We start from the raw sequence: 67,981 nt of genomic DNA on the forward strand, positions 1-67,981 counted from the left end.
TTCTATTTTTACGTGTTGCCTTCATGTTCTTATGTTTGATATAACTTTACAGATCCGAATTGATTGATGTGAGTAGTTATATGGTTACCATTTTATGCATATTATTACTCTTACAAAAGTTCATGTCGACACCAACATTTAGAATAATATAATAAGTATAGTTTTGACCTATGCAATGCGAGAGACGTTGAATGCGAGAGACGTTGCTAGTTCTAGTATAAATGGAGTGGTTTTGTTTCCCGTGTTTTGTTCTAGGTCTTTTCTCTTTTCATTATAGACTAATTGAATGCTTATTTCGCAAAAATTGAATGATTTGAAAAATATTTTTCTAGAAATAATTATTTATATCGCTTGAAATAATTAATTAATGAAAAATATTTTTATTATCATCAACAATTTATGTTTAAATATTTTTTGTTCATTTATTTTTGTTAGAGATACAAGCAATTAATTTTAGAAGAATATTTTTTTAATTATTTATTTTTCGGGAAATTAAAAAAAGCCTAATTAAACTAAAATTTTAATTATATTTTTGTTAGGGCCGGGGTAGGAGGAAGCTAATAAAAGCCTATGATAGAGAAGAGGAGGGCGATTGGCATCAACAAACCGATGGGTAAAGAGGAGTCGGTGAGACATTCCTCTTTCGATGCTAAAAACCTACGATCTTTACCTAGACAGAGATTAACATGACTTTGGGATTTCGAATCGAAACTTCTGACAATAAAATTCTCAAGACAAGAATTCAAAGCGATTAAATTAATAATCCAGCAGCAATAATCTATACTAAGGACCACCACATTTATCAGGACTATTAGACACTCTCATTTATCATGACCTCTATTAGTAAAATACTTGCATTTGTAAAATACGCATTGATATATGATTTCCACATAAAACTTTGATGTCCCGTGTGTTTGTTGAACTTACTGAAAAAGTAGTTGTTCCGTTGTGGTAAGTTGAATTATACACGTATAAAACATGTGCTGTATTCTACTCAAGTTAAAATGCGACAATTTTGAACCCATCGCCTTTTATAAGTCAACTAATGATGTAACATATTACAAATAATTCATATGTCGAAGATATGATTGTCTCATTCGGTATTGACATAACTATGTATAATACTCTTGTGACGTCTCATTAGATAGAACGTAATTATAAGATATGATATTTCCATAATATATTGTAGTTTAAACAATCCTATCATAATATATGTAAGTCTATTTTATAAGTAAAGTATTTAAAAAGTCATAAATCTATTATATTGATACAAATTCAGTTTTAGATCTTAATTGAACTAATTTAGTCTTAAAACCTTGTCAAAAGTTCTTTTAAGTTGTCACGTTGGTTTGTAAGTGGCTCAATTTAGTTTATCCTTTTTATTTATTTTCTTTTTCCTTTCTTTTTCCTCAATTGGTCGCCATCCCGCAAGCGAAATTTAATGAAGGGAAAGGCGGGGACGAATTTTTTTTTAAATTATCCTATGCAAATATTAAATTAGTTTCTCGAGGACGCCAAGAGAATTGGGTGACGTGCATTATTGCTAACACCGGCATCTTTTCTTTCCTTCTGGTCAATATGCACGAGGCATCTCTATGGGCACATACTTGAACTGGCAAGGACGAGATTTCCAATTTAAAACTCAATGGTCAGAAATAGAATATAAGAACGACAGCATGTGCAATTGTTATCGTTATCATCGAGGATGTAAATAATGCACCTCGTTGGTCGCATGTGTATTAAGATATTTAGGGTGATCCTAGAAATTAGGAGACTAAATTTTATCTTGCGTATTCCAAGGTTTTTCTTTTTCTTTTTTCCTTTTGCAAGGTTCGATGCCTGGATTTCCACGTTTGCACCCCGACCTCCTAGCTACTGGGCAAGACGACACATTGGCACTGTAGTTTTTAATTTTCTTTATTTCTTTTCTTTTCTTTTCTTTTTAAATTGTGGGCAATGAGGTTGTCGACTACAAGCAAGGTTACAGGTCACTAATAATTATTGGAGTGGGACTTATGAAAAAGATTAATAAAGGGAAAGGCGGGGACGAATTAAGGGAAGTTTTGTACTAATGACAGGTTTTGAGATTTAATTATATATATTTGTAAATTTTAATACTCAATTATACTTTCATACTAAATTTTAGGACTTTTAGCAAACATATCTTAAATATAAAAAATGATAATCTTACGTAAAATATCAAATAAATTTTCTGAGGTCAACAAGTGAATCGGGCGGCGTGCACTTCAGCTAATGCCTGATGCACGAGGCATCTTTTTTATTTTCTTTTTAGTCAATATGGACGACGCATCTTGATGGGAACATGAAGTGGCGAGAACGAGAATTCCATTTTAAAATTCGATGGTCAGAAATGGAATATAAGAACGCCAGGATGAACAAAGAGCTTTAACAGATGCATTATTTATCATTATCATCAAGGATGTAAATAATGCACCTCGTGGGTCTTTCCTTTTTCTTTTTCTTTTGCAAGGTTCGATGTCTGAATTTCCACGTTCGCCCCCGACCTCCCAGCTACTCTAAGCAAGATGACACGTTGGCACTGCATTTTTAAGGTTATTTTTGGACTTTTATTGAATTTTGTACAACATATTTATAGTTGATTGTGCAATTTTCTTGTTGAACTTTGAGATAGCTCGCTTGACGAGGCAATAGGTTTAAAGCAAAAATTAAGAATCTGTTTGTTAATGTTCTTATTCTTCTTCTTTTTTTTTAGTTCCTTTACTCTGCGAAATAGAAGAATAATAGAAATCAATTTGATAACATCAATTAATTTTTCTATTCTCCATAATAGAAAGTAACCGAAGATTAGATTTGGAATACAAATAAAAAGTAGAAAAAAGTAACTTCTTATTCTCGAGAATGATTTCTAAAAATAAGTTATTTTTTCTTTTCTATTTTTCTTTTCTTTCTCCTTGGCCCTCACTAGAGGTGTTAAATGGGTTGCATAACCCATTTATAGACCCATTTATGGTTAAATGGGTCATTAATGAGTCAAGCTTTCTTTCATAAAGCACCCATAATGGGTTTTAATAGGTCAAGACTAAGATATATGGGTTTTAAATGGGTTAGAGAGTTGACCCATTTATGACCCATTTATGACCCATTTATCAATCCATTAAAAATGAACCTATTTATTTTCACTCAAAATCCCACCATCTCTCCTCTCTTTAACTTTACAATTTTTTTTTTTATAAAAATCAAAATTATAATTATTTTTTATTTTATTTTATTTTATTTTTTTATTTTTTATGTTTTCTTCTTATTTTTTCTTTCTTTCTTCCTCCGGTCCGCCGGACACGGCGATGGCCGGGCGACCGGCCAGCGAGCCTCGCCTTGCCGGCGGCGAGCGGCGTCGGGCGAGCCCGAGCTCGCCGGATCTCGCGAGGGGCGAGCTCGAGCTCGCCGGGATCTGGCGAGGCGGAGGCCTCGCCGATGTCCGGCGAGGCTCGAGCTTCGCCTGATCCGGCGAGGGGGCGAGCTCGAGCTCGCCGGATCTGAGCCTCGCCGATCCGGCGAGACTCAGCTGCCGGCGCCGGGCGAGCTCGAGCTCGCCGGATCTGGCGAGCTCGAGCTCGCCCGACGCGGCGAGCTCGAGCTCGCCAGATCCGGGCGAGCCTTGAGCTCGCCGGCTGCCGGCGAGCCTGGCGAGCTTGAGGCTCACTCAGGCCGGCCGCCATTGTCGTTGTGGCCGGCGGCCGACCGAAGAAGAAGAAGAAAAAGAAAAAAGAAAAAGAAAATTAAATATTATATTCTTAAAAATAAAAATAATTAAAAAATTAATTTTTAAAAAATAAAAAATAATTAAAATTGATTTTTTTAAAATAATTATTTTAAAAATTATAAAAATTATCCATTAAATTTGTGTTGTATAAAACCATTTTAGCAATATTATTTTTAAAATATATATATAAACTTTTTTAGGTTTCGTTAAATGGGTCGGGTATGGGTCGGATACGGGTTGGGCCTGCATGGGTTAAAAATTTTGACCGTAATAAATAGGTCATAAACGGGTTAAATGGTCGATTTGGGTCGGACCATTTATGACCCGACCCAAACCCGACCTCGACCCACCCGTTTAACGGGTCTAGCCCCTCACCGCCTCCCCGCCACCACACCTTGCTATTCGACCGCCGTCGCCGATCATTGTCAGTAGCAATGGCAAGGAAGAATAAGAAAATAAAAAAAATCTTAAAAAATTATTAAAAATTAAAAGACATTATACTTTACAAAAAAAATTGTGAATCGTATCAAATGTATTCCTACTTTTTTTCCATTATGAGAATAGAGATTTTATATGATTAGCAAACATGTTGTTTTACTCAAAAATTATTTCAATGAATAGAAATAAAAAAAAAAAACCTATTTCTCAAAAGAAATTTTTCCCAGGAATAAAAGTGTTATTAAATGGACTCAAAGCGATCGAACAAATCGGATACTAGATTTACGTGTTTCAATCGATAAGACCTAACTTATGGGGAGAGCAAGATGACATTCCGCTATAAATCAAGTAATATGACGAATATTACAATCATACTTGAGTTACTCAAATACTCACAAGATTTTCTACCTCTTAATTATACCTAGCAATGCAACACTTATTCTTACAACTTATCATAAAATGATCTCTTAGTTTCGTAAATGAGTATGTTTGAGTAAATGAAATGTTTGAAAATCATTTTCCTAAAAATGATTGTTCATATCTATTAAAAAATAAATAAAAAGAAATCATACATGAAAATATTTAGACATAAATTGTTTTCGGTAACGAAAAGATTTTTCATGAACCAATTATTTCAAGTGATACCAGTGATAACTTTTAGATTTTTTTTTTAAATCATTCATTTTTCTCCTAATTAATGGAGCCCAAATGAATTGTTAAGTTTAGAAAAAGATCCGTCTCATGTGCTTGTCACGTTGTTCATCCGTCACTATCTATATAAAGTATATTTTCCCTACAAATAGAAGGTTAAAAAATAATTAAAGTTAGTGCTCGTCTGTAAAGATTTTAAAGTGTAAATAAATAGACTTTACGTTCCAATTAACGAGCGCCTTAAAATAAATAAAAAAGAAAAAAGAAAAGTCACTCCCGACGTGTTGACTTCTCAAAATCCTTATGATTTTGTCAGGTAATGCGTCCGCAAAAGTTCTCAAAAGATCATTTATAAAGTAGATAGAAACCAACCATAGACCGAATGTTGATCCTCGGAAGATACTGTACTCCTAATTCCCAAATAATATAACAGCCATCTTCTCAAATATAATATGACAGATGACGCGACTCGCATTTTATACTCAATCATTAATATTCGGGTATTACTTAATATCGCTTTACTATACCGGGCGAAAAGGCGAGTATTGCTCTAATAAGAGATGTAATGTAACCGGGGTTTAGCATTAATTAAAGAATAAAATCTCGTGGATAGGATGGGATCTAGATCGCGTTGCCATTGAACGTGGGGGGACGGGGTTAGGTTGATATTAGGGGAAAATATTATAATTAAAGGTGAGTAGTAGACCACCTCCCCTCCCAAAAAAAAAAAAAAAAAACAGAGAGAGAGAGTATAGGCATGTGTGGACATTATGGACATTTCATGCGATGCGAGTGAGAAATTAGTCTTAAATGTAATAGGACTTGCATCCATGCCACGGTCTTTCCTTGTCGTCGTGCTATACAATATAGTCCATTTGGTGGTTTTCCAAAAATATGTCTTCCATTCATAAAAAGAGAAATGGCGATTGGAGCTAAACCTTTTGCAATCGTCTCAAGCATGCAATCAGAGTATTTAATTTGTGAAAATTAAAGTATGTTCTCAAATGTAACATACCTGTTTAATCAGTAATTCAAGTGTTTCATGAACATGTCTCTCGTGTATTGATATATGGAATCCGTTTCCATAATTATTTTTTGATAATTTGGCGCTTGAAAAGTTAGGAATAAGTTTCCATCAACACCACACAAATGTCGTACTATACAAAAAACATTGAAAGAAAAGTATGACCGGTGGGGGAAACATATCTTTTATGATCCGCCAACTAACAATCTCTTTCGGGAGCGTTATCTACAAAGGTTGCTAGACATGTAGATTAATAAAATCGGTGCAAGTTCTGCAAAAGGGGACCGTCACTCTAAAATCACATGATGAGCTATAGATTCAAGAGAGACGACACAAGCCACCCTAATCTAAGAATACGAATGGTCGAATCATCTCCAGAACATCTCAATTTAAGCACGTGATCAATCGGAATTTGCCCATTTTCCCCCATCAGAGGAAGCAAAGTTCTCACGATGCGATGTGGTTCTTATCTTTGGAAATTTGGGACGTGAATGGTTTAAAATGTTGAAATTTCACTTTTTCAACCGGAATTATTTGACCAAAAAAAGAAGAAGAAGCCGGAATTGCCCTTTTTTTCCCATCAGAGGAAGCAAACTTCTCACACTACGATGCGGTTCTCATTTTGGAAATTTGGGACGTGAATGGTTGAAAATGTTGAATTTCCAAAGGTATCATGACGTGATGTAGTTCTTACTCAGGAAATTTGGAATGTGAATGATTGAAAATATTGATTTTTTAAAGTTCCCACGGCGTGATACGGTTCTTATTTTTGCAAATTTGGATGTGAATGATCGGAAGTGTTGAATTTTTTTCCCCATCAAAGGAAGCAAAGTTCTCATGGTGCCACGCGGCCTCTATCTTGGAAATTTGGGACGCGAATGGTTGAGAATTTTGGAGTTTCCCTTTTCAAAAAGTCTGTGCGCTCTGATCAGATGCGTGACTCACTTTCACGTCGCCCCCTCTTTCTTAGTCTCCCAATCTTGGAGTCACCTGGCCAAGATCTTCCAACATTTGGGAAAGGTCAAGTTTACCAACCCTATCAATGCAACTCATCCACGGAAAACCCCCTCGTGGATCGAGACATCTCGATGTCAGCCCTCCACACGGTCCATTTCCTGTAATCGCCCTTAAAAATGCACATGGTGGATCCAATCGAGAGGAGAGAAGAATTGCACCTGATGGGCATCGGCCGACTGTCAATCGACGCCAGGACATTCTCGATAACATTAACAAATCGTATACGTTGACGGTCGAGCCCGTCCGAGCAACGGACAAATCCGAACGCGGACAAACCCCAAAGAAAAATCGCTTGATCGGGTCATTTCGATCGAACAAGTTGGTCAATAATTTCGTCAGGGCCCCTCTTGGACCGAGTGCTTCGTCTTGTCACGTGCAGCAAGAGGCCAAGTTGGGATTACGATCGTGGGGAAGAAAGGAACCGGTCGTGTCCCAACAGCCTGGAATTATTACCCAAACCGGGATGACGCATATGTTTGACAAATTTTCCTGGTAAATCCAAAATCGGCATCATACGGGTTGCCGAATCATGTGAACGAAGAGAATTCATCCCTATTTGGTAGGAGGAGATACGTTTTGAAATGATAACAAGTCTCGCTCCCTTCACGCTACTTTGATCCTATCCATTGATTTATGTTCAGATTCGATTCTTCAATAATTTTCATTTGCCTATTAATTGAGGAACACATAAGCTCCACATCGATCCGTTGACATCAGAGCATGTAAAGTTCACCGTCACAATACATATGATAACCTATTGATAAAAGAGAGACGTATATCTATCACCAATAAATACCAAAAGTCGGACTATGCAAAGGTTTGCCAAATTTTCCTAATAAATCCAAAATCGGCATCATACATGCTGCCGCGTCATGCCAACGAAGAGGAGTTCATCCCCTATTTCGTAGGAGGAGACGCGTTTTGAAATGATAACTAGCTTGCCCACTCCACGTTACTTCGATCCTATCCATTGATTTCTATTCGGATATGATTGTTGAGTAGTTTTCATTTAGCTATTAATTGAGGAACACATAAGCTCCACGTCGATCCATTAAGAGCATGTAAAGTTCACCATCACAATGTATACAGTAGCCTATCAATGAAAGAGATAAGTACTTGATAGATGGAAATACTAAAAGTCGGACGATGCAAAGGTTTGCCCATTTCTCCTAATAAATCCATATTGGGTATCATACCTGTTGCCCTATCACGTTAAAGAAGAAAACTTCATCCCCTTATTTGGTAGGAGGAGATACGTTTTGAAGTGGTAACTAGTCCCACTCACTTCATACATTTTTGATTTTATCCATTGATTTCTATTTGGATTCAATTCTTAAGTTGTTTTAATTCGACTATTAATCAAGGAACACCTAAACTCTATATCAATCCATTGACGTCGGAACATGTAAAGTTTACTGTCACAATACATACAATAGTTTATTGGTGAAAGATAGGTGTACATCTATCACAAACCGAAATTTTGAAAGTTGAATGATGCAAAAATTTGTCAATTTCTCTTGATAAATCCAAATTTGGTATAATGAAAATTTCATCCCCATATTTGGTAGGAGGAGATACATTTTGAAATGGTAACTAATCCTACCCACTTCATTCTGTTTTGATTCTATCCATTAATTTGTACTCCGATTTGATCCTCAAGGAGTTTTCACTTGGATTATATACATTTTGAAATGGGACGAAATGGGTCGCGTATTCGGAGAACATATGAATTCCTTTGAGAAAAGCAAAAAAAAAAAAAAAAACCACCTATAAAATGTAGAATTTAGTGTGGTTGTTACATTATCACGGGCTGCTTTTCACTACGTTGCTCTACATTATATATTGATTTATTTGTTGGTCCATCACAAAAAAGTATGAGTCACTGTCGCTTTTTTGTGACACCTTTTTCTATGCTCTTCTTTTTCCAATTCAGCAAGTGTCCCCAGAGGTTGGTGAATGGCGAGCAGTGGGGCTGCTCATGCCACCCCCGTCTCTCTCTCCCTTTAGGCAAGAAGAAATTTATGGGAAGAAAAGGCTTAAAAACAGAAGACAGCCTTAACATTCGGGAAATGCGATGAAAGAGTCCGTGCCTATCTCTCTTATCTCTTCACTCGCTCTGATCCTGTTGACGATTCGTAGTTTTTAATCAGGGAAATCGCATTTATCGCAATGGATAACAACCGCGTTGCTGGCACCGATCCAACTCTCCATATATACGCATAGACAGGAGAGAGTCCTGATCCTAGAACAAGACCCCGTCCCTCACTACTACTGCACGCGCGACGCGACGGGAGATATGGCTGCTCGGCTCTTTTCAAGCCTCCTCTCTCGCTCCTCCTCCGCGGCCTCCTCCTCCTCCTCGTCTTCTTCTGCTCGTGCTCTGCTTTCTCGAGGTATTGCCGATCGGTGCACCGCCCTCTTTCTGTCTTTCTTTGTTCTTTCTTGGGGTGGTCGGATTCATTCTTTTCGGGTGTTGGGTTGCTCTGTTCGAGTACTCTCTTCCCCTGTCTCTTTTCCGGCATAAGCTCCTTGAAAAACAGGGGAAGATGAAAACTTTCTTGAACGATCGCTATCGCAGTGCTGATTCTTTTACGTTTTTCTTTTCTTTCTGTTTTTTTTTACGAGTTTTCGTCTGTTTGGCTTCGCGTTTCTGCTTGTACGATGAAATGGGGCTCCTGGACGTAATGGGTTGCTCGTCAAAGAGGCGAATACCTCTGTTTCCCTGGCTGGCTTAGAAATCTTAGCAACTGCGAAAGTTAATCTCTTTTATATCTCTTAAAGGTTCGAATACCCTCGGTTCCTAGTTTTCATCGATTTTCTCGGTTGACTTCCGATGAGGAGTGAAATGTCTGCCTTTTGGAGGTGGATCAAGAACGGCATGTGCATCTTGAATCAACTCGCTGTCTTTGGTTAAAAAGAAAAAAAAAAAAAAAAAGGTTTTTATTTTAGTATTTCAGCACGCCTCAGTCCTGCTTCCTCGGCCATTTCTACATGAAAACCTTTTTCGGCTTTGAGATTGCAACGAGTAGATTTGATTTGGACACGTTAAATTCTCCAATGAGCCCGGCCTGCTTTTGGGTCCATGCTTATGGGCTGAGTTGTGCACTCAATTCATTCCAGGATCCATGGTAGCTGGGGTAACGCACCCTTCCGCTTTTCTTGAATTATTCTCCTCTTCAATCTTTTCCTGATCCGTTTTGCATTTGTCGCATCTTACAGCGAGAAAACCGCTACTGGGAAGAGAAATCAAGAGCTACAGCACAGCAGCTGCTATCGAGGAACCGATAAATCCAGGCGTCACTGTGAACCATACTCAGCTTTTCATAAATGGGCAGTATGTGGACTCAGCATCAGGTGGGCTTTTGCTCATCCTCACTCGTCACTAGTGATGCTGTATATCGAACCCTTTGGTTTATTATAGTGCAAACCAAATTTCACCTAAAGAAAAGGTGTCCACTCGACTCAGCCGTACACTTTTGATTGCTTTGCACAGGAAAAACTTTTCCGACCTTTGACCCCAGGACCGGAGAAGTGATTGCTCATGTTGCTGAAGGCGAGGCTGAAGATATAAACCGAGCTGTAGCTGCTGCTCGCAAGGCATTCGATGAGGGACCATGGCCTAGAATGACTGCTTATGTAAGTATTTCTAACTATATTATGCTGAATTTCCTTTGAAAGACATCCTCTCGATGAAGAACCGAATTGACGCTTCATTCTGTTTCCATTTCCAGGAAAGGGCAAATGTACTATTTCGCTTTGCCGATTTGCTTGAAAAGCATAATGATGAGATTGCAGCACTCGAGACTTGGGATAATGGGAAGCCATATGAACAGGCTGCCAAAATTGAGCTTCCAATGATCGTCCGTCAAATTCGATATTATGCAGGTATTGTTTCTACATCTCATGCATTTCTGGCAATCATTACCTTTTTCACAATGATGTCACTGACGATTCTACTTGGAAATTCCTCAGGTTGGGCTGATAAGATTCATGGTCTCACAGTTCCAGCTGACGGGCAGTATCATGTCCAAACCTTGCATGAGCCAATTGGAGTTGCAGGTCAGATTATTCCGTGGAATTTCCCTCTTCTGATGTATGCTTGGAAGGTGGGACCTGCCTTAGCCACAGGCAACACCGTTGTACTGAAGACGGCAGAGCAGACACCACTTTCTGCTTTATATGCAACCAAGCTCTTGCATGAGGTTGTTCATCTTGATTTCTGTAGTTCTTCTTATAAAAGAAAATTCCTCGAATTTATTTGGTTGGCATGAGTTTGCTTTTTTCTGTTTAAAAGTTTCAACTAACCATTCATTATTTGGCAGGCTGGTCTCCCCCCTGGAGTGTTGAATGTGGTTTCTGGTTTTGGTCCAACTGCAGGCGCAGCTCTTTCCAGTCATATGGATGTTGATAAGGTCTACACCATGAGACTGTTTTGTATTTCATCCCAATTTTCATCTGATGAAGAGACATAGGCATCAAGTCTTAACCACTGGCAATATGCAGCTTGATTTTTTTAAGTGCGCATACAGTAGGATATTCTTATTAGTCAAAAACTAATCAAATTTGGGATATAAGGACTTGAGCTAACGCCTAGGGCCAAGATTTGACTAGAGATGTAACTGACACAACTAGAGGCTTTTTTAACAAGGATAGATTTTTTTTCGAAATTCCCATTTCATAGCTTTCTTGAGTTTTCCCACTTGACATGGAGTTCCCAAATTACCAGTATGTTTATATTCCTCTAATGCTTCTTGTTGCGTTCCTCTTCCAGCTTGCTTTCACAGGATCAACTGACACAGGGAAAATCGTACTTGAGTTGGCAGCAAAAAGCAATCTTAAGCCAGTGACTTTGGAGCTTGGAGGGAAATCCCCTTTTATTGTATGTGAGGATGCTGATGTTGACAAGGCTGTTGAGCTAGCCCATTTTGCTCTTTTCTTCAATCAGGTAAATCTAGGAGTCAATCTTCTCATAAGTTTTTGTTTCCACAAAGGAAACTAGCTCAAATGTGTATTGCATGATCAATAGGGTCAATGCTGCTGTGCTGGATCTCGTACATATGTACATGAAAGCATATATGAAGAATTTGTAGAAAAGGCAAAGGCACGGGCAACAGTGCGTAGTGTGGGTGATCCGTTCAAAAGTGGCATCGAACAAGGTCCTCAGGTAAGTTAGCCGATTCTCCTGTATGAGGAAATTTGAATGGATAAGATTGATATCTTGCGAATGGAAGTAAACTCCTGCTCTTATGACTCTTTTGTCAAATGTAATTGACAAATTTGATATTTTTGTCAATTTCACATAAATTTACTGGATGGAAATTGAAATGCAACTGAAATAAATCCTTGATAAATGGAGCTAGTCGTTTGACTAGTACCTGTATGTAGATCTAATGGAAGCTACAGAGTTCTGAGCGTTCTTTATCTTTACCTCACATCAGATAGACTCGGAGCAGTTTCAGAAGATTTTGAGGTACATAAGATCTGGAGTAGAAGGTGGAGCAACTCTTGAAACAGGAGGAGAAAGATTTGGAACCAAGGGACACTACATTCAGCCAACCGTATTCTCAAATGTTAAGGTATTCAGGATTTTGTCACCTAGAAATATATTGACATCATCTAAGAACCCAAGGATTGTGCCACCTCATACTGTGGGAGGGAATGTGCGGATGGATATATTTAAATTCAAACATTGCCTTTTACTAGCCCAGAAATAAGACGCTAACAAACATGGCCTATGTCATGACAGGACGATATGTTGATCGCTAAGGACGAGATTTTTGGTCCCGTGCAGACCATTTTGAAATTCAAGTGAGTATAAGACCATCTCCTCAAGCTCATTACTAGAGCGGCTTTCCGGTTAGGATGCATGGTACGATTGTCTGTTGACATGGTGACATCTTTGTCATGTTTAATTGCAGGGACCTCAAGGAGGTGATTCAAAGGGCAAACAACTCACGCTACGGGCTGGCAGCTGGAGTCTTCACCCAGAACATAGACACGGCGAATACCTTGACCCGCGCTTTAAAAGTTGGAACAGTTTGGGTTAACTGTTTTGATGTCTTTGATGCGGCTATTCCATTTGGCGGTTACAAAATGAGTGGCCATGGAAGGGAAAAGGGCGTGTACTCTCTGAGCAATTACTTGCAGGTCAAAGCTGTGGTCACTTCTTTGAAGAATCCAGCATGGCTCTAAGCTGAAGTTTGCTTTCATCTTTGGATTTTTCGACCCTTGATATTTTTTAATAATAAGGGAAGTAACAGATACTGGAGTTCAAATTATTATCGTGACAGTTGTGATGGGAGTTTTGAGGCGGTGACGACGACGACGACGATTGTAGGACGCTGGTGAAATTGCTTCTGTAGCAAACAGTGCCGTGAAGAATTCACTTTTTGAGTGTTCACGATCAAATTGTGCTACTATACATTATTGATGTTACTTTTGCCATCTTCCAGGCTTGGCTGTAAAACAAAGTGCCTTAATCTATCTTATTCTCATTTTCACATGCACGGGGTTACAATTCCATTGTCAACGGATGGAAGTCCTGAATCGTCTCAATCTCATCCTGGATTAATAATCTTGCAACGCGTTGATTCTGCATTTGACGTGACAGGATTATCTTTGTTCTCATCTAAAATTCTGCAACACATGAGTGACTTTGCTTTCTAAACTGAAAAGGCTTAGGCATTCTGCAGAATCATTTTAGGAAAGCGAGCTAATTGTATGTCGAGACTCGAGAGTGGCCAGAACAAGACACAAAAGTGAGCGTACATAATATTTTGACCTTTGACCTTTGACCTTTTTGGACACTTCAAATACATTTTGTTCATCCTTTTTGCGCTACTGCCGCTAGTCCTTCCACATAGAAGGCTCTTTTCTTGGGACCGCTTGTCAGCCTAAAAGGCCCATTTTGATTAATTAATATTGTTGCTTACAGTGCTCCCTCCGATCACTGATCTTCTGTTACAGATTCAATCTCAAATGCTTTGAAGCTATGCATGCCATGTGACATATGGGCTCAAGGCTCCGACAAATGAGGATCTATAATGAACATTAAAATCTTTCTTTAACCCAGAAAAACAGGGCTTCGCAGGACAACGTCAGTATGTATAGGCGTATAATGGAATTATAGGCCCAAAACATATAGTTGAAGTGTCATCGCCCCTTATTTCTAGGGGAATAAATAAACAGAGAAAATTCAGAAAAGGAAAAGAACCTAGAAGAAGGATTTACTTGCATTCTGGTGGCATCACCTTAAACCTGGAAGTGTCTTTACAGTAGGAGTAGAACATGAGCTTGCTCCTGGCCCATTGCATGGCCGTGATCTGCTGCTGAGACAGGGCGGCAAAATCCTGACCCTCCACTGGGTCCGAGCCTGACGATGTGCTCTGGTTGGAACATGAACTCAGTGGCTGTTGTCTTGGATTTGAGACACAACCCACCATCTCCGTCTCTGCTAAGGAGACCACGAATGGTGCATACTTGTAGTTCACAGGGTATTTGCCTCCATGAGTTGCCCACTGTGACCCATCCCATATGGTCGCGTACACAGACATCGGCTTTGATGGGTATGTGGAAGAGAAGACACCACTAGAGGGGAATTCTCTCACTGGTATGTTATCCACAAAAAACCTTCAAGAAAACAATTGAAAACATCATCTTTCAGGATCAGACAGACTTGTTAAGCAAGGCCCAAACTGGAGCGAGTTATATAATTGAAGACAGAATCGGGCAGTTCTAAGGACTGATCTAAGGTACACGGTTTGTCTAATAGTTTTTTATATTTCGTGCTAGTCACCTTTACCACTATCAAGTTGGATCTTCCCTGAAAACTAACCATCTATGCTAATGGTAATGGAGGTGGATTGTGGAAACAGAGGTTACACAGCTTGTGTACCAATAAGAAAGTTGCGAAAGTGACTAAAAGCAAGTTCTGTGAAAAATTTTAAGAGTTATTCTTTGGTAGGCTTAGTCTACCACTTTCTGGGTGTCGTAAACCGATCCTGATGTCAAAAAACAGTGCAGAGTTTATGTACACTGAGTCTAATCAAGAATTACTTCAATAAAAGATTCAAGCAGAAGTCTTACACAATATGATGGCTGTTCCATATGATGCTGTAGTAATGGTGCTCTTGGGTGGGATCGAACCAGAAATAGAATTTTTCTTCTCTCCCAGTGCTGACACTGCCATTGGAGTATATGTTTGTTTGCAGGACCCAGTCGTTTCTCTTATCATGACCGAGCAACTCGATGTCTATCTCATCGTGGCTGTGTGGGAATGCATCTGCATTAGACAACTGAATTTGGAACATTCTGTCAAGATTTTCGGTTTCTGCCAGCATTTTAGGAATAAACACGCCATTAACAGGAGTCAAACATGGGCACAGAGAACTTACATAGAAGGCCACTACAACACCAGATGAAAGACCAGCTGGAAGCTTGATTGCCGCACTGAAGAATCCATAGTGGTATTTGCTTCGCGAGACCAAACCGGACCCTGCACGTAAAGCCAAACAAATGAGGACAAGCAACATCGAAGTCGGTTGATTGTGTAAAGCATGATATGGGGCCATGAGCTCAGCGGTGGTGAACTTGGGCAGGACTCGGCTGCTTTTCACCTGAGGACTTGTCGAGAGCAAGATTGGCGTATGAACCATTATTCAGCAGCCGAACGTTTTGAGCTCCGAAGAACTTGGAGAACCCTTGATCGACTGCGACATGAGGGAATAAATCTGTCAAGCGAGGGACGTCCGGAGGGCTGTAAGGCCTGTTATGTGAAGAAACAGATATGGCCATGCAAAGAAGGAAGAGGAGAGAGAAGAAGAGTGTATTTTCTTGGAGGAGGGCCATATCTCAGCAGACGGATGAATTAAGAGCATCCAGGGTGTTGTTATTAGCCTTTATATTGTGAATGAAATCAAGGATTTGGACCTGCTTAGTTGTATATAGCTGGCTGACATTTTTCGCAGAATCTCCTTTTTTGGCGGCTAATTTGGATTCTTAAGGACATCTTAACCGAAAGGCATGTGAGCTGATCTTGAGGTGCTTGGATGGAACGGGTTTGCTAGTTTTTGCTGGCTCCATTCATGATTAAGGACCAGAACCGCGTCATCAATCAGTTGGATTGCTAGCGAATCTTGCTGGTTGGTTTGAGAGCTCGCACGAGGCAATGTCACTTTTATGTCTCCTGCATTCATTTCTGTTTGCATTGTTCTGCGCATGATCGGTTGCATAGCAATGTCGTATAACCGGTCAATCGAAGTACTTGCCTAATATGCATTTCAACTGATTTTACATTTGGAAGTTGAAAATCTCATCTTTAACTATCAGTTCATATCACTTGCAACCGTTACATGATGAAACTGTTACAAAAGACATGTTCTCATGCTACACACCGAGCTAGTGTTTTAATTTTGCTAGTTATGGGACTATAGTAAAATGAAAATGCAGTTCAGTTGATAACACGTCAATCTTTCTCTCTTTTAGCTACAAATATTACAATCGAGCTTATAAATGTATGAGTTGCGTCAAATGAGAAAAAATCGTCCATTCATTAATTTTTAGCATAACATGTGTAACGTATGAATTGGTCACAAAAGAGATTGAGAAAAACTACAGACCGAACAAATACGACTGAATTTTTTTTTTTTTAGTAAAGATCAAATGTGAAAATTCTAAAAGGACCGAGAAGCAAACCTAACAATATTATAAAAATCAAAGAAATTTACATCGATAAGGTAATATTTATCGAAAACTCTATTTCTATTATCCATATCCAATGTGGTTAATCAGACTTCAAACAAACCCAATGCATACCGTCTGCAAACATCACTCTCAAACCATCGGGAGGGATCTTGATGGAACTCACCAACTCCAAAGGCAATTTGAAGAGGGAGTAGAGCAGAAAACATGCAAGAGGTCACTATTAAGTCTCACCAGAAGATGCCTTCTTTAATTTGTACAACAATGCGCGTGCCAGAAGGCTTATAGCTGGCTGAGGTACTTGTGCATGGGGGTGGATTTGACATTGAACAAACGGACAAAGAGGGGCAATCAATGACTGGGAGCACTTGCATGAATGTCTTCACTGAGCTGAGAGTTATGGCACCAATTGCAATCAGGGCTCATCAGGTTCCCAAGTCATGGAATTTGGAATTGGAGGACAATCATAAAAATCCGAGGGCCCAGCCTACGTGGGCCTCATCATTCCTGGTCCTGAAACCTTTTGTATCGTCCAATCGGTTGTTGAAGGAGAGGACATGAGAGGGGGGGAGTGGTTGATTCTCAATTTGCACTTTTATAATTAGGTTCGTGCAGTCTTATTTTCCTCATCCTCTTTTGTTTCTTTCTTCGCTTTTAATTTCGATGACGGAAATGTCTGACCAATGAGAGAAGTGTTCGGTGTAGCCAGTGCCCTGCGCCGAGACAAAAACGGTCCTAACGCAGATCTTCGAAAAGTGTTGCAAAATGACAAGAGGAAAAAGGACAGCAAAGAAATTTCGTGGAGTCTAGTGGTTGTAGGAATTAGCAACATAAATGCTATCATGAACTTCAGAGACTGAAGAAGGGGAAAATTGAATCCCGGTAGATAATACTTTGGACCAACTGATCTAACGCTAGGTGCGTAGTAGAGGTTAGGACGGTTTTAAATGGAGCGAACGATCGAATGAAATTTGACCATGGATTCAGGGTAGGATTCATGCCGCTTAGATTAATTTGCTTAGTATGTGAACAGCAATAAGATAAAGGATGCCGCTCTCGCCATTCCACGGACAAGCGCAGTCTTGGTGCAAAAGTTCAAGGAACGAACAGCTCGGAGGAGAAATGTCCCCTGGTCCCAGAACTCCTACTCCATCAATCAACATTCAGTCCGATCAAGCATTTCCCAGAGCATTCACGGGTCAGGCATCGAATCCGAATGTAGACAAATACTAGAAACGTGCAGTTTGTTAACTCGAATTGCAGGCATTTGTTTTTATTGAAGAAGGAACAAAACTTCATCAAATGATGAACATACATCCCACTAAGAAAAAAAAGAGAAAATCGACAGCTCTTCTAACCCCAAAAGAGAAACAGCCAAGAAGGGGTTACATTGTATTGGGTTATAATCATCAACCATCCAAATAAAAGAAACAGAATCGCTAACCTAGCCAGCATGGATTTGCCCCTCATATTACAGGGAATTGCAGGGAAACGCAGAGACACAAGGCCCGAAGGGCTAATGATGATAGCCACATCCATCGCAGCTCAAGGAGGAAACAAGCATATATACAGTTCGATCAGGATCTTGACCTCAGGTGGAGTCCCGTCTCTACCTTCTTGATTTCAAATATGAGCATCCTCCACATCTTGAGCACAAACATTTCTGCTTCCTCGTCCAATATGGACTTAAGTGTCTCCAGCATTTCAGTGGCCTTCACATGCTCCCGAGTACTAGTTACGATGTAATCAACCAGCGATGTTTCCTCCTCTCCCAAGAACTCCATGATTTTCTTTGAGATCCAAGGCCTCATTCTCTCGTGCAGCTCATGCTGTGAAAATACCATACCGCAATCAACGACTAAGAGACCATATCAGCATTAATCATCACTCATACAGCAAATGGGACATGACTTTTTTTTTTTTTTTTTTTGGTAAAAAAAATGGGACATGACTTTAGTTTTCAAATTTATCATAATTTACCGAATCTACAAATTAGTCACGGTGAATAAATGAGTGCCTTAGTATTGAATGCCGGATTAACACAAGGCAATGAGTAAGAAAGAAAAAGCACATATAGCATATATCAAGGTCATCAACATTCTAGTAACAATAATTTGTGATGTTTTCCATTGGAGGCATATAAGAGATTTGCATCAAAAAGCCATTTACTTAGACGGGAAGTAGAATAACATACCTGGTCATACAAGGTCCAGTTTATCTCATACGAGAATAAATCCTCCTTGGTCCTAGGGATCATATCAATTAATTGCTTGGCATCCAAAAGTTTCTTGTTATCTGTGGTCCGCTCTCTTCCCCGTTCAAGATTCTTATCTCTGTTCTCATCTTTAACTCGATTACCATCCAGACTGCTCCGGTCTTTCTCCCGTTGGCTTGACCTATCATGAGATCGTCTACTTCTCTCCCTTTCAGATTCAGGCTTCTCTTCTTTCATATTGGCAGTAGAAAGCTGCTTTGCGAATTCTGCTGCAGCAGCTAAGTTTGGTTGTGATTGCCCAGGAGGACTTTGGATGGCCTGCATTTCCTCAGTTGAGTAATCAATTGGAACCAAGGGCCTCATCTTTTTCTCCTTGTCTCTGTCATCATCGTCTTCCTCATAGAAAACAGAATGGACAGCTGTTCTTTTACCAGAACCAACAAGGCCAAAGCCCAATTTTTTGGCAGGAGCATTATTGTTTGCCTGCACATCTGATGCACCCATCGCAATGACTGAGTTATCCCCCACACCAATTCTTGACATCTCATCACCTGTCGAGCAATAATCATAACAATGCTAAACATCAAAAAAATGAGATCAAGGAAACTAAAGAACCAAGCATGAACGCCAACTAATTTCGATAGAGTAAGGATACCTGCAGGATCTTCATGACCAGCAATGCCCCCAATACCATGTTGAACAATTTCACCCGTTGGTTCTTCAGCTTTTACACTTTTCTCATGTCTACTCACTATGTCACCATTCAAAAGTTTCAGCGCTTCTCTCTGTTGCTGCAGTTGATGCTTCTTTTCCTCCTCAGCCAGCTTCTTGGCCTCAGCGATTTCCTCCTCTTCCTTTCTTCTGTCAGCCAAGTCATCCTCCTTCTCTCGTAGCCTCTTCTTCCTCTTCTCCTCCAAGGCACTCCTATGCCACCTTTTTCGGGAATCCTCCTCTTCGTCTTCTTCATCATAAATAATCTCCTTCTTCCGTTTGCGCTCCCTTTCTTTATCTCTCTCCCTGTCATATTGACGCTGTTTCTCTTTCTCTCTTTCTCGATATTCCCAATCCTTAAGACGCTCCTCATACTCACGCTCAGCCTCCTCAATTTTCCTTCTTTGTTCTCTCTCCTTGCGAATCCGCTCTCGCTCTGCCTCTCTTTCATATCTCTCAACTTCCCTATCCTTTTCACGTTTTACATCTCGTTCTCTGTCATGCTCCCTGCTTCTCCTGTCATATCTTCTGTTCCGATCAGGAGAGTTAATTTCAGTCTTATCATGCTCACTATTCGCCTTGTTATCACTGGTTGTCTCTTCATCATGTCTGTCTTCTGCATCTGCAAAAGTATAACCCTGTCAAAGATTTTTCTTAGGAATATCTACAAACTTGACATTGGGTAAATGATGTTAGATGTTAATGTTTATGTCTTCTTTGAGATTTGGATGCACACTATCAATCAAATACGAGACAGATCTCTGAAAAAGAGCAATGTGACGTAACCACTCCACACACACATTAATTAAATCATCAGCCACTATCATCATATAACTGACCATTTTTGGAAGGATCAGCATCAGAATCAGACTTGGCAGGTGCTTCTGTGCCAGTAATTGCTAAAACATCTGCTGGCACTTGCAGAGGAGGAGGAGGAAGAGGTCTGGTCTTCAACCTTTCTTCTATCATGCTCGTAAGCTTCTGCAAAGCCTCTTTGTCTGCTTCCCTGTCCTCATCTGTCACTGTCCCAAGAGGGGCATTATCATGGCTTTCTTTCTTACCAGAATCAGAATCATCATTCTTTGAATCATCTTTCTTTGAGTCATGTCCGTTAGGCTCCAGAGATTCATTCTTCTCAGTACTAGATGCACCATTGGCCTCTTTCTCGGCAACAACAGCAGCTTCACTCTCATTGAGCTTCTTCGCATTTTCCCTTTTCTTTTCTACATATCGCTCTAAATATTCTCTGGTTGCTTGGTTGACATTTAACTGCCAATCATTTGACAAAAAATGCAGAAACCATAAGAAACTGCAGTTAAATGGTTTAAAATTTTACTTCTGCCAAAGGCTGGTAAAATTATCGCACAAGTAGGTGGCAGAATGCATTCACTCTGAAGTTCCTAAAACAAACAAAGCATTGCTAGCATTCATGCTTCAACATCTTAATACAAAAAACCAACAAGCACACCATTGACTATTAACCAAGGTTAGACATCATTTAAAAGAAAACAAACCTGTGCAGGGAACTTCCAAACAAAATTTCCCCAAAATCAAGGACGTCATGAAAAGCAAACTTACAAGATCATTTACCTAGTTCCACCTGAAATTTTACTTTGCCACCCCAAGGGAAAAACAATTGTAAATTCTGAATATCTAAGAAAAATTCAAGATGAGTCTAACCATCAACATTCATATATTTTACCCTTTTCTTTATCTTTTAGGGTTGGAAATTAGACTTCTATTGAATATTGAGCACCTTTAATCCTCAAAAGCAGTTAAACAACGTAATTTAAAATCACCATAACTTTTTACATAATTTTTTGAAGGTGGAAACAATTTTTAATTTTGGTAAGAAATGAAAAAGGGCTTTTTGATTGGGCAAACACGCCTATAAACAAACAAAAGTTCACCTCAAACACAAGGGGCAAAAACTAACAAAAAAAAAAATCTCTCCTCCAGCAGCCTACTACAACAATTTTAGTCTCATGCTGAAGTAGAAAAAGTTAATCAACAATATAATGTCCTACAGTCACCGAGTAATTGGTTGTTGCATGTGACCACAAGTTACCTTCTCCATTCCTACTAGCAAAAACATCAGTCAACTTAATAAACCACAACAGATGCTCTAAATTGCATTGTCAAGCGACTAGAGGATGGCAAAGCACCTCTGATCTTCAGGTCACCAACATTACAATCGCTAGAAACAGAGACACGGCAATGATGGCCAAAAGCAGTACAGTATCAACAAGGGCTCAATACATACCACCAGCTCCTGCCCATCTATGTTAAATTTACTGAGAAGACGTAATGCACGAAGAACCCCTTCAGCAGATTCAAATTCACAAAAGCCAAAGCCTTTAGGAGCTCCATTTGAGGGATCTTGAGCACGTTTCCAACTCTTGACTGGCCCACATAACTTCACAGAGTGCAACTGAATTAGATTCCATACTTGATATATAGAAGTATTATAATCTCAATGCTGGTCAATGTATCCAAATGCATTGTCAACTTACTCGAAGAAGTGAAAGCATATAATCATTTTCGACAGAAGGTGCAATCTTGCCAACATAAACAGTTGTCTGAGGCTTTTCAGCAGGAGTGACAGGAACAAGAGCTGGCCGAACAACCGGAGGATTGACTGGGCGAACTCCAGGAACCGGGACAGGGGGACGGGAAATAACTGGGAGCACACCTATAGGCCCAGGTGGCCGTGGAGCAAATGCAGGCCGAATCATACTCGCATATGGAGAATAACTAGGAATTCCTGAAAACATAAAGAAGCATCTAGGCAAAATATATCAGCGCAACCTTACTAATACAGCAACAGTAGTTATAAACTGTACTAAGTACCCCAAAAGAAAAATCTGGAGATCAATTAAATGATGTTACCAAACATCAAAAGCAAACAGTGATGGCAGCATAGGCATGGAAACTATCACCAGCTGAACAGATAACCTGAAGGAAACATCGAGCAAACAAGGTCGACTATATAAATCATGGAATAGGAAAGAGGCTCACCTTATGTATCAATTCGATATCGTCGCCTTCTCAAACAATTCCAAGCACCGATTGCAGATGTTTGAGAGGATATAACATGAGACTTTACAAAGTCATTAAACAAACGATGACTCTTCTTATCAAATGAGTTGAACAATAGGGAGCAATTTACTCAAAATTTCATGTAGATATGCTAGGGAGTTAAGATACCTGAATTACTCATAATATCTCATCTTTCTTGTTCATCTAATTGTTAGCTCTCCAGTCGCATCAAAAAATAGAACAGAGAACCGGAGGGAAGTAGAGAGAAAGTTTGATTGGAAGAGATGCAATACCTCATGATACAAGGCCAGCGAGCACAGAGTTGCTAACATGGACCGCGGCTGGTAATTCCTAAACCCATGATAGGGGAAGTACGCTTATGACTACCAGAAAGTAGCCTACTAAATTAAGATGCATAACGAGATATTTCAGCTTTAATGAAATAACTTTGCAATTTATCCAAGTAGTTTTGTCTTTCCAAATGCAAAGTCAGGAGGATTTGAGCGTAACAACAAATCGATCTAACAAAATTCATTCTAAAGGCAAGCAAAAGACCAAGCAAATTGTCCATACCAAAAAGGGAGTTGTGGATTGTAGAAGGTAGGGTCTCTAAGCAATATGAAGCCTTCCAACGTTTCTCACCATGTAATCAATCGAGAGGACACTGTAGGAAAAAAACCCGTCATCGGTACCCCTTGTCTGACAACAACACCGAATGGTCTAAAATCTCTCCCAGCCGTCCCTAGAGTTCTCTAACGGACCCAATTCATTCAGCAAATTTAAGAGCACGTTCTAAACTATTCGCGAGTCAATAGGTTTCTTTCCACTTCTGCAGATTTATGGAATGAATCCAATGTAGCCAAATATCAAAACAACCCTCTCTTTTTACATGTTTCTACAATCTTCATGGACCATACTATCTGTAAGAATAAGCTCACCGGCTCCACCCGCCAATACATTCAGGAAACGCCTATAGCTATCTCAAATCTCATCACACATCCATAACTCGATCATCTCCCGGCAACTAACAAGGAAAAAGACAAAAACACAAAAGATGCAGCGTAAAATAGCAAACCTGCACTGAGCAACCGCCCGGCCTCATTTATAGCTCTAAACAAACACGCAGACAGAAAGAGAAAGGGAGAGAGAGAGGGAGAGGGAGAGGGGCGATAGACCCACCAGGTGGAGGCTGAGGAACGCCGGGCATGTGCGCGTATCCATTAGGCATGGGCATGTACTGTCTCAGCGCCGGGTTCGGAGGCTGACCGGGCGCCGGGACTTGATACGCCATCACAGGCGGAGGCCCCGACGGAATGACCCCGCCCGTCACCATTCCAGGCGCGGAGCTAATGCCGGGAGGCGGCAAGCCAGGGTTGTGGAAACCAAAGGCGCCGGGCAGTGGGGAGAACTGCGGCGGCCCCGCCGGCCTGAAGGACGGAGCCACAGGCGGGGCGGATATGGCGGCGCCGGAGATTGGAGGCGCGAAGGAGGGGGAGGAGCCGGAGCGGGAGGCGGAACGGGCGCCGGCGTCGGCGTCGCCGTCGGCGTCGCCATCGGCGGAGGCGGGGTGGCGGAGGAGTTATCAGATTCGGAGGGTTGGGGATTGGGGTTTAGGGTTTGAGGGGAGGACAGCGGCTCCGCCATGGGAGGGGAAGCGGGAGCTCCTTCGATTTCCCCAGTGGAGAAGAAGGTGATTGATGATGAGGTTCGATTTCGATGCGGTCGATCTTTAGGTTTACTGTGAGCCCTAAGGAGGACGAAGGTGCGGTGAGGTTATCGTCGTTACGTGCCCAACCCTCTCTCATATTTATGTGCGTGTAAACATATATATATATACATGGATAGTACCTTATGTTATTATTAATTAACTAATTAAAAATAAATTAAAACGAAACAATTTCTTCTTTCCGCCTGAGCGAGGGCGATGAAATAATCGGCGAATCCAAAAACTCGAATTCGACATGACGTGCCTATGCAGCGAAAGGGGGAAGCAAGAAAAGCATGGACGTGAACGGGCTGTGTTAACTTTAATTTAAGTATCGATAATTCGTGACTAAACCCCAAACCCTTTTCTAATGTAAAAGAAAGGTTCGAGAAAGAAACTGACCATACTTAAAAAGTACAGTTAACGGTATATTCAAGTTCCATTAGTTCAAATTGGAGCAGAAGATCGCGTCCACTTTCGGGAGGATCGCGTCTTCCCGGTGCTTTCAAACACAGGGTCAAAAGAGCACCACTGCCGACGTGGTTTCCTTCCCTGGTAAAGATGGAAAGGATGCTCAACCTAACATCAAACCCTCCATCGCCAATTTCCGAGAATTGAAAGTCGACGAATTTCAAATAAATACAGCATGTGACTGGAAGGAGCAATTCTTCCGGGTCCCTTGAGACCGCTACTGTAATGAATCAAAGTCATTGTTCCTACAAACGCTCAATAAAAAGGGATCAACACCTAGCCTGACTACAGTATCCTTAGCAATCTCTGATGAACTGAGATCAGCAGATTTCCTGCCAATTATGAGACCAATTGGAGGCAACGGGGTGCTACGCTGATTTCCAGGAAGCTTAAACTCTTTTTGGACCAAAAAAATAACCAGACATGGCTTCATGTGATTTAGTATCTCCCTTGGTCCAAGGAATTTGGACTTGCCAGTCAGAGATCAATATAGCACTGCTCCTATCTGGAATGAACTGGAAATTATATGGCCGCATTTAAAGCCATTTCAAATTGCGGAGGAACACGGAGCAAAGGGGCCTCTCTGGCACCTGGCTTGCCAAGCTGACCACAGGCAGCCATCTGATCATCACCTCTGCTGAGTCGCAAGAAAACAATGCATCCTCCTTCCGCCAATATATTGCGAAACTCAACTATCTTCTCTTCGGGTGTTGGTTTAAATTTCGATCCAGAATGAGGATTGAAGGAAATGAGATTGATCTTGCAGGGGATGCCCTGAACAAGATCGATAAGCCTCTTTGCATCCTCGAAGCTGCAAATAAGCAATGTGACAGAAAATTTAGCTTTAAACATAATAGTAGCTGGTTAGGAACTCTCAACAAGCGAATCAGAATGACAAGACAAAGGCATACCACCAAGAGACAAGCATCTTTCCTGGCTCTTAAGAAAGAAATAATTTCATGAAATGAACCTCATTATGATCACCAATGAATGCACACAGAAAGAGTCTTGAAAAATTGTCCCACTTTGCTCTCTTTCAAATCATTTTTCTCTGGCGTTGATACTCTAGAATAGTTGGATCAGCATTGCCGGAGCATGGAAGAGGTGTGTAATAGATCATAACATGAAACAGGAATCTAATAAGAGTACCTTGGATTATTCAAAAATATATCTTGGTAAATGCTCTGCCAACAATTCCCACTACTATAATCACAAACTGACTCAAAAGTCTGCAATTTGGGGTTGGGGCCAAGATTTATATACCACATTTGATTAACCCTCAGAAATTTATTTTTTTTCCATGAGAAACGGCAAAATTGAAATAAAAAAGAACGAGACAGTTCCCAAATAAAGGTCTTTTGTCTAGATTCTGACCTGTCATTTACTCCAGCAAGCATGACATATTCAAATAGAACTTTGTAGTTATTCTTGTGGCGAAGTTCTTCTCTGAGGGTCTGTAAAAGCACGCTGAGCTTATACTTCCTGTTTATAGGCATAATCCAGTTTCTAACCTGCAATATTTCCACAAAGCAATTAGTCCACCATAAGAGATGAGACGAGAATAAAAAAAAAAATGAGAGCAGGAACTCTAACTAAGAAAGAAAGAGACCTCATCAGTTGTTGCATTCAAACTAACAGCTACGGAACAGTTAGATTCATGTAAAAAACGTTTCAGCTGTGGGACAAGTCCACTGGTTGAGACCGTGACCCTGCGTGGGCTGAAATGAAGACCTTGATCATGCACCATAATATCTGCAGCTTTTATGACATTTTCAATGTTGTGCAGCGGCTCTCCCATTCCCTGAAATTTATTCTCAGCTTAGAGTTTCAATAGACAAGCTATAAAACTCAAATACAGAGGATAGTAGTATTCCAGCTTGAGTCGTAATGTAAGCAATACAATTTGAATAGTTCAATTCTCAAGGTTAAAGCTCACATTTGAAGAGAGAATACATATCAGATATTAGCCCCGAAAGAGCAAGTCCTATCCTTTTGCAGAGGCTACTCCATATAAAAGCTAAGACAGAGATACATCCACAACCAAGAAGCAGCAACTAATATGGGCCATAGACACCACTTATAGAAAGTGTGTCACCGCATGATCTTAAACACCAGAAAGGACGCTTAATTTGTGTTATGAAAGGATCAGATACACGAAATTACATATCCTAGACTCACCATAAAGACAACATTTGTGATGGAACCAACTTCATCATGAAAAAGGCGGTGTGCAAATACAGCTTGATCTACAATCTCGGCTGCAGTCAGATGCCTCGTCAAACCCATCCTGGAAATGGAACACACTAATCACGAACTTAGATTATCAAGCTGGCATAACTTGATGAGGGTGAATATGTATTTCCATTAGGAAATTAATTTCACCTGCCAGTGAAGCAGAACTGACAATTCATGGCACATCCCACTTGACTCGAAACACAGACAGTGTTACGACCTCTATCGCAGGGTATGATAACTGTCTCGATTAAGAGACCATCTTCCAAAGAGAACAAAATCTGCAACACCCTGTGCATTTCAAATTACTGAGATGATTCTTCAGAAACTTAACTATAGGAAGCTGCCTATATATGCTGTTGGAATGTTCATCGATCACCAAGCAATAATCTGAATGACCCTTAGCAACATATACATGGATCGTTGTTAAGGGGATTATTCAGAAAGACAATTCACCTTTTTAGTCCCATCAGCTGCTGCACGGATCTCTTTGAAAGACAATGCCCTGAGCTCAGCACGTTCACTCAGCATCTTCTTAAAATCCTTGTTCAGACCTAAATGCAGATTGACACTAACTTAAATTCTTCAAGGCCTAAGAATGAGAAAAAGCAAGAAGGATGCATAACACGGCCAAACAAGCCCATGGCCATCAGTCATCACATGGGTAAACAGAGAATGAGATCAAGTCCCAAATTAACGACCAAATCAAAATGTAGCGTCGAAGAGAAAGGACTACGATACCATGCAGCTCCTCCGCAGAATGCGCCCAGATAGCGTTACCATACATGCGCTTCCAGAGCATTAAAGCCTGACCAGGTCTGTAACCTTGTGACTGGACCCATTTCTGCCGAACAAATTCGTTAATAACTAGTTCCAGAGGTTGCGAACGAACACGAGACAAGCAACCATCTCACAAATTTCAGCGAGCTAGTACCCTCCATAAAACAGTTGAAACTTAGATACGGCAGATGAAAGCAATGAACCACAAAATCGGGACCGCAGCTAGTCATAAGTCTAGCATCGTACGTTCAAAATCCACTGGCATTTCTCAGTGGAAAGAGAACAGACTAAAATCAGAAGAGAGATAGCGCATACTTCGAGTTCAGCATATCTCATCCCCTTGAGCAGCACCTTCGGCCCTCGGGCGGCGATTCCGCTCCCTTCGCAGCCTCCTACGGCAACAGCAAACCGAGGCGATTACGCCGGTAACCACGGAGAACGCACGCAAAGCCCCCATTCAGTGAAATATGGTTTCTAAGTCACGGAACGAGGGACGGGCGACTCGACTCACCGAGGTCGGGGCAGCCGTCGCCGGCGGAGACGAGAGGAGGAGGAGGCGGCGGAGAAGAGGAAGCGGAGGCGGAGGCGGAGGCGGAGGCGGAGCGGCGGTTGGGAAGGAAGAGAGGGAGCGAACGAGGCGGCGATGGGTTGAGCGATAGGGAGGAGGAGGAAGGGATCGGAGGATGAAGGGAGAGGAGAGAGAAGGAGGCGACGGCGGAGGTGCGGACTCGCCTCATCCACATACATCCCATCTCCATTTCTCTGCAGCCTCACGTCCCGCGCGACTGCCGTCATGGCTGGGCAGGGTAATAAACCCCTCTCTATTCAAAGCGCATTCCCTTTTCTTTCTTTTTTTTTTGCCTCTTTGGCTTAACATGAACAATTTTTAAACCTTAAAATCCTTCGTTGTATAAAAAACCAAAAAATTGTTCTATTTTTTTTTTTTAATTGCCATATTATTCTGTCAAAATTTGTCCTAAGATGATGGTACTTTCATTTACATTACTTTCTCGCTACTCTGTGAGCAAAAGAATTGAGCACGTTTGACATGGAAAAAATTGTTCTTTTTTTTTTAAATTTAAATTTGTCCTAAGACGATGGTACTTTCATTTAAATTACTTTCTTACTACTCCATGAGCAAAAGAATTAAGCACGTTACCATCCGTCGCGGTAACTCAGCTGAGTAAGCACTAGACTTCTATCGAAGAGGTCTAGTATTCGAAGCTCCTGCAACACAAGTTACGAGAAAGCTAGATTTGAGTCTCTTGGCGACTTACCCGGTGGTACGTGTGTATTGGCTAGCACGGGTCGCTGGTTTACCTCCAGTACGGGTTCCCCAGATCACCCAAAAAAAAAAAAAGAATTGAGCACGCTTGACATGGAAAAAAAACAAAAAAATAGAACTAGTTGTTCACCATTGACGATTCTGTCAAATTCAGTACACCGGAACAATACGCGAATGACTAATTCGACTAACTGGAACCAAAAACTTTTGGACCAACTGGAACCCAAAAACACTTTGATTTTCAGCGTCTTACTTCGGAGATTGGTCCGGTACGTCTTTCAACTTCGAGGGATTTGATTTCACACTGCAAGTCTTAGGACGAGTACGTTGCTATCTCCTCTCCTTGGCATTTAATATTAGACGTGATCTCCAAATGGTAACGTGATTAGAAGGCCTACATTTTACTTCATGGAAACCCTTTGCCAGCTGCAGCTATCTAAGCTCTTCAGAGCAGCAGCTGCTTAATAAACTGATGCCAAAAAATTGCACAAACAAGCATGGCTATGTCAACTCAATCTGGATCTAATTGGAAAAGTTAGACACAAGAGTAAACTTATGTAGCATCACTCTCGCAGTACACTGGGAAAATTGGTGGTGAATGTTCTGCTAGCAAAATAAACTGAAGTACAACAGGCTGGTGAAGATTTTGCATCTAGTTACAAAAGGAGTTTGTAAGTACACCACTGTCATGCAGATTCCCTAGTCTGAGCAGATTCCAACTGATTGACCTCGGAAAGTATGCCTTGTGTTCCACAGGCTGTTCAGTGTCCACAATGTGAGAAGCAAAGAAGTATCAAACGCCTTTGCATGAAAGGTGCAAGAAGATCAGTCCCTGCAAACCAGAAAAAGAAAAACTCAGCAAGCTCCCTTCGTCAAAGGTTGCAGATAGTCCCCTCAATGCGTTCGCAAGTCACATTTCAAACACATCATTGTCCATTCTCACAAAATTATATATGCTAAAAAAGTTGGCTCGTTAGAAATGCAACCACCCCATATTGATATATACCAAAATACCACCCAACTTCCTCATCATGGCATATAATTTTATAGCTAAATGGACCATGAAACCACCGATAGCTTGATTCATCCTATATTATTGAAACTTCAATCCACAAGAGCAGTTGATACTTTTACTTTGCAAATTTTCTGCTGCCCTGCCCTATCATAAGTTACAATTTCAAAAAACTCAAATGGCTGCATCTGTTTCTTATTTCCTTCCTTTAAATGACGCCAACTGCACAATCCAGGAAGGCAAGCAAGATTCTACAAATTTTAGATAACATGCTTCCAAACAATTATACTAAACCAGATTCATAATATAATTAAGTGTGATAGAGAAAAGCCATGTGTGAGCAGAATGCGTATTTTGTGGCATTATCTACTATTTCTGCTTACTGAAGAGTTGGTATTAGTACCAGATTCACAGAATATAACCAGATGTCTTCATCAAAGAAATTTCAAGGTAAGGTCGCTCATTGTGAGCAAGTCAAACTAACATTCTCTGAATTGCATGAGCAATTATGTGCATTCAGACATGAATCCTATCCTTATAAACTTGCAATCTAGCATGCCTTCATCCAAGAGTTCGGCACCCATGGAAGGAATATCTTCACCCCATCCATTTCAATGGCATTACCAAGGGGAAAATAAGAGAGCAAGCTTGATTTATCAGAATAAAGAAATTTGTCTACAGCAAATCTACAATTGAACGACTTGCCTATGCTGTCAAAAATAAAAATCTCCGAGCATTTCTCCTATAAATAACATCTTCAGAATAAACACAAACTAGGGTTTACAGGTAGGCATGTCTAGTTAGGATTATCAAACCTCACAGGCTCACATGGATGTCAATCACTCGTTTCTAGACATGAAGTAAAGAAAAGAAAGATGATGTACTGCCATCACATTGAACGAGAACGATCAGAATTCCTATACTTTCATGGGCAAAACTATACTAACCGCTACATTTAACCAATATATAACACAGCAAAGCATATGATTAAAAGAGAAGCTACTTACCAATACTTGATTAAGCCATCCCAGCCACAGGTTGCTACTTTACTTTGTTCCAGTGGATGCCACTCACACCCAATACATACCCCCTCATGACATTTCAGAGTTCTGAAGACTTTGCAACTCTTCCAGTCCCAGAACCAGCATCTACCCTCTCCATCTCCAGACATAACAAAACGACCATCTGGTGAGAAGTTAACTTGACAGGCGTAGCCAGCCACAATGTGGCCAGCAAACCTCTTCTTCTTATTGAGCTGAAATCTTTCCCTAGTGCTATAAATAAGAATCTGATTGTCCAGACTCTGTGCTGCAAGCCAATTCGTATTTGGATGCAGCGAGATCGAGGGCATAGAATGCATATGAGGCTCACTTATATACTTAATAACCACAGGGATCCCAAATTCCCAAACACGAAGGGACTTATCATCGCTTGACGTCACAAACCTCCGGTTATCATCAACAAAGGTAATCGTATTCACCGCACCCAAATGCTGATCATATTCCTGTGTAATCTGCCCCGTATTCATATCCCACTGAACAATCTTTTTATCGCTCATTCCCGCCAACAAAATATTCTGCTTTTCATCGTCCGGATGCAACTTAACCACATAAGGAATTTTCCCAGTGGAAAAAGTAGAGATAACCTTCCCGGTTTCAGTATCCCAATATTTGATGTTCTTATCATAACCGGCAGTCAAGAACTTAGTCCCGTCATTACAAAACGATATGTCCCTAACAGCTTTCGAATGACCCATGTAAGTCCTCATACACTTACCCGAATTGAACACGTCCCAGATCTTCACCTTAGTATCCATCCCAGCTGAGAGGATCAAGTGACCATGCTTGGGGAAGAACCTAATGGCAGACACGCCCTTGGTGTGCCCACTCCAGGTGTGCACCAATCTCTTGGGTATATAACAATGATCATTCGTTGCCTTGGCGTCCTTGGGCGGCGCGATCCACGACCTGCCCTGATAATCCCTCTCCTCTTTACCATGGAATGTGCTCTTATCGGAAACCACCTCCGCCTTCTCCCTGCCGCCCTCGCCCCTCTCCTCGCCCTTCTTCTTCGCGTACTCTTCAGCATACTTCTTCTGCTCCTCCGTCAGCTCCCCCTGCAGCCCTTCCTTCTTGCCCGCCCAGGGCGACTTCTTGTTCTTCATCAACCACGTGTCGGTCGCGGGGTTCTCGGCCTCGGCAGCGGCGGCCTCCTCCTCCTCGCCGGGGCCCTCCGCGCCCTGCCCCTCGTCTTCCTTCTTCAGCTCGATCCGCCGCCGCTTCTGCTCCTGCTGGCGGATATTGTACACCGAGATGCCGTCGTTCTGCTTGAGCGCGTCGAGGTCGCCGACGTACTCGTTCCCCGTGGAGGCGCAGGGGTCGGCGGCGTACCCGTACCTCTGGAACGTGTTGTACTGCTCGTCGAAGAGGAAGGAGCCGATGGCGGCGTCCTCGACGAAGCCGAGCTTGTGGTTGCGCATGCCCTGGGCGATGCCGTCCTTGGCGTAGGGGTGGGCGGGGCCGCAGATTGGGGCCCATAGCTGGTCGTAGGTGGGGTTGAAGGCGACGGCGTGCTGGGACGGGTCGATGGGGCGGGCTAGGGTTTGGTTGGTCTTCGCGACGGTGAGGGCGAGCGTGGTGTCGTCAACCTTCGGGGCGGCGGATTTGGAGGGGAGGAGGCGGGGCGGCGAGGGTTCCGGCGAGGAGTGAGGGCCGAGATCACCGTCGTTATCCTCCGCGTAAGATTGCAGGAGATCCATGGGGGCGATTCGGAGAAGCAGCGCAGTGGAATTTTCCAGTGCGATTTCGGGGATTGAAGAAGAAGGAGGAAGGAGGCGGGTTCGGGATTTTTCATTTATGTTCGAGTCGGGTCTGGATCTTTTCAGTTTAGGGTCGGCCCAAGAAGGGGGATGTAGCATGTTCGGGCCGGCCCGGATCGATGTCGGATCTTGGGCTATGAATTTTTCTTGCTGGGGGCCGCCAATTTGCTGTGAAAATATTGCAGACTTTTGTAATCTGATACTCGTTAACAAGGTCATCATTTTACGACCCAAAAAAAAAGAAAAAAAACAAGTTCATCCATCATTCTTATTGCGAGGCAAGGAAATCAGCCTGACATTTCACAAATAAAGCAAATTTCTTGAACTACATTAGTGACACAAGCATCATCAACATTCATATCAGATCCTCTCAAATCTGATTTTACAATAGTAGATTTTTGGTACACATCACTACAGAACAAGCCCCTTGAAGATCATTAAGGGTTCTTCATCTTTATTCTCGGCTTTCGGGCAATCTGTGTCGCCTTAGGATGGACCGCCATCTGCTTCGTGCTGTCGCCTGTCGCATCGTTCGACCTCTAACTTGATACTTGTTAACAAGATCATTCTTATTGTCAAGCAAGGAAATAAGCCTGACACTTCACAAATTAAACAAATTTCTTCAACTATCTCAGTGACACAAGCATCATCAACATCATATCAGATCCTCCTCGGATCTGATTTCACAATAGTAGAATTTTGGTACACATTATTACTATAACAAGCCCCTGGAAGATCATTAAGGGTTCTTCATCTTTATTCTCAGCTTCCGGGCAATCTGTGTCGCCTTAGGATGGACCGGGTGCTTCGTGCTGTCAGACTGTTCAACCTCTATCCAGTTTATGACCTTGATGATGAGCGACTGCGGCACTTTCTTCACGTCCCCATCACCTGCTCCCTTCGATTTCTTCAATCCTGCCTCCAGCGCTTTCTCCAGGAAATCCATGAACCACTTCCCAGCTTCTGCTTCGATCTGTTTTCCCAATTTGATCGTGCTGCTCATGCTACTTGAACCTGGTTTCTTGTTTTCGTCGTTCTCACCAATGCTTTCGAGGGCTATCTTGCTGAGTGGAGTCGACGGGATTCTCCTTTCCGAAGGGAATTTTGGGTTGGCATTGGATTTCAGGATCTTTCCGCCCCTATCAGGAAACGCTGCCATGGACTTGTAGAGCGGGTTTCGTCTTCTGGACGAACCTAGATCCGAGTGCCGGGATGGCTCCATCGAATTTTCTTCTATTTCGTTTAAGATTTGGGAATCCTGTTCAGGTTCTTTGTCCTTGTCCTGAAAGTCCTTGTTTTGAGCCATATCAGTGGCTGCCTGAATGGACACCATATCAGACACCGCTTGCAAGATTTGCTGATGAAACTCCAGGAACTTATCGAAGCAGGCCGCAGGAGCATCTGCTCTTGCTGATCTGCTTAAGTTGGAGAACATCCTACAGGTGACATAAGTAACAAACTGCCATTAGAGACCAATGAGAAGTTCAACCTTAGAACACAATTATTTGTCAAGCCAAAATTTCCACAATTGAGCCAAAGAATATCCCCCAGAGGTCTTTCTCCAAGAAACTGCTTGTACTGAAGAAGAGAAGATCACGAAAGTTGCTTACTTTAGCGACCGGACTACAGTTTCGGTTGCTGATGCATCTCTTAGTGCTTGGAGAGCGATTTTCTGAGCTGTCTCACGTTGTGACACGGCCTCCTGTCAGGCATCATGAAGTGAAAAATAGAACACTGGATGAGCAATGTTTGATTTCAGTAATTAGAAGATTCGAGCATTGTAGAAATTATTCACCTTGCCTAAGATACTAAGCTTTCCAGGCAAGTTCATGGGCAAACTGGTGCCATTATTATCCCCTGCCGGATTAGCAAACTGGACTTGTGATTTGGGCGAGGGCTTTGACACGGAGGGTGTCTGTCCATCTCCATCTGCATTTAAAGCAGACGCTCCTCTCGCCTTCCTCGTACTTGGCGGCGGGGTCACGCTTTTCTTGTCCTAAATCAATTAGAGAAGACTCATCATTTCGACCGGAAAAGCCAGGGGATGGATATCATTACTCTTTTGGCTAGGAAGAGCGTGCAACAGAACAACGTAATTGGACATGGATCTATCTAACATGGCCTAATCACGTTTCAAGCGCCAAAAATTCCTAAGGAAAGAGGAAAAATGTACCTACAGCTGAGTTGAAGGAAGTCACCGTGACCCTTGCATCCCTGTCGCAGACGCTCCTGCTTCTGGGAAATTTTGATGCCGGCGTAATGCAGCTCTTTCGGAGCAAAGCAGGGCTCTCCCCTTTGGTGTCCACCATCTTCGCCAAAAGCCCACCACCGACTGAGGACCGAATTGCCGCGCCCGAACTCGCATCCCTCACCAGCTTCCCTCTGATAAGAGGCGAAACCGACAGATTCCTCACTGAAGAACTAGCCCGCTCTTTCACCGGCGTGCACTGATCGAAATCCAGCGGGACCGGCTTCAAAGCCATCGGAGAAGAAAGGATATCTCCTCCACCACCGGGCCCTTTGCCCCAAGATCCTCTTCGAGAAGACGAAACCCTCGAAACTGATTTCGTGAGGTCATTCCTCTCGCCCTTTTCTCGAAGACCCATGATCGGCTCCGGCGTGCCGACCAGCGGGTGCCGTCCCGGGAGAGGCTTCGCCCCCTTGAGAACCGGGACCGGCGACCCCGGCTCCAGCCTGTCGATGTAAATGAACTGGCCGAGCTGCATCTTGTTGCTGAGGACGAAGTCGTCTTGCTCGGTAGGGAGGCTGGCGTAGATGGAGTGCGAGGAATCGGAGATCTTGATGTAGAACCCGTGCTTGGGCCAGAGGTTCTTCTCGTCGAGGTCGGCGGGGACGATGTCGGTGACTTGCAGGAGCGAGTTCCTGTGCTCGTTCGTGGGCTTGACCCCCGTGTTCATTCCGTTGAGGAGCTTCATGAGAATCCCAGGTGCCAGGGTCGCCATGGGAGGGGCTTTGAAGGGTTCAAGAATTCGCCCAGAAGAGCAAGAAACCGGAAAAGGACCCAACTTTCTTGGCCTTTTTCCGGGCACGAATCGAGGGTTCGATTACAACAGCAAGAAAACGAATTCCTACCCGAGAAGTTGCAGATGAGGAGAGAGGGGTTCCGGCAGGAGGAGGGAGTGTTCGAGGGATGAACAGGGGGGAGCCGCTAACGGTAAGGAAGGGAAGATGAGGAAGCAGAGCGTCGAATTTTTAAATTTGATTCGGGGATTGGGTTGTTTTGGAACGTTGCGGCAACGGTCATATCTTGGTGGGTCTTGTCAATCAAATCCGAGCCGTTCGTTCCTGTTTATTTTTCGTTCGGTTTTTGAATCGTGGGGAACGTAATGAGCTTGCCGCTTCCCCCACTTTGCTTAGCTTTTTTCGCTCGTGACGCAAAAGGCCATATAGTTTTATTGGAGTAAAATCACTTTAATAAATGTCCTTCATCGATGTAATTTATTCGAGAGCAATCTTTCTTTTTTTCCCTTTGATGTCATCGTGCCTTTACATCATCTTTACAAGACATGATTTGTTGAATTCGTAAATCGGGAGGCGCTTGTTTCGCAAAGAATTTCATAACATAAGATGATATTTTTCTTGATTATTTACTTCCTAGCATAACGTTTTTCAAGATTTAAATCTCACTTGCACAAAATGTTCTCTTTGTCATAATTATAGTTTGTTCATGATATAAGATACCCAAGTGGTATCGAAATCCCTATCTAAAGTATCGCTTATACACGAAGTAAAATTTTTAATTCTTTTTGTCATGCGATAGAACAACCTAAAAAGAGATGTCACAAAAAGATAAAAAATGTAAGTAATTAAGAAACTCAATCTCCCAATGCTCACTTCAAGTGAGGATGGTGCTAATTTTGCATGAGCATGCATGTGAGAAAGAATATTGAGAAAACCCATTTTTCTTTTTTAGGACCAAAAACCTTTTTCTTTACTTTCAACAAACCAAGCACATAAAAGTCTAGAAAATTATCATTTTCAAAAGGACAAACACACTGGCGTGGATGGTAGGGCCTTGGACCTCCCCGGTGGAGGCCAAGGTTCGAATCCCTTGCGAAGCAGGGAGGCAGTCTTAGCTACTATATGGTGACTTAAGCGTGACGTCGGGGTGGTGGTTTCCCCGCTAGCGTCACCGGGAGGTTTACGGCGCATTGTCGGTGCAAGCTGTTCCTCCTGAATAAAAAAAAAAAAAAAAAACACACACACTTTCAATACGATATGGAATAGATTCCATGGTCATGGAATTTTGGCAATGTTGAAAAAATATAGCTTTGAATCAACAGAGCAATCAAATTGAATTTGGAGACATCATATAATTTTCTTTAAGAATTTATTTACCTCACAATGTTGCTAATGCTCACTGGCAATTCCATGGTCATGGACTTCTGGCAATGTTGAAAAAATATGGTTTTGAATCAATAGAGCAATCAAATTGAATTTGGAGACATCTTATAACTTTCTTTAAGAATTTATTTATCTCACAATGTTGCTAATTCTCACCGGCAAATATTTTTAAGTTACAACAAAGTTTCAAATGAGAATACTAAATAGTAAGTTCAAGTATATCTCTAAAGCCTCTATGAGACAAAAGAAAAGATGATTGTAGTTTTGGAAAGAAGACTTGAAAATAATTTCATACTTATTTATCAAAAAAATGAATATATATATATATATATATATATATATAGATAAATTGATCTTAAAAAATATAGGCAACTCTTCACGAGATGTTGCAAAGCAAACCAAGATGTTCCTCTGAAAAAAGTTGCAAAATGAATAAAAGTGTCCTTTCGGAAGAAGTTGCAAATCAACAAATGCAACCCTTTGAAACAAAGTTACAAACTGAACGAGTATAAATTTCAAATATTGTTTTAAAAAGACACATATAAAGACTTGAAATATTAAAAATAATAATAAATATTTTTTAAATAAATAAAATCTCAATTTTCATAATTTTCAAAAATACTTTATAAAACAAAAAACAACCCTTGAACTAATAAAGGTTAATAAGATAATTGTATGAAATAAAGTAAAAATAAAGAGGTTAGTGCTAATTAAACTGCAGACTACGAGCGCGCAAATAGGCCAAGTGCTAAGTGTGCCTAATAATGGCACCAAAATTGCGCAATTATTCGTACATTTGCACGCGGGTATCATGGGGTCTAACCCACACCCAACATTTTTCTTTAAACACACTAAAAAATGCTCATATTTATAAATTAACTTATCTCCTCCCAACTTTCCCATGTGAGATAAGCAAAAACACATTTCGTTTGTTTTACAATCGAACTTCCAACAGGGGATTGACCTGATCTGATATGGTAGAATTGCATCTCTGTAAATTCAAAAGCAAGCGTTGGTCTCCGAATGGATGGTTTGGTGAACAAAATGTTTTGGGGTGGGAAGGTGTTTCCTGGGCCGGGTCTTGGGAAAATAAGCAGTCGAATGAGTACTGCTGATGTTTTGGATCTGGTAGGTCGAGCCCAATTCATCTTTGCCCGTCCATTCTTCTCTTCTCGGTCCCTTTTCCATATGGATTTCCTCTCTTTATCTTTTCGAGGCGGCTAGCTTGCTTGCTTTCGCATTTTGGATTTCGTTAGCAAATGCGTTGAGGGACTTACTAAAAATGAGCAAACGAGGAAAGTTCTGATTTGGTTTTTTTTTTTTTTTTTTTTTTTTTTTGGAGGAATCGGCTTGCAGTAGATATGCGCCGTAAACCCCTGACACTTAGTAGGAGGGCCCACCACCTCGAGTCACACTTAATACATCTAGCACATCCTCTGGGTTTTGAACCCTTCACCTCTTCGTTGAGGATCAGCAGAGCCTTATTTAGTGGAGCCACCGCGGCCGGTGGTGAAAGTTCTGATTTGTTCTTCTTTTCTTTTCTGTGAAAAAGGAAGCCAAGGCCTTTCATTACATCAAAATCTCGTGTGGTGCGTTAACATTAATTTCATCACCTAATAACAAATTGACTCAATCACATCGCTGAAAAAGTTGGGCGTTAGTGTTCAAAGCAAAATTTGATAACCAATTAGTACACCTGTTGCTTAACAATGCGTAAATATGAACAAAAACAAATCCATTTACGTACTTGCAAAAGTCAATATTCTTTGACTCCAATAGTTCGATATATTGATACACCATTGCTTTCTTGTTCTATAAATTTTATACTTTGGAAATTGACTTATTTTTTGCTTAGTGCTCCAGAAAAATCTGTTGTTAATTTTTATATTTTAATTTTTCTTAATATTGGAGTGAATATAATATTATAGTCTATTGAAAAAACAGTGTTTTTCTCTAATGGACCCGGAGACTGGATTTCAGTGATATAGAATCGAAATTGAAAATGTCATAATTAGATTTCTCTTTGTATATCCAGCATTGCATAAATTCTATCAAGTGCTCAAATCCGATCTCTCTGGCTTAGATGCCTATGACTTCAAGCTCAACTTCGATACATATAACATTAGGCATCAATCTTTTCATCTTAGCACTTGCATTGCAAATGATATGGCTGTAACTCGTTCATGCAACGCGCATTGTTTATGAGGTGAACAAACATATTAGTTGGTTGGGGGTAATAATCAAAAAAATTATAAACCTATTATAAATGTGCCAATTCTAGTAATAGACTTTTTAATTTAATAATTTAATAATAATCTTTAGTCAATTTAGTTATTCAAGCCAATTTTGAGTAGAAATCGTTGACATAGATATTAACTGTCCTACATGGTATGATTAATATTGACATGAACAATTTTTACAAATTTTTAATTTTTTATAATTCTTTTTTTTCCTCCATCAATCATCAGCCTTTGTGATGGCCAACATCTAGCCATAGGCATGGGTCGGCCTCGCTGGTCTATGCCTATTTGCAGGGGTTAGGTCGAGCCTCACGAATCTTAGTTGACCTCACCAGCCAGCCATCGCAAAGGCCTGACGACCAGCTGAGGAAGATGGAAAAAAGAAAAAGAAAAGAAAAAAATAAAAATAAAATTATTAAAAAATAAAAAAGTTGCAAAAATTATCAATATTAGTGCTAATCGTGCCAAGTAAGACGATTGATGTTAATTTTAGTGATTTGTGGCTAAAATTGATTGAATGGACTATATTGACGAATTATGATAAAGTTTATCACTAAATTGGCCAAATTTAAATGTTTAAAATTGAATTGATACATGTGCAATAAGTTTAAGATTTGTTTGGTAATTTTCCCCAAGTTGGTCGGTTTTGGTAGATGGACCACATAAGAAAAGTTCAATACCATGATGAATTGGTTAAGGAAATCTTGTTTTCGTCTTCAACAGTAATTTTTTTCTTTGGAGAAGACTCATTCATCTACTAAATTTTAATCACCAGGTCACATTTCTAGCATAAAAGGGAGAGGTGGGGGTTCGAATTTCCACATTTTCATAAGAGGTTTGGGTGGGGGTGATTTAGTTTCAAATGTGGGTTTCGACTTCTACTCTTTTTGAGGAGGCACAATAAAAGTTCGAGAATAAGAGTTAAAGTAGAAGTAGAGTAGGATCGATTAAAAAAAATCTACTAAATTTAATGACAAGGAGCGGGCGTGTCATTAATATGTCTGCTCTTTACTCCCTACTTACCCACCAAATTTTGTGGATGCAATAAATGGTCCTAGAAAGTACACACGTGGAGCAATCACATAGAGGAAACTCATAATTTTGCCTACCTTTGTTTTTTTTATTTTTTATTTTTGGTCTTACGTACGATTCATTATTTGGATATCGAAATATTTCTCATTAGAGACCTTCCTGAAACTGTCCCCCTCGAAGCGCTTAATGCGGAGACCCTACTACTACGACGAGGCTTTAGCGAACTTAGAACGCAACTCAATGGAGTTCGACGTTGCCATAAACTTCGTCGTGGCTAGAGATCGAATCATGCTAATGGGCAGAAACGCACGAATCGGGGTGGCCACGTCAACGACGAATGCTTCGCGGGGCAGGGGCGAGAGTACGGGCCCGGGCCATGAAAAGACAGAGAAAATCGAGTCGCGTGCAGTGTCCTGAATGAGCACGTGTCGAACATCGAAGCCATCGCAACCTTGTTGGCTTGTGCTGCCTCGAGAGGGCAGAGTCGACCGGGGCGATAAATGTCGCTGAGCGACCTGCCTACTCCACGGCAATGGTCAAAACTTAAATGTTGGATAGGACTCTTGCCAGCTTTTACGTGGGACAACGTCGTGTCACGGCTCATATGACCATCAATCATCGGGGCAAATTTGAGTCATTCTCGCATTAATAGCTGGAGATCAATTTGGGAAGGGTCGACCTCGGTCGTGCCATAAATAGCTACCGTGAACAGCTAGCTCATCCTAGCTATTCAAAGACTCAAATCTCTTCTTTTACGAGTGTATCGTGCGAGATATCCATATGATTCAATGCATCGATCAGCTCAACTTATATTAGGTGTTATAATCTATGCCTCATTGCTTGCACATTTACTCTTTATTTGAGCTATTCCTTGACAATCATGTAACGATTTAGACGTCGCTCTAAAAGAAATTGGGTGCATCTTCTTTTGACTTTTCAATGATGAATTTTCCCATGTATACAATGTTAGGCTTATATTCAAACTTAAATGTCGTATGGGACTCTTGCAAGGTTCTAAGTAGGCCAACGTCGAATCACAGCACATACATCCTCTTACTCATCGTAGCAAATTTGAGTTATTCTCCGCATTAATCGCCAGTAATCGATTTGGGAAGTGTCCATCATGGACAAACCACAAATAGCTATTGGAAATAGCTCATTCTAACTATTTGAAGACTCGAATCTCTTCATTTATGGGTGCATCGTGCGTGATATCCCCGTGCCACAACGCATCGAACATCATGACTCGTATTAGTTATTATTAGCTCTGCCTCATTACTTGCGCATTCACTTTTTGTTTGACCTATTCCTCAATAGCAACATGACGATCTCAACATTGCTCTAAAAGAAATTGGCAGCGTCTTCTTTTGGTTTTGAGTAGTAGTCATCAACTCAATCCCAAAAAAGAAAAAAGAAAATATATTAGGAAATGGGAATAGACCCTCCACCAAATTTTGGAGATTAGGAACATTAGTCAATTGTCGGTGTAATGACAGTGTACCTCACGCGGCGCCATGAATAGTGTTGCTGTGCGAGTGGGGACCGAGACTAAAAAAAGTTGGTACACGGGCAGAGAAAAGCAACTCCATGCATTCTAAAGACGGTGTGATAATGATGCTATGAATGGCACAATGCATCGTGAAACAGTGGCTTGGAGGATTTTCGCGTTATGGCCAATGCAGCACGTCTCCTGCTTTGAGAATCGATTGGATTGCTTTGGATCGAAGTGAAGGACAAAAGCAACTATAGCCTCGTCTCTTTTTCATAATGGGATCAAACTTTTCGATGGTTCTTTTGAGTATTGACTTTAATCTCATATCGAACGCGTGCATGTGCAAGTTCGGAAAAATGGCTAAATATGATATTCCTCCTAATGTTCTTACGTTCTATTTGTGGATAAGATTCCAAATTTAACATCAAAACAATGGCTGATCTGTGGACCCACGTTCATCTGTTCAACCTCGAAGGCTCTCATGTGTTGCAGTTGTCCTTAAGTTAGTTGGCCTTAAATTTCGTTTTCTGGAGTCTAGCGTTCAGTAGTTGCAGCTCGGACTTTTGTTCTCTAGCGGACTCGGACAGACCTACGTAAGACGTGAAACTATTCACTCTCGTGCCATTCCATGCCCCTTCGGAGTCGCATGAGACTACAGTACGTCTCGGCCTTGAGACTTTAAGACTCGGGGCGAGGTACATGACTTCTATGCTTTGTCACATTGCTTTTCACCTATAACTGGCACTGCAACGCATCGTGCACTTTGTCAAAAGATACGAAACAGTAAATGAAGTTGAGAGAGTAGTCATTAAATCATAACAGAGCTAGTCATCACTATAATCTGTGATTCTGAACCAAAAAAAGAAAAGAAAAAGCCTTTTATCCGTGATTAGTAATAACCTAACTCAGATTCGAGGTCGAACCTGGGAGGCTCAATTCCTAACCGCTCGAACTTTCATCTTCTATGTCAATCGGCCACTGTCCATGTCATGTCGTTTTCAAAAATCCAATGGCAAACCTCGATATGTCCTGGACTAGACCCTAGGGCGAGGAATGCTCCATGACTAGCGCTCCAAGCCGATGTGTCAAGATGGCAAATGGCGACGCCATGGTTGATCTTGGTCCTGAGTTTTGGATCCAATAAATCTGCTTTGTAGACCCGGACCTTTGGAACCGAATGACAATAATAGAGAAGATAAGGAAACAAACTCTGATGACAAGACACCGATTTGGTCACCTCACCACCGTTGATCCCTTTGACTTGTCCGATTAGGATCTCGCGGTTCGAACCTTTGATACTTTCCGTGGACCGGACCGCCACATTGCGTCCTAGGATCGATGTGGCGAAGTCGATCATATCCTCAATGGAGGACACACACTGCTTGGACTCACCGCGGCTTGGTGCTCTCTCGCACTCGGCGAGTGCATCTGCCATTATCTTCTCCATGGTGGAATTCTGTCCGGCATGGAAAATTTGCTTGAGCTCGTCGACCTTTGTACTCGAGAAGGGTAACTTGGACGCGATGCTCCGAGGCAAAAACGACCTCCTAGGCATTTTGTCCCGAATGTCGGGCATTGGCATCACGGTCCCCATCTTCAGCATCGATTCCCGGAAGAATTTGCCCGGCTCCACCCACCGATTTATGTTCTTAACACTTGCTGCCGCGATTGCGTCGGTCGTGCTGGACGATGTTGTTCTGTTCGTGTAGCTAGAGAAGGTGGCGATCACATTCTTATCATAGCCCTTGAAGGAATTGTTGACGCCGTAGATCTTGAACCCAACGGCCTGCCCCGTAGCTCCTCCACCGTATCCGGTGAACTTATCGGTCCCCTCGTTGAAAGTCTTGCCGTAGTTGGCGAAGTTGACCTCCGCCGATTTTGAGTCCTTCACGTACGAAGTGAATGAGTCTTCGCCCACGTTAGCGCTCTCCCGATACGTCTTGAAATTCTCGACAGCCCCGTTCACGCCATTGCCGTAGCTGTTGAAGCGGTTATGGGGATTGTTCCCGTTGAAGCCGTAACTGGTGAAGCTGTTGTTCGCGCCGTCGCCGCCTTGGCTGTAGGCACTGAACCCGGAACCCACGGTGTTGGAGTCAGTTGCGTACGCCGTGAATTCGCTTGGAGCTCTGTTTCCGTTCCTGCTGTAGGTGGTGAACGTTTCGGCCCCCGCATTGGTCCCCTCAGTGTAACCGGAGAAGGAGTGCGATCTCCCTTCGCCGCTGGAGCCGTAGTTGTTGAAGTTGAGATTGGGTATGTTAACGTCTTTATTGTACTCGATGAACTCGCCGTGGCCGCCGGTGGAGGCGACTCCGTAGCTGTTGAAGCTCTGGTCTGCCACGTTGCCTTGAGCGCCGTAGGTGGAGAACTCATCGCGGTGAATCGTCGAGCCGCGGCTGTACCGGCGGAACGAGCTGACCGGCAGGTTCTCGTCGACGGAGTAGCCCTTAAATGAGTCGCGCCTGCCGACCCCGTTGGCGCCGTAGGCGGTGAAGTTCTTGTTGGAGTAGGCGGCAAAGTTGGAGTCCCGGTCGTGCCTCTCCACGATGGCCGACGGCAAGTCTGGCAAGCAAAGCAGCCGCGCCGCGGCGCAGAAGGAGGGGAGGTGGTCGGAGATGGCGCCTCGGGCGGCGAGCTTGGCGAAAGCCACCGCGTCCGCAGCCGTTAGGGGCGAGGCCTTGGACAGGAGGAAGGGCGGTTTGGGGAGGTCGTTGGTGACGCGCTGGTTCCAGTAGCGGACGAGGTACGCCTTGGGAGTGAACGGATTGGCATCCGCGGCTGGGGCGGCGGCGGCAACCTGCATTCGGAGACGAGAAGAGAAGAAGAGAAGATCAGTGAAGTGAGAGTGAGCAGAGAAAGATTCAGCACGCGCGAGATGAACGCGGTGGATGCGGGAGCGAGAGAGCTTTGACTAACGCTGAAAGAAGAGAGCCAGAGGAGGAGGAAGAGAGCCATGGCGTTCGAGCTCGAAATCAGGGACAGTGTCAGAGAGTCGGTGGTTTTGTTGTATTGTCTGAGCCCTTGTTATTTATGAGTGGAGCGATGATATAATTGGAAATCCCTGATGGGGATATATCTCCTGTAGCTATAAAGAGCATTCATAATCGACTGCGAAAATATTTCCTAATTTCTGTGGGCACCGCTGCCAGGATGCTGCTATAATGTATCTTGGTTTATATTTAGTTTTCTAATATGAAACTTTATTCAGATGGTGTGTGTTTCTGAACCCTTGATCATGAAGTTTGCCTTATTTGGATAGTTCAGCTTATTTTAAATTCTTCCTCAAACCCGTTCTCACAGCAATTATAAAGTACTCAAAATTAATCTCCCAGAATTGTCAGTCCCCCCACAATTTTTCCAGACTTCTCAAAAGCCATCGCATGGAGCTCCCGAGATGGAGATCCGGAACCTGAAAGGAAGATTTAACGGAGAGTTCAAGAAATAGACACCAGAGGCTGGATGAAGTTACAGAGAACAGACGCTGCTGATGACCGATCGGTAGGATTTTGGAGCTCCGACTGCTCTGTTCATTCCTCTCCCTCTCTCTCTCCCTCGGTCAAAACGACGACTCCCACTTCCTTGGATGGCTGCTCTTGAGAATGCCGCGTTTCGGCCTACGTGGCCTCGTCCTATTGGCTCGCACGTAGCTTTCGATGCAGATTTATAGACGCGCTTAGCCGCTGCTGCTTTTGTTTCCGCGCAATGGCGAGGTTCTAGTCAATAGTCATAAAACGCTTTTTCGTGATCCTTCTCTTTCACGCTGGTAATGCATTATTGGGAACGACAAGGACGGAACAACTTATTGAACAACAGTGAGGGAGCTCGTGAAAGCCTGGCCGCCTTTGTGCGGTTTGTCCCCATGCGATTATCAAATGCTAAGTACAAGAATCGGCGTCGATTGGCATGTCGATATTGTGGGATGAGGTTAATATGCCTTTTGGCACGCGTTTTTTCGTCTATTTGTGAAGTGATAGTGGCGAGCCCGGCGTGCTCTGCCCTCCGTGATTCCAAACCTACTTTATGGACCAGCAGCCCGTCAGTTCACGATCAACTTTTTCTCAAATCTGTGTTCGAATAATGGGTACGCCGTAGCTCTTGACGTAGGACCCCGGATTCGAATTTGCCTGGATAACCGGATTCAATAGCACGGTGGTTTGATCTTGGAGTGTGGTTTGTTTCGATATCACACAAGGTCATCACGAACAACCATACTCATTCTCCAATGACGAAGTATAGAATCAGTGAGTGTCTAAGAATTGAAACAAACTCAATTTACTATGGACATTGCCAAAATAATTGTCAATTGATTAAGGCATAACTTGTGAGCGACTCAATAGATATTCTCCACCGCTTTTTTGATTTTTTTTAAAAGCGGCCCACCATCCAATAACTAATCCCCAGCCGGATCAAGCTGTTCCAACCATGACAATGACTTTTTTTTCATCTCAAAGTTCGTTTCAGCCTGGGTAGAAACTTGGTTGAAATTGGGAACATTCTTCTTTGAGTGGCGGAAGAGCTTGGCCCATGTCTCTGAAATGCTTCCTCCAGCAAATGATCGAGGGGGAAATTCTTCGTCTCCCTGGTCAACCTCGAGTGGTATTTCGATCGAGCCTAAACGGGAGGATCCTTCTGAAGGTTCTGCATGATTATAAAAAAACAGATGGTGGGTTGGCCAGACCAGACCCCACTTCCTGCTCCATTCAAAGTTCATCAGAACTACCGAAGAACCACAGAATACTCTGAAGACCCAAAAGATTCCGATGGTGCACTGGATCCCCCATAAATTCCTTCTGATGAAGAGGGGTAAAATTGGGTGGGGAATGGCTTTTTCAAGCTTGTCCATAAACATGCTGAAACCGGCTATTCCGACAAAATAAGAATTTCAAAAGAAAAAAAAAGAAGAAGACTGGTTTTGTCCCGAAATTGATAGACTGTGGAAAAGAAATGTTTCTCTTTTTTGGGGAAAAAGGACATCTCCCCTTCTTCCATTATGTGTTTGTTATCCAGTGAAGTAATATTTCTTCAAAGTAGTCCTTTCTTAGACCTTCGGCTGTGACAGGCTCGGAGTAATCAACCTCAGAGAGGCACTACTGGACCTGGCTTTTTCGAAAACTAGTCTTTCCAGAGAAATTTTGAACTTCACACGGACGACAACCATAGTGTCTTGATGATCTTCCCGAGGACAAAATTGGCATTGAAAGAACCTGGAATTATTGCTGTACGGTCAACGAGCCGCCCCGGGCGTTGGATGATTTCTTCAGTCGGACCCATCACGGATCCCTTCATCAATTGTCAAATGTGCATCCAATTCATCATTGACACATGGGTCGATCGAATAAATGGTCATGGGCCATTCGACTATGCTGGCCCAAGGGTTGCTTCTTACATCGCCGACAGCAAGATCCTGGAACATGCACGTGAGTCCTTTTCCGCTCTCCCATTGTTCCTCGGCGACCCCGCCGTTCGATCATCGCCACGGGCTATCCGAACCTCGTCCTGGCTGATCTCTACCATGCATGCAAAACGCTTTTGTCTAAATATGTATCCGCATTGCGTTACTTTGAGTGAAAAATATTGTTGATTCGATTTAAATTACCAAATTTAAATCATAGACTTGATCAATGGATTCAATCATCTGAGGAGCACCATTTGCTAAATCTTTACCATGCTATTGAACTTTAGTCGTAGATGCTTATCGGGAAAAAAAAAAGAAAATAACTTTCAGTTAGTAGATCACTTAATACATAAAGTCAATAGAGACTGCTAATTGAGACAAAAAGAATATTTAATTTTTGTATATCCCTCTTGTTTAGTTACCAAATAACGCTAATGTTAGACATGAAAATTTGCAAAAATTCTTAGAAGTAGCTCCTTGCTTAAAATTTAATAAAAATAATTAGCAAGTGGTACTCTCAAATCTTGAATCAAGTGAGAACGAGGTGCGTTGCCCAATGTCCATCAATCTCTTATTATTCTATTTGTTTTGATGTTAAGGCGTTGATGGTAGAGATATATGATGGATAAATAAATATAAAATAATAAGAAAAATCCGACTGTGGCAAGGTACAATATAAGAATTTGAGACATGGAGTTGTGTTATGCTTTGGAAAGAGATGAATATTAGCAAACTTACTTTTTCACATGCACACCACAATAATTACAGATATTATATCAAAGTTATTCAAACACTCGACGTTTACTAACCACAACGACAGTTACATATACAAACCACGACTATGGTCGTGGGTATGAGATAGCAAATACCATATTAGACAATACTTTTAAGCGAACGATGGCTTGGGATGGAGCTAGTGGCTAATTTCTCTCAGTCTCTAGGTCCAATCTAGATTATTCAACCTGATCCACACTTCATTTTTTAAGATACTAATTGGCCCCTGTCCAGACACCATAATCCCCAAAGACCCAGTGGCAGGCCTCGATCCGACCAGGGCTCGACCCGAGCGCAAGGAACGCCTCGTGATTTGGACTCCAAATCGACGTGTCCATGTGACAGAGGGCGATGCCATGGTTGATCTTGGCCTTGGACACAGGATCCAGTATATCCGCTTCGTAAATTCGGAGGGTCGGAAACGTGTGGCAGTAATAGACCATGTAAGGAAATATAGTCTCGTGGCATGCCACGGGCGCACTCGATTTACTCCCGTCCAACCTTTTCACTCGTCCAATCAAGATCTCACGCTTCGACCCTTCGACGCTCTCCGTGGAGTGAAGCTGGATGTCGTGGCCTAGTATTGAGGTGGCGAAGTCGATCATGCCCTCGACAGAGCTTACACATCGCTTGGTCTCACCTTGGATTGGCGCTTGCTCGCACTGGCTAAGTGTGCGCATCATGATCTTCTCCATATTGGAATCGTCCCCAGCATGGAAGATTTGCTTCAGCTCGGCGAGCTTCGAGGTGGAGAACGGTAATCCGGAGGAAATGCTGCGAGGCAAAAACGACCTTTTGGGAGCTTTGACAAGAAGATCCGGCATCCGGATCATATTCCCACTCCTCAGCATCGATTCCCGGAAGTATTTGCCAGGCTCCAAGCCCCTGTTCACGTGCATGCCACCTGCCCGTGTCGTGGCACTATTATCGACACTGTAGCTAACTGGATAGTGTGGTGAGGCTGGGAAGCAGAGCAGTCGTGCTTCCCTGCAGAAAGATGAGAGGCGATCGGAGATGGCACCTTTAGCCACGAGCTGGGCAAAAAGGGTTGTTTCTGCAGCAGTTAAGGGTGAAACTTTGGATGTGAGCAGTGGTGGTATGGCAGGGCTGCTAGTGATTTGTTCAGTCCAGTAACGGACAAGGTATTCTTTGGGAGGGATTGAGTTGGCATCGCCGGCAAGGGAGTTAAAGTTGGCGGTGGTTCTCGCGGTGGTGGAAACAACCTATAACGGGACAAAAGAGAAAATCAGTGAGCGACTAGAAAGTTAGCATGATGCGACCGACCTAGGATAGTTCACCCCGTTTAAAAGATATTAAAATTCAATTTACAACTCAGTCATAAGACAAACAAAGCTACATCACAATCGCAATACGATGCCAAACAGACTTGGTCAAATATTTATGCAGCATATACATGGGATATGGATGAAACTGCATTGAACGTGCAAATGGTCGTAAGCAAAGTAGCAAGAAGTTATTGCCCGCGAGATAACAAGAATGAAATCAACTTTTGAGGATAGAATAGATAGCATGATAAATATTTTTAACAAATCCTTCAACTTATGTCCACAATCTGAATGATAATAGTCATTTTTTTCTTTGTCAATACATCATATCTGGCTTAGCATAAGTAATGGAGACTTACACTACGTCATAAAAACAAGCGAACACATAAATCTCCTATATATTATGGCATTATATATGTCTTTCACTTCGTGATTCGTGTTTCGCATGTCTCTTTTAACATATATAGGAACATAAACAAGATCAACGAACTATGAGTGTTAAATGCGAACTTCGTAAATAGGATGAGCAGTGATTATGGTGTGTGGAAGGGGAGGGAAGAGAGCTTGAGAAAACTAACATGGATTGACAACAGCAGGACGAGGAAGAGGGAAAAGAGAGACATTTTGATAAAACTGATCTCGCTCATTTCTTTAGAGGGAATGCTGATGTTGTTGGAGGGTTCGCTTGATTGAGCACGAAATTTATAGGACTTTTTATAGGACTGATGGGAGAGAGAGAGAGAGAGAGAGAGAGAGAGAGAGAGAGAGAGAGAGAGAGAGATTCCCTAGGACAAATGGATGAAACGAAAGAAACAAAACTTGTAGTGTTAGTTCAATCTGTAGTTAATTAGAGTTTCATATCAAATGTTCTCTGCCAAGCGAAAGAAATAAAACTTAATAGTTATTCTAGTTCAACTTGCAATTAACAAGTATCATATTCCGTTTAATTCTTAGACAAATCTGTAACGCCAATCGAGTAATTACTGTTGATACATAGGCTTGTACTTGCACAAATGGGGTGATTTGAACCTAAGGCTCGAGTGAGGTATATCATTGCAATCCCTTGACTCTATTTGTTATAAAAAAGGGTCATGATTTCCTCTTGCTTAGTGTTATGATTGGTTAGTTACATATACAGATATTGCCCCTATTGAAATTTAATTGAGCATACATGTGGATGATGTCCATAAGCTATGACCTACTTGAGATAGCTAGTACGAGTACCTAGAGGGGGGTGAATAGGTATACAAAAAAATTTCTCGATGTTTGCACGATATTTAAACAATTAGAGACTTTGCAACAGTTGAAAATTCAATCGCAAGACTGAGTAAGGGAAAGAGAGAATTGAACACTCGCCTTTATAGTGGTTCGGCTTGATTCAAGCCTACGTCCACTCTTTTTCGCACCGATGCAAATGATTGGCTGGATTCCACTATGATCAAAGAGTTGTTACAGTGTTGATCTTCCTTGATTTCTAGGTGTAGATGATCTACCACACTTGCTCAAGGCGTCACCAAGTATAAACACTCTCGCATACAATTTCGCTCGCCTCAACTAACAATCAAAGGATCTTCGGACTCTGGAATTTTTCTATCGATCACACACTTAAACAACTAGAACGTCTTCCTTTTATACTCCTTCATGCCATCATAGCCGTTGGCACTTACCAAAGGAATTCCTCCAATCTACCCGTTGGACGGAATCAATCAAGAAGATCATCCGAGCTATATAAGGAATCGATGATAGCCCATCAATCTCGTTCGCCCATACAATCAGATCTCGGTTTCCAAGAATAGAATAATCCAAGATTATTTCGTCGACCATCGGATCTTCAATCGTTCTTAGATAAGATATAAAGAATCCGAAATGATTATCCAACCAAAGAATCTATCCTGAGGATAGGATCAAATCCTCAATCATAAACCTCGACTTTGGATTTCCTTCAACACTCGGATTAGAAAGACCGTCGCTGAGAATAACTTTGAGTCTTGAGTCTTGAGTCTTGAGTCTTGAGTCTTGAGATAACAGAGTCTTGAGACTATAAAATCTTGAGACTTTAACTATCGATATCCGACTTAGACCGATAGAAATGTTTTGTCGGCTTCAAAATATTCGAAAGATTTCTCCAACAATCTCCCCTTTTTGATGGTGACAAAACTTTCTTGAAGATTTGAACAACTTTGACCCGCAAAACATTTCTCAAGCAATATGGCTAACTCATAAAGATTAATAAACAACCAGACTCGCATCCACAAAGAAATTGGTTAGTCTTTCATGAGTAATACCATGTAACAATACTTGATATAAATGCAACCAGTCAAGCATCAAAATCCACAACCAATTCAGTCTAACACTCAAGTTCAAGTTCTCAAGTCATACTCAAAAATAAACATAACCACAAAAAGTCAAATAAATAATGTTTGTTCAAATTGGTTCTCCCCTTTTGTCATCATTAAAAAGAGGGTGAGAAAGGAGTCATGTCTCGCTTGGGAATGCGCACGATCCGGAAATCCCCAATGGACTGGACTACTCCTTCGAGCTTCTTCGGATCTTCTCGCAGATGAGCTACCTCTTCTCTCTTGGCATTGGCTTGAAGTTGTAGAGAGAGGTCTTTGTATTTTTCTTCCAGAGAGATCAAGATGCTTGTCCAAAGATGCTTCAAGACTTGGATTTCACAATCTGAATATATATCTCGGGTTACGCATTTCCGTAAGAATATTCATGATACTACGAAGATCTACGTAATCATCCGTCCGTGTACCGGCATTGGCTTTCTCGATGGTGTGTGTGCGTACGATGGCGCTTCCGAACGGTCTTGCAGATTTGGAATTGTCGTATCATCTTCTTCGTGCAATTGAGAGACCCGAGCTTCTTCCGGGTCTTCCGAGATTTTCTTTGATCTTCAAAGCAGCATGAGGTGGAGACCTCTCTTGCTCGCTAACTCCCCCGTCTCTAGGACATCGAAAGGGGAAGAGTGATGATCAATCTCTTGATTTCCCTTCTCTCCATTTATCAGCCAGACCGATCTTTTACTTCTTCTTTTTCTTCCTCAACTTCTTTCTCCTTCTCTCTCTCGTTCTTCTTCTTCTCTCGCTTCTGAAGTTCTGTCGAATAAGACACGTAAACGTCTTGTTCTTGTCAAGGCTGGAATAGTGGGATCTTCATCATCTTCATCTTCATCCTCATCCTCCAGATAAGAATTCTTTTCCTCTTTTCGAAGAAGCACTAAATGCCTTCTTTCCTTTTCCTTTTGAAGCATCGACTGGAGATTTCACTTTGAATTTCTCCATTGCCTTAGAAAGTTCTTGCAGACGCATCTTCATTAACATTTTCAACCCTACCACCATCTTATCACACCTCCGAACACAAAAAGTATGTGGCAGTTCAATATTCAGATGTCTCGAAGATCTTGGTCACTGCATCAGATAAGGCAATTGTCCTTTGTCTTTTGACACGCTTCTGTACATATGGAAAAGAATAGTGTGCGGGAGAGAGAACTTCCGTCCCGAGTTGATCGCATACATCAACTTTGCTTCGAAAGAGACACGAAGTCTTTGAAGTAGACTTAGGTCTTAGACAATTGATCACAATCTTGTGAAGCACAATGTTGATAGCGTTCATTCTTGAATAGATAATTTTCTTATCTACATCCCTATCTTTGACAAGATCCGAGTAGTTCGAGCAGGTGAGACTTTAATTGGGAGATAGCGTCCCCGTTCAACTCCAACTATGTCCGCCAACATATTCACATCTACCACATAGACTTTGTCTCGAACACCGAATGAAATTCTATTCGCATCCAAAAAGCTAAGATTTGAATAGAAATAAGCGATCGATGATCATACCCGTCGCAGAGTCGAGCGAAAGTCTCAAGTTGAAGCAAATTCAACTTCTCTCTTAGGTTCAAGTTGATGGAATCCGAAGTCAAAATCGACACTTCTAGGGTTGATTACCCCTCTTTCAACAGACCGTAATACACTTTTTCTTGATCCTTGGATTTAAACAAATCCATCCGATTTCCTTTCGCCTTTGCCGCCACACCCATTCTAGGTTCAAATTCAAGGAACATTTTGTCATCATCATTCGCGTCAATCGATTTTTGTCCTGGCATACGAGGATCTCTTGGAATGTTCGCAAGAGCTTCCTCTCGCTTTCCTTTGGGGCAATTCCCCATTCCTCCATTTTCTTCGAAAAGATACTCATTCCCATAATTTTTGTCCTTAAGGAAGTCATCTATGTAGTTCAATGGAGTACCGTGCTTTTCAATGCACAATAAAGTTTATACAAAAAGGAAGGCTTTTGAACTCTTACTGGGCATCCTCGATTATCTCTTCTTCCGTGCATTATGACTTTCACTTTGTGGGGCAGAGATGCTGAATGACGTGGAGGAGAGCGAATCGGACTTTGTCGGCGACCGGATAAGTCTTCTTCCTCGTGAGATCGAAATGAGTCGGTCCCTTCTTCATTCTTTGTGGTCCCCTGTTCGCGATTCTTGATGATTTCCTTGAAGACGACATCTTTCTTTGTCTATTGGAGGATTCCTTCACTTGCTTTCCCAAGAAAAATGACCACTTTCTCGACGATGAACAAAGAGTAGAAACAAGATAGAGAGAAGAGTGCTTTTTAGGGTTTTGAAGATTTGGGGAAAAACAGATATATAACTTAGTTTTTGAAAAGGGAAGTTCAATCGGTGCAATGGAAAGTGAACGATTACTTCTTTTCAAAATCTATAACTGCCAAAATTATTAAACAAAAGATCGTACCTTTTCGACTAAATGACAATTAGTACCTTTTAGAAGAAATACAACTTACGCCTTTATCCACGAATGTCCGAGTCTCGGACTTAGAGTCTAAGAGATCGTAGTCTTTAGAGTTGGTGAGTCTCTAGACTTTAACTTCTTCAAGCTTCAAAATGTTGAGTCTTGAGCGGATAAAGTCAAACCGATTCTTCTCCAAAGGCTTTGTGAATATGTCTCAAGCTAGTTGACTTTTTGAATCAACAAATTGAATCGAGATTTCTCCATTTTGAATATGATCTCTAATAAAGTGATGTCGAATCTCAATATGCTTTGCTCTTGAATGAAGGATTGGATTTTGGTGAGATTTATAGCACGGTGTTGTCACATCCGATTTCGTGCATGAGTCTTCAATGCCAAAGTCTTGTAGCTGTTGTTTTATCCATAGAATTTGCGAACAGCTTCCAAGAGCTACATACTCGCTTCGTTGTTGAAAGAGCTACGGTGCTTTGTTTCCTCGAAAACCAAGACACCGTTCGTTTCCAAGTAGTTGACAAGTTCCGTAAGTGCTCTTTCTATCGATTCCCGCAACCGGCCGATCCGCATCCGAGTATCCTAGAAGATTAAAGTCTCCTTCTTTGGATACCAAAGACCGATGCTTGAAGATGAAGCAACGTATTTGATAATTCGTTTCACGGACCGAGATGTGATTCTCTAGGATCCGATTGAAACCTAGCACAGATACAAACACTAAACAAAATATCGGTCTAGAAGCAAGAAGATAAAGAAGTGAACCGATCATGCTTCCGTACAGCTTTTGATCTATTTTCTTCCCTTCTTCATCCTTGTCTATCTTCCGAGAACATGACATTGGTATGTCGATCTTTTTGCATTTTCCAATCCAAACCTTTTGACAAGATCATTCGCATATTTTTCTTGATGGATGAAAGTTCCTTCCTTCATTTGTTTCACTTGGAGTCCAAGAAAGAATGTTAATTCTCCCATCATACTCATTTCAAATTCATCCCGCATAGACTTAGAAAATTTCTTGCAAAGACTTTCATTAGAAGATCCAAAAATAATGTCATCAACATATATTTGAACAAGTAAAAAGTTTTTGTTTTCCTTTTTGATAAACAAAGTAGTATCTACTTTACCTTTGACAAAACCATTTTGTAATAAAAACTTACTTAATGCCGTACCAAGCTCGAGGTGCTTGCTTTAGACCATACAGAGCCTTTTTCGCCTCCGAAGACCGAGTCCGGCTTCTTTGGGTCTTCAAATCCAGGCGTTGTTCCACATAAACTTCCTCATGGATAAATCCATTTAGGAAAGCACTTTTGACGTCCATTTGGAATAACCTGAAATTTTTGTAACAAGCAAACGCAAGTAATAGACGAATAGCTTCTAACCTTGCAACGGGTGCGTAAGTCTCGTCATAGTCTATTCCTTCTTCTTGCGTATACCCTTTGGCCACGAGCCTTGCTTTGTTTCGTACGACTTTTCCTTTTTCGTTCATTTTGTTCCCGAATACCCATTTGGTTCCAATAATGCTTTTACCTTTTGGTTTAGATGTCAATTCCCGTACATCATTGATGTTGAACCTGCAAGCTCTTCTTGCATAGCTTCGATCCAGCTTTCATCGATAAAGCTTCTTCTATGCTTTTTGGTTCAATTTCGTAGATGAGAGCCACAAAGACTAGATTCTTCATGCCTTTTGATCTCGGTGCGGATTCCTTCATTAAGTTCGCCAATAATAAGATCTTTGGGATGACTGGATTTGTGTTTCCAAGCTACAAAGTTGATGATCTCTTTCTTTATTTGATTCTCCATGATCGTCTTGATGATGGACTTCCCGAATCCGAGATGCTTCTTGAGATGTAGACATTTGAAGATCTAGAGCGGATTCAGTCTCATCGTGCCGAGTCCGGGCCGGATTCATCTTGCACCGAGTCTTGGAATTTGACATTCATTGATTCTTCCACAGATCTGGCTTTTTTATTGTAGACTCGTAGGCTTTGCTTGATGTAGAATATCCAAGGAAGATGCCTTCATCTGATCTTTCTTCAAACTTACCAACTCGATCATTTGCATTTTTCAAAATAAAGCATTTGCAACCGAACACATGAAAGTATGAAACAATAGGCTTCTTACCTTTGAACAATTCATAGGGGGTTTTATCAAGAATAGGTCTTAAAAAGACTCTATTTATAATATAGCAAGCGGTTGAAACAGCTTCAGCCCAAAATCGTGAAGAAATTTTACTTTCAATTAAAAGTGTTCTAGCCATTTCTTGAAGAGATCTATTCTTTCTTTCCACAACTCCATTTTGCTCGAGTATACGGAGAGGAGAACATGTGATTAACACCAGATTTATCACGTAATCTCGTAAAATCTTGATTTTCAAATTCACTTCCATGATCTGTTCTTATACTAGAAATAGCACATCCTTTTTCATTTTGAACCTTTTTAGCAAACTTTTCAAAGTACGAAAAGGTTTCGATTTGTTTGCTAGAAAATATACCTGTGTAAAACGAGAGTAATCATCTACAATTACTAGACAATATTTCTTACCTCCAATGCCTGGGTTCTTGTTGGTCCGAAGAGATCCATATGAAGCAACTGTATTACATGATTAGTAGATACATGATTTATTTGTTTAAATGAATTTTTACCCGCTTTCCCAGAATGCATGGAGTACATAAGTCGACTTTTGGTATGGCAGTTTAGGTAGACCTCTAACAAGCTGCTTTGAAGAGATTTTGGCTAATTGCTTCTTTGTTGATATGGCCAAGCTTTCTATGCCATAGAATTGCTTCATCTTGAATTGAAATTAAGCATTGTTCTTCATTTGGCTTTACATCAAGGAGGTAGATGTTTCCATGCCTTCGACCCATGAAAGACTCGAGTCGAATCTTTGCTAATTCCAGAACAAATGCCTTCTTGAAAGAAGATCTTGTAACCAGATCACACAATTGGCTAATGCTGAGTAGATTGTAGTTGAGTCCTTCCACTAGAGAGACATTGCTTATTGTGAGATTTCCAATTTTCGCAATTCCGAATCCCACAATACTTCCTTTGCTATTTCCTCCGAATGAAACTTTTCCACCATTCACTTTAATAAGCTTTATGAAACACTCGAGTCTCCCCGTCATGTGTCTTGAACATCCGCCGTCAAGATACCACTTTACCTTCTTTTTGACAGAGACTCCGCATTCAAAAAAGAGTCTCAAGCTTTCTTTGGTACCCAAATTTTCTTGGGTCCTTTCGTGTTAGTAGGATAAGCATTATTAGGCCATACTCTCTTCACAGGCTTCCAAACCATAGGACACTCTTTTTCAAAATGATCCCGACTCAAGTTACACTTAGAACACCTTAAAGCATTTCGACCTACAAAAGTTTACAAAGACTTTTTGAAATGATTTTTATAAGCCTCTCTCGATGGTCTTTTCTTAATTCTTTCTTTTACTTTTGGAACATCAATCAAAGGGATTGTTTCTTCTGTCATACCTAGACCCGACTTATTAAAGTAAGGTCTTTGGATTGAAAGAACTTTTTCAAGTTTTTCGGACCCTATTGAAAATTTCTTTGAAATATTTGATAAATCAGTTTTTAAGAAAGCATTTTCTTTTGAAAGATTGTCTTCACTCTCTTTAAGAGTAGAAACATTCAAGTCTAAATTTTTTACCTTTTCTTCTAAAATGATTTCCTTTTGTTTTAAAAATGAGTTTTCCTTTTTAAGTTCGGAAATCCTTTTAAGAGAAGTCTTAAGACTAAAACATAACTCATTAATATATTTAGAGACTTTGACAGGATTTTATAATTACTTACCTCAAATTCACCGTCCCGAGTCCGATCCGTAGTCCGAGTCCGATTGCGCCATTAGACACAAAGTTGGCATATTCCTCATCACTCTCTTCACACTCGTATCGCTCCAGGTTTCGGCTTTAAGAGCTTTTCGAAATTTCTCAGCTTTTCCTCTTTTCTTTTTCGAAGAGGACAGTTGGGTCTCGATGTGTCCCTTCTTTTTACATTCGAAGCAAACTACTTCTTTGTTTGGTTCCTCATCATCAACGTACTTGGTCTGCTGTCTCGAGAATTTTGTTTCCTTGGGATAAACCTTCTGCCTTTTCTATTCAGTTTTCTGAATCTTCTTATCATGAGGGCGAGCTCCTCATCATTCATATCATCTTCGAATCTGCATCATCGAATCATCATTTGATTTTAGTGCAATAGATTTCTTACCTCTTGGATCTTCGTCTTCATTAATTCGTTCCACTTCGTAAGATCAAGAGTTCCAATCGCCCGTCTACGATAATGGCATGATTCTTTGCGTCTCTCTTATTGAAGTCTTTATATGATTCCAATCCTTGGAGAGTCCACGTAGAAGCTTGTTCACCTTCATGGGATCAGAAATTTTTTGTCCTTGGTTCTCAAGACCATTGACAATATCTGTAAAACGACTAAACATGTCGCTTATAGATTCTCCTGGTTTCATTTTGAAGGATTCATATTGACCAAGAAGAATGTTAATTCCGGTCTCCTTCACTCGACTGTTCCTTCATAAGTGATATGTAACTCCTGTCCCGACTTCTTTTGCTGTGACACAAGAAGATATTCTCATTATATTCAGTTGGTGACAAAGCACAATATAAAGAATAAATTGCTTTAGCATCAAGTGCTTGTCTCTTGTTTATTTCTTCTTGAGACATTCCGCTGGTTTCAACGGTTTCTTTTCCTCTTTCAAAGTTTGATGCAGCAGCAATAGTGATTCCTTTTTCCACTACGTCCCATTCCGTAGGATCCTTTGATCGTAGGAAAGCTTTCATCTTGTTCTTCCGGATGTTGTAATCCTTTCCATCGAAGTAGGGAGGTCTGGGTATTGCTTTGCCCTCCATCAGCCCGTGTGCTAGCATACTAGCCATGGATCTTTTACTCTCCGAAGTAAAACACTTCAAACAAAGTAAGAACACAGCTCGATACCAATTGAGATAGCTAGTACGAGTACCTAGAGGGGTGAATAGGTATACAAAAATTTCTCGATGTTTGCACGATATTTAAACAATTAGAGACTTTGCAAAGTTGAAAATTCAATCGCAAGACTGAGTAAGGGAAAGAGAGAATTGAACACTCGCCTTTATAGTGGTTCGGCTTGATTCAAGCCTACGTCCACTCTTTCTCGCACCGACAGCCGATTGGCTGGATTCCACTATGATCAAAGAGTTGTTACAAAGTGTTGATCTTCCTTGATTTCTAGGTGTAGATGATCTACCACACTTGCTCAAGGCGTCACCAAGTATAAACACTCTCGCATACAATTTCGCTCGGCCTCAACTAACAATCAAAGGATCTTCGACTGGAATTTTTCTATCGATCACACACTTAAAACAACTAGAACGTCTTCCTTTTTATACTCCTTCATGCCATCATAGCCGTTGGCACTTACCAAAGGAATTCCTCCAATCTACCCGTTGGACGGAATCAATCAAGAAGATCATCCGAGCTATATAAGGAATTCGATGATAGCCCATCAATCCTGTTCGCCCATACAATCAGGATCTCGGTTTCCAAGAATAGAATAATCCAAGATTATTTCGTCGACCATCGGATCTTCAATCGTTCTTAGATAAGATATAAAGAATCCGAAATGATTATCCAACCAAAGAATCTATCCCGAGGATAGGATCAAATCCTCAATCATAAACCTCGACTTTGGATTTCCTTCAACACCGGATTAGAAAGACACAACTGAGAATAACTTTGAGTCTTGAGTCTTGAGTCTTGAGTCTTGAGTCTTGAGATAACAGAGTCTTGAGACTATAAAATCTTGAGACTTTAACTATCGATATCCGACTTAGACCGATAGAAATGTTTTGTCAGCTTCAAAATATTCTGGAAAGATTTCTCCAACACTACTAATAAAAAATATGATATAAAGGAAAATATAAAATACAAAAAATGAGTTGGTGTCTAGGGACTCCTAAGCTCAAAAAATAAGTTGGTCTGTGGGGAACTCCAAAGTTCTAACTAAAAAAGAGCGAGGCATTAGATTTTTGTTGGACTCTAATCATTCTATCATCACGTGGAATCTATAAGGCGTTTGAGCACAAAATAAGAGAAGGTGATGGGAAAGCCCACGTAATTGGTGAAAGGATGGAATAGAATAGGCATAAAAAAACACTTGAGAATTAGCTAGAGACAAGAACAACTTAGGTAGTAAGTTATATCGATCTACTTGAAAAAGACTTGATTAAAGAAAACCATCCATATATGCCTCAGATAGGACATGTCTTAGGTTATGAAAAACAAATGGAATAATGCACTATGCCGATATTGTAAAGGACAACTCTTCCTTAATAATGTGATTAAACAAGAAAAGAGCATCCATCTATACCTCAGATTGGACAAGCCCTGGTTAATTAATCAAATTGTGCAGTAATCCGATAAAAGTTCAAGATGGGAAACTATGATTTCACGTGTAGATGAGATTCTCCCCGCCGCCTTCATATCTGTGCATGCCCTCCAATAGATAAACTGTGTTACTAGCTAACTAGTCATGAATTAGGGTTAAAGTCGTTGTGATAAGATGCCATTATGAGTAACCTAATTATAATCACTTCTACAAGAGATAAATGAAAATCTCTAGGAAGTGTGCTTACTTTCCAGGGATTAGGAAAGGAAAGGACTAATTGGTTCATTCGCAAAATGAAACTACATTAGAGAATATGCATAACCCACGTTTTCTATCATATGATGTTTTGGTGGAAATAATTAACCATATGATAGGATATATCTCTCTATGTGATTCTTGGTTCCCATGAAGAACCCTAAGCCGATTTATCCAGACTCCACAATTTCACTAGTACTCTCCATATGCAAATAGCCTATCCACCCAATTCACTATGACTTCTCAACCAAAGCCTAAGAACTTTTATCCAAACGAATTATATTATCTTTGTAACTCGACCCAGTGAACTGAAAAAAATGGGAAACAATTTGCCTATTGCAAATCTAGAGATTGGTAAGTCAGAAATGGGAGTTCATTTGTTTGAATTCCAATAACCGTGTACAAGCTGCTCTAGTCAGAACCACCTGCGCAGACCACTTGGACTATCATGACGCTTGTAGGGTTTTCTATGGGCTTCCAGGTAACCAAGCCTCTGCTCTCGTGCCGTCAACTCGTAAATATGGTAACTTGGTCCCCATGCGGTCTCGATGATCTCTCTTGCATCCCAACGACAGTATACATCTAAAGACCTTGTATTTATCGATGCACAGTCCATAAGGTTTGGGATCGCATGGACAAAGGCGGGTCCACCCCGGATGTGTGTGGTATCTTTAATTGGACTGGACATCTTCTCTGTTGACCCCTCTTCGCCGATGTCAATTTTGCTGCTACTATTCATCCAGGACACATGGGTCGATCACTACTGAGCCAGATAAATGCTTATCCAAGAAACGAAGACATCGTGAGTGCCATTCACAAGCAATGCAGGCCCAAGGGCTGCTCTAATCTTAGCCCACAACAATGTCTTCGTAGTAAGGTGATGCTAGAAAGATCCCGTCCGTTTCCGTGGTAATTTCAAATAATTATAGGCCGTTCATTATTCCATACGTAATAAAATTTTTGGAGAAAATCGGTAAAAGGTAAAAGTATAGCTATAAACATAGAGATTTCTCAATCATATGATCGAACCAATCGAAAGGCTCCAATATGATCTATTCGTCAATTGACAGATTTGACGGTAGTGAGGGCTTATTAGGTTGGGATAGAGGTGGGGGTGTCCCTATCGCAAATGAGTGTCCACCCCTATTAGTTTCGTAAACTTTTTGTCGGACATTATAATACAAACTATCGAGTTGGGACTCTTAACCACTAATTTTGCAATCTGCAGTTAATTAAAGTTTTAAATCAAATGTTCTTTGCCAAGCGGAAGAAATAAAACTTAATTAGTTTTTTTTTTAATATAACTTGCAATTAATAAGTATCATATCGAATATTCTCTGCCTTCTTTTGTTATAAAAAAAGGTCATGATTTCCTCCTGCTCAATCTTCTGATGGGTAAGTTACATTTATGGATATCACCCACAAGAAACACATATGTTTCAATTTTTGAAGGGAAAGTGTAAATAAAAGTTAGATTTGGATAGAATTTCCTCCTAAAAGATTCTATCGATTGGAGATACACTTGCCATCAGTCTTGCGTTTGAGCACAAAACAAAGTAGGGTGATGGGAAAAAAGCCCATGAGATTGATGAAAGGCTGGAAGAGTATAAGAACAAACACTTCAGAATTAGCTACAAACAAAAACTATTTAGGTAGTAGGTCACATTAATCTAACTGATAAAAACGCGATTAAAGAAAAGCAGTTTATCTATGCTTCAGACATGGTAAGTCTAGGTAATGCAAAACAAATGGCTTAATGCAAGATGCCAATTTCGCAAAAGGACAAGTCTTTTGTATTAATGCGATTAATCAACAAAAGGGCATCCATCTGTATCTCATATTGGACAGCTATCAGTTAATTAATCAAGTTGGACAGTGATCTGATAAATTTTTAAGATGTGAAACTTTGATTTTCCATATATGTGCATGTACTCCAGTAGAGACACTCTGTAATTGGCTAGCTAATCCTGAATTAGGGTTAAAGTCATTGGACGCCATTATGAGTAAACCTAATCATAATCACTTCCACAAGAGATAAATGAAATCTCTAGGATGTGTGCTTACTTTCCAGGGATTAGGAGAGGAAAGGACTAATTGGTTCATTTACAAAACGAAACTACATTAGGGAATGGGTATAACCCGTACTTTCTATCATATGATGTTTTTTCTTGGAAAAAAATAACCATCTAATAGCATATATCTGGCTGTGTGGTACTTGGATCCCATGAAGAACCTTAAGCTGATTTCTCTAGAGTCAACAAATTTACTAGAACTATCCATATGCAAATAACCTATCCACCCGATTTCCTATGACTTCTCAATCAAAGCCTTAGAACCTTTATCCAAACCTGCCAGCAATCATAAAACTAGGGCCCAAACGATTTATGAGGCTTGTAGAGTGTTCCAAGAACCTTTAGATAACCGAGCCTCTATGCTCGTGCCCTTAGCTCGTAAAAGATAATAGGGACTTCATCTATACACTTTCTCAATGATCTCTCTTGCATTCCAACAACAGAATACGTAGAAAGAACCTGGATTTATCGATGCACGGTCCCACCCTCCCCCGTCTGTACGATTTCTTCAATTGGACTCGACATCTTCTCTGGTAAGCTCTGTTCACCAATGTCAATTTTGCTTCCACTATTCATCGTGGCCACATGGGTCGATCACTGCCGAGCCAGAATAATGCTCATCCAAGAATCGAATACATCAGAAGTGTCCATTCAGCGATGCAGGTCCATAACTATTTGAAAATTGACCAATTTCCATTTTTTTAGTACCAAACTATTTTTTTTTTATAAATAAAAAATACCAAACTAGGTTTTTTTTTGGTCGAAAAAATACCACATTTATGCAAAGTAATAAAGGTCAATATTTCTTTCCTTTCTCCATATTAAAAATAAATGGAAAAAGTGATAATAATAATAAACAAAGGTGAATCTGATTTTTTTTTTTTGTATATGCAAATTACTTGAATAATGTATAAAAGCTCATCAATTGATTTTTTTTTATGGACTTCACCGAAAAGGGAAAAATCGATTGATGGGTTTTTGTACATTATTCAAGTAATTTGCATATACAAAAAGAAATCAAAATGCAAGATTCACCTTTGTTTATTATTATTGTCACTTTTTCCATTTGTTTTTAATATGGAGAAAGGAAAGAAATATTGACCTTTATTACTTTGCATAAATGTGGTATTTTTTTGACAAAAAAAAAACCCAGTTTGGTATTTTTTTATTTATAAAAAACAGTTTGGTATTAAAAAAAAGGGAAATTGGTCAATTTTCAAATAGTTAGGGACTAGATGGAAAAAATTCATGGACCAAATTGAGCAAATCGAAAGCTTAAGGATGAAATTGAACATTAGATGAAAGTTCAAAAAAAAAATTGAGCAAATCGAAAGCTTAAGGATGAAATTGAATATTAGATGAAAGTTCAGAGACCATTTGTGACATTTCCCCTTAATAAAACCAAAGAATAACTTTCGGTGAAATATATTTCATTAATAGAGCAATTCCAACGAAACAAAAATAAATTTAGTTTTTACATTTTTATCATATGAGAATCATTCATGTGAAGTTTTTAGGATTTTAGAAGTCTAATCTCGTATTATGGGTTCTTATTGAATTATCTTTTTCCAATGACAAACGCTTAAAAAAAGCAAAAAGAAAAAAAGGAAAAAAAGAAAGCAATGATCTGATGATATGTAGTTTATGTAACCGAGAAAGTGCAAACAAAAGATAAATGCAGAAAAGTTGAAAAGCAAAATTCAGAGGGAGAAAAAGTGAGAAGTGCCACTTCAAGATTGAACCGGGCAGCTCTTGTCGTTCAATGTCAAGTGTATAAAAATGATCACGTTGGGACTCCCAACCACTGGGCCACTTGAACTATTTTTGCAGCTTTTCACTTTTTTCTTTTATAAAAATCAACTGCATTCTTATTTATCTCTCGTTTATATAATAATAGTACTGTGAAAATAGTTATTGGTCCTCGTCGAAAGTTGAAGAAAATTCTCGAAGATAGTAACGCAAATCGAGAAATAGGAAGATCTCTAAGCACAAAGGACAGAGAATGCAAAACACTTGAACATCTACTCAAATCACCAAAAAAAAAAAAAACACTTGACATTTACTGACCATAACAACTGTCTCACACCAAACACAAACACGTTTTTATTGATATCAGATTCAGATACTATATTACATTGTAATGCAAAGCAAGAGAGGCTTTCGGTTGGAGGTAGCTAAAGACCAAGTTCTATCTTGATCACCAGGCCAAACCCATGTTTATTCCATCTTGACCACACTTCTTTCTTCCATTATGACTTGGCAATTGTCCATATCATGTTATTCTCATTCATCCAATGGCAGACCTCGATCTGGCCAGGACCCGATCCAAGCAACAGAAATGACTCGTGGGTAGGGCTCCAAGCTGATGTGTCCATATGACAGATGGCGACACCGTGATTGATCTTAGCCTTGGATTTGGGATCTAGAATGTCTGCTTCGTAAACTCGGACGTTTGGAAATGAATGACAGTGATAGACAATGTAAGGAAATAGACTCTGGTGACAGGCCACGGGCTTGCTCACTTCGCTGCCCTCGATCCTCTTGACCACCCCGATCAAGACCTCCTGCTTCGACCCTCTGGCACTCTCCGTGGATCGGACCATGACGTCATGACCCAAAACCGAGGTGGCGAAGTCGATCATATCCTCGATGGAGGCCACACACCTCTTGGTCTCGTGTTGGAGTGCTGCACCCTCGCACTCGCCTAGCGTTTGCGCCATGATCTTCCCCGTAGCGGAATTTTCAATAGCTTGGAAGATTTGCTTCAGCTCAGCGAGCTTCGATGTTGAGAACGGCAGTTCGGAGGAAATGCAGCGAGGCAAAAATGACGTTTTGGGAAAGTTATCCCGGAGGTCGGGCATTGGCATCACATTCCCGCTCTTCAGCATCGACTCTCGAAAGAACAAGCCCTGCTCCACGCCCCCATTTACTTTCTTGTCATCAGTTGCCACAATTGTATCGGAGGAGAGGGGGTGCCGGGGGCGCTGGGGCCCCATTTTATGTTGTGTGACACCTGCGTCGCTGCGACCCCAGAAGATGATGAGTTCACGAAGCAGAGCAATTGCGCCTCCTCGCAGAACGATAGGAGGTGGTCAGAGATGGCGCCTTTGGCAACGAGTTCGGCGAAGATGGTCGCTGACGTGGCCGTCAGAGGGGACGCTTTGGAGAAGAGGATTGGTGGCTTGGGAAGGTTGTTGGTGATTTGCTTGTTCCAGTAATGGACAAGGTATGCTTTGGGAGAGATCGAGTTAGCCTCGCCGGCGAGGGAGTCGGCCCCGGGAGTGGCCCTAGCGACATTGGTGAGGACCTATCGCAGGACAATCCACAAAAGAAAATCAAAGAGTGACTGTGAGCTAGAAGTTTATATAATCACGATTAGAATGGACATCATGGACTTAAGTAACCGTGTAATGACATAATTATGGAAGTAAAATAGACATACGGAAAAATTGTAACGAACATGCAAAAAAGTACAAGTCACGTGACACGAAGTTAGAACCGCATAATAGCATGATTGGAATTATCTTTACAATGAACATAGGAATAATTTATTCCTAACAATCATTAACGTATGTTATCTGATGCTCGTGTCTAGAGGTAGTAACGTCATGCTCAATCATTTAAAATGACTTTCGCAAATTACATGCTTTCATATTATCAAAGCATTATATGTTCACTTGATTATCCAAGTTTTATTCACATTTCTTTGTTAGCCTAAAGAACACATAAACACAATTGATCTCCTAACATGCGTTAAGATAACACAAATGAGATATATATAATATTATGAGGTTTAATTTTGATACAAACTAGCATGCTTAGCTTCTTGCATGCGTAAATTAAATCGAATAGTTCTTATAAAGCCTGGGCTCCCATTTGATCCGATAGCCTGTGCACTCTAAACCAGTATAGAGAGATTGGGTTAACAAATAATGGATGAGAAGTAATTGCCAATGGAGTAAATGGCCGCAAATTTTTTTCAGCAATTCTTAGGTAAGAAGTGTATACTAATTAAGCGCGAGATATCGAATTAAACATATAGCCCTGTCTTTGCATGAAAACAGAGAGAGAGAGAGAGAGAGAGAGAGAGAGAGAGAGAGAGAGAGAGAGAGAGAGATGAGCAGTTGGGTACGCATGGAGAGTGAAAGCTTGACAAATTACTGACATGGAGAGAAGAGAGGAGGAGGAGGAGGTGGAGGACGAGGGAGGTGAGAGCCATCGTGCTGAAACTGTTGTGCATGTATTTGTTCAATCAGGGAGCGGAAATGCTGATGATTGTCGAAGGGTTTGGTCGATCGAGCCAGAAATTTATAGGACCAGAGACTCGATAAGGACAAAATGGATAAAGCGAAAGGAACAAAACCACTGTGTTTCTAGTTCAACTTGCAAATGGGTTCCCTTTATAATTACAAATAAGTATTTGGCGTCGTTTGTGGGGACTACTCCCGCTGGATTCTCGCTTTCCCAGATGAGTGATACAATTTTTTTTTTGTGTTTTTATATTTTGAAAACAATATGGATTATATTTGTTATAAGTTAAGAAATTACATCTATTGTTGCATAAAATAGGATCGAATATTTACTGCCGTTTTGTTTGTTTAAAATGGGAGTCATCCTTTAACTTCAGTCCGAACTGATTGCTTGTAAATGGTTTGTGAAACCTTCTATGAAAGAATCACAAAAATGTTTATCATTTATGAATGTGGTTTTTGAGGCGCTTTGATATATATATATGTGTGTGTATTTATCGAATGGTGAAATGTTGTGATTTGGTTATTAAACCTAAATTATGAGAAGGGTTTTGATTTTAATTGTGGATTTTTGGAGATTAAGGTTAATTATGCTTAGTGTCTTTGTAAATCCATTGAGGGCATGTAGATATGCGCATACTAATTTAGAATATTTTTATGGGTTGAGCTACCGACTAATAATAGATGAAAACCTAATTAAGGGAAATTTTGGTTGCCCTGTCACGAACATTATGCGTGATCACTGATGCAAAAATGTAATTGAGTTCTAAGAATCGTCAAAATGCTACAATTAGGTCCTTCCACCAATCAGTTCAATTTGGCTTATTATTTTATTA

At 41.0% G+C, this 67,981-nt stretch overlaps 10 protein-coding genes across 14 annotated transcripts; 1 reads left to right on the forward strand and 9 right to left on the reverse strand.

Annotated features, from left to right (window-relative positions):
- The first annotated feature begins 8,912 nt into the window (after positions 1–8,912).
- LOC104433549 (benzaldehyde dehydrogenase, mitochondrial) lies at positions 8,913–13,374 on the forward strand. The gene is made up of 11 exons (XM_010046344.3): positions 8,913–9,265; positions 10,092–10,226; positions 10,366–10,508; positions 10,604–10,757; positions 10,845–11,074; positions 11,195–11,284; positions 11,644–11,817; positions 11,899–12,036; positions 12,311–12,448; positions 12,619–12,680; positions 12,791–13,374. The coding sequence occupies exons 1-11, from the start codon at positions 9,169–9,171 to the stop codon at positions 13,062–13,064; spliced, it is 1,635 nt and encodes a 544-aa protein (XP_010044646.1). The 5' UTR covers positions 8,913–9,168; the 3' UTR covers positions 13,065–13,374.
- A 403-nt stretch (positions 13,375–13,777) lies between these two features.
- On the reverse strand, positions 13,778–15,785 carry LOC104433548 (probable xyloglucan endotransglucosylase/hydrolase protein 33). The gene is made up of 4 exons (XM_010046343.3): positions 15,488–15,785; positions 15,266–15,366; positions 14,958–15,166; positions 13,778–14,501 (listed from the first exon to the last, which is right to left on the reverse strand). Exons 1-4 carry the CDS (start codon positions 15,717–15,719, stop codon positions 14,099–14,101), a joined length of 945 nt encoding a protein of 314 aa, XP_010044645.2. The 5' UTR covers positions 15,720–15,785; the 3' UTR covers positions 13,778–14,098.
- A 2,029-nt stretch (positions 15,786–17,814) lies between these two features.
- LOC104433547 (RNA-binding protein 25) lies at positions 17,815–24,340 on the reverse strand. Of its 4 annotated transcripts, XM_010046341.2 has the most exons (8): positions 23,716–23,854; positions 23,110–23,200; positions 22,011–22,887; positions 21,761–21,913; positions 20,337–20,766; positions 19,442–20,119; positions 18,766–19,337; positions 17,815–18,400 (listed from the first exon to the last, which is right to left on the reverse strand). In XM_010046341.2, exons 3-8 carry the CDS (start codon positions 22,269–22,271, stop codon positions 18,149–18,151), a joined length of 2,346 nt encoding a protein of 781 aa, XP_010044643.1. In that variant the 5' UTR covers positions 22,272–22,887; positions 23,110–23,200; positions 23,716–23,854; the 3' UTR covers positions 17,815–18,148. The 4 variants fall into 4 exon arrangements, with proteins under 4 accessions (XP_010044643.1, XP_010044641.2, XP_010044642.1 ...); XM_010046339.3 differs by lacking the exon at positions 23,110–23,200 and having other exon boundaries at positions 22,011–22,261; positions 23,716–24,340; XM_010046340.2 differs by having other exon boundaries at positions 22,011–23,200; positions 23,716–24,340.
- A 481-nt stretch (positions 24,341–24,821) lies between these two features.
- LOC104433546 (dual-specificity RNA methyltransferase RlmN) lies at positions 24,822–28,526 on the reverse strand. Its single transcript, XM_010046338.3, has 9 exons — positions 28,236–28,526; positions 28,040–28,116; positions 27,686–27,788; positions 27,401–27,498; positions 27,095–27,225; positions 26,891–26,999; positions 26,322–26,513; positions 26,087–26,223; positions 24,822–25,523 (listed from the first exon to the last, which is right to left on the reverse strand). Exons 1-9 carry the CDS (start codon positions 28,480–28,482, stop codon positions 25,235–25,237), a joined length of 1,383 nt encoding a protein of 460 aa, XP_010044640.1. The 5' UTR covers positions 28,483–28,526; the 3' UTR covers positions 24,822–25,234.
- Positions 28,527–29,507: 981 nt separating this feature from the next.
- Positions 29,508–32,852, reverse strand: LOC104433544 (pre-mRNA-processing factor 17). 2 transcript variants are annotated; one of them, XM_010046336.3, is made up of 2 exons: positions 31,029–32,850; positions 29,508–29,841 (listed from the first exon to the last, which is right to left on the reverse strand). In XM_010046336.3, the coding sequence occupies exons 1-2, from the start codon at positions 32,777–32,779 to the stop codon at positions 29,835–29,837; spliced, it is 1,758 nt and encodes a 585-aa protein (XP_010044638.1). In that variant the 5' UTR covers positions 32,780–32,850; the 3' UTR covers positions 29,508–29,834. The 2 variants fall into 2 exon arrangements, with proteins under 2 accessions (XP_010044638.1, XP_039163376.1); XM_039307442.1 differs by lacking the exon at positions 29,508–29,841 and having other exon boundaries at positions 31,025–32,852.
- A 264-nt stretch (positions 32,853–33,116) lies between these two features.
- LOC104433543 lies at positions 33,117–36,038 on the reverse strand. The gene is made up of 4 exons (XM_010046335.3): positions 35,017–36,038; positions 34,635–34,835; positions 34,450–34,541; positions 33,117–34,275 (listed from the first exon to the last, which is right to left on the reverse strand). The coding sequence occupies exons 1-4, from the start codon at positions 35,800–35,802 to the stop codon at positions 33,579–33,581; spliced, it is 1,776 nt and encodes a 591-aa protein (XP_010044637.2). The 5' UTR covers positions 35,803–36,038; the 3' UTR covers positions 33,117–33,578.
- Positions 36,039–42,843: 6,805 nt separating this feature from the next.
- On the reverse strand, positions 42,844–45,059 carry LOC104433542 (polygalacturonase-1 non-catalytic subunit beta). Its single transcript, XM_010046334.3, has 2 exons — positions 44,882–45,059; positions 42,844–44,762 (listed from the first exon to the last, which is right to left on the reverse strand). The coding sequence occupies exons 1-2, from the start codon at positions 44,918–44,920 to the stop codon at positions 42,936–42,938; spliced, it is 1,866 nt and encodes a 621-aa protein (XP_010044636.2). The 5' UTR covers positions 44,921–45,059; the 3' UTR covers positions 42,844–42,935.
- Positions 45,060–48,118: 3,059 nt separating this feature from the next.
- On the reverse strand, positions 48,119–50,114 carry LOC108957794 (polygalacturonase 1 beta-like protein 1). The gene is made up of 2 exons (XM_018869104.2): positions 49,999–50,114; positions 48,119–49,357 (listed from the first exon to the last, which is right to left on the reverse strand). The coding sequence occupies exons 1-2, from the start codon at positions 50,065–50,067 to the stop codon at positions 48,350–48,352; spliced, it is 1,077 nt and encodes a 358-aa protein (XP_018724649.2). The 5' UTR covers positions 50,068–50,114; the 3' UTR covers positions 48,119–48,349.
- Positions 50,115–64,971: 14,857 nt separating this feature from the next.
- Positions 64,972–65,862, reverse strand: LOC120290955 (polygalacturonase-1 non-catalytic subunit beta-like). Its single transcript, XM_039307857.1, has one exon. The coding sequence runs from the start codon at positions 65,781–65,783 to the stop codon at positions 65,145–65,147; it is 639 nt and encodes a 212-aa protein (XP_039163791.1). The 5' UTR covers positions 65,784–65,862; the 3' UTR covers positions 64,972–65,144.
- Positions 65,822–67,185, reverse strand: LOC104435630 (polygalacturonase non-catalytic subunit AroGP2). The gene is made up of 2 exons (XM_010048340.3): positions 67,061–67,185; positions 65,822–66,202 (listed from the first exon to the last, which is right to left on the reverse strand). Exons 1-2 carry the CDS (start codon positions 67,133–67,135, stop codon positions 65,822–65,824), a joined length of 456 nt encoding a protein of 151 aa, XP_010046642.3. The 5' UTR covers positions 67,136–67,185.
- Between the last annotated feature and the right edge of the window lie 796 nt (positions 67,186–67,981).

The sequence above is a fragment of the Eucalyptus grandis genome, chromosome 2 (genome assembly GCF_016545825.1).
Source record: "Eucalyptus grandis isolate ANBG69807.140 chromosome 2, ASM1654582v1, whole genome shotgun sequence".
NCBI classification, from domain to species: Eukaryota; Viridiplantae; Streptophyta; class Magnoliopsida; order Myrtales; family Myrtaceae; genus Eucalyptus; species Eucalyptus grandis.

Excerpts from the sequence above, each read along its gene's own strand:
- LOC104433549 (XM_010046344.3), top strand. The coding sequence starts at position 9,169 with ATGGCTGCTCGGCTCTTTTCAAGCCTCCTCTCTCGCTCCTCCTCCGCG. Across the intron at positions 12,037-12,310 it reads GCATCGAACAAGGTCCTCAG|ATAGACTCGGAGCAGTTTCA; the intron begins GTAAGTTAGCCG and ends ACCTCACATCAG. Across the intron at positions 12,449-12,618 it reads CCGTATTCTCAAATGTTAAG|GACGATATGTTGATCGCTAA; the intron begins GTATTCAGGATT and ends ATGTCATGACAG.
- LOC104433548 (XM_010046343.3), bottom strand. The coding sequence starts at position 15,719 with ATGGCCCTCCTCCAAGAAAATACACTCTTCTTCTCTCTCCTCTTCCTT. Across the intron at positions 15,367-15,487 it reads TGCTCTCGACAAGTCCTCAG|GGTCCGGTTTGGTCTCGCGA; the intron begins GTGAAAAGCAGC and ends CTTTACGTGCAG. Across the intron at positions 15,167-15,265 it reads GTGTTGTAGTGGCCTTCTAT|TTGTCTAATGCAGATGCATT; the intron begins GTAAGTTCTCTG and ends TTCCAAATTCAG.
- LOC104433547 (XM_010046339.3), bottom strand. The coding sequence starts at position 23,869 with ATGGTGACGGGCGGGGTCATTCCGTCGGGGCCTCCGCCTGTGATGGCG. Across the intron at positions 22,262-23,715 it reads CGTTCCTCAGCCTCCACCTG|GAATTCCTAGTTATTCTCCA; the intron begins GTGGGTCTATCG and ends TTATGTTTTCAG. Across the intron at positions 20,120-20,336 it reads TGCTGATCCTTCCAAAAATG|ATGCAGAAGACAGACATGAT; the intron begins GTCAGTTATATG and ends ATACTTTTGCAG.
- LOC104433546 (XM_010046338.3), bottom strand. The coding sequence starts at position 28,482 with ATGGAGATGGGATGTATGTGGATGAGGCGAGTCCGCACCTCCGCCGTC. Across the intron at positions 27,499-27,685 it reads TTCTGCGGAGGAGCTGCATG|GTCTGAACAAGGATTTTAAG; the intron begins GTATCGTAGTCC and ends ATCTGCATTTAG. Across the intron at positions 27,226-27,400 it reads CAGCTGATGGGACTAAAAAG|ATTTTGTTCTCTTTGGAAGA; the intron begins GTGAATTGTCTT and ends AGGGTGTTGCAG.
- LOC104433544 (XM_010046336.3), bottom strand. The coding sequence starts at position 32,779 with ATGGATCTCCTGCAATCTTACGCGGAGGATAACGACGGTGATCTCGGC.
- LOC104433543 (XM_010046335.3), bottom strand. The coding sequence starts at position 35,802 with ATGGCGACCCTGGCACCTGGGATTCTCATGAAGCTCCTCAACGGAATG. Across the intron at positions 34,836-35,016 it reads TGACTTCCTTCAACTCAGCT|GACAAGAAAAGCGTGACCCC; the intron begins GTAGGTACATTT and ends TAATTGATTTAG. Across the intron at positions 34,542-34,634 it reads AGCTTAGTATCTTAGGCAAG|GAGGCCGTGTCACAACGTGA; the intron begins GTGAATAATTTC and ends GATGCCTGACAG.
- LOC104433542 (XM_010046334.3), bottom strand. The coding sequence starts at position 44,920 with ATGGCTCTCTTCCTCCTCCTCTGGCTCTCTTCTTTCAGC. Across the intron at positions 44,763-44,881 it reads TCTGGCTCTCTTCTTTCAGC|GTTGCCGCCGCCGCCCCAGC; the intron begins GTTAGTCAAAGC and ends CTCCGAATGCAG.
- LOC108957794 (XM_018869104.2), bottom strand. The coding sequence starts at position 50,067 with ATGAGCGAGATCAGTTTTATCAAAATGTCTCTCTTTTCCCTCTTCCTC. Across the intron at positions 49,358-49,998 it reads TCCTGCTGTTGTCAATCCAT|GTTGTTTCCACCACCGCGAG; the intron begins GTTAGTTTTCTC and ends GTCCCGTTATAG.
- LOC120290955 (XM_039307857.1), bottom strand. The coding sequence starts at position 65,783 with ATGCTGAAGAGCGGGAATGTGATGCCAATGCCCGACCTCCGGGATAAC.
- LOC104435630 (XM_010048340.3), bottom strand. The coding sequence starts at position 67,135 with ATGCACAACAGTTTCAGCACGATGGCTCTCACCTCCCTCGTCCTCCAC. Across the intron at positions 66,203-67,060 it reads TCCTCCTCTCTTCTCTCCAT|GTCCTCACCAATGTCGCTAG; the intron begins GTCAGTAATTTG and ends GTCCTGCGATAG.